The 72,089-nt window shown below is 33.4% G+C and overlaps 4 protein-coding genes and 2 non-coding genes across 10 annotated transcripts in view; 1 reads left to right on the forward strand and 5 right to left on the reverse strand.

Moving 5' to 3' along the window:
- Positions 1–19,019: 19,019 nt before the first annotated feature.
- On the reverse strand, positions 19,020–20,131 carry LOC132611735 (uncharacterized). The gene is made up of 2 exons (XM_060326117.1): positions 20,028–20,131; positions 19,020–19,377 (listed from the first exon to the last, which is right to left on the reverse strand). Exons 1-2 carry the CDS (start codon positions 20,129–20,131, stop codon positions 19,020–19,022), a joined length of 462 nt encoding a protein of 153 aa, XP_060182100.1.
- Positions 20,132–38,362: 18,231 nt separating this feature from the next.
- TRNAV-UAC (transfer RNA valine (anticodon UAC)) lies at positions 38,363–38,435 on the reverse strand. Its single transcript has one exon. It is a non-coding gene; the product is annotated as a tRNA-Val (tRNA).
- A 682-nt stretch (positions 38,436–39,117) lies between these two features.
- LOC132610867 (uncharacterized) lies at positions 39,118–42,740 on the reverse strand. Its single transcript, XM_060325265.1, has 4 exons — positions 41,542–42,740; positions 39,946–40,156; positions 39,715–39,844; positions 39,118–39,569 (listed from the first exon to the last, which is right to left on the reverse strand). The coding sequence occupies exons 1-4, from the start codon at positions 42,384–42,386 to the stop codon at positions 39,307–39,309; spliced, it is 1,449 nt and encodes a 482-aa protein (XP_060181248.1). The 5' UTR covers positions 42,387–42,740; the 3' UTR covers positions 39,118–39,306.
- Positions 42,741–50,661: 7,921 nt separating this feature from the next.
- On the reverse strand, positions 50,662–50,743 carry TRNAS-UGA (transfer RNA serine (anticodon UGA)). The gene has a single exon. It is a non-coding gene; the product is annotated as a tRNA-Ser (tRNA).
- A 4,553-nt stretch (positions 50,744–55,296) lies between these two features.
- LOC132610636 (uncharacterized) lies at positions 55,297–57,975 on the forward strand. 2 transcript variants are annotated; one of them, XM_060324955.1, is made up of 2 exons: positions 55,297–55,443; positions 56,982–57,975. In XM_060324955.1, the coding sequence occupies exon 2, from the start codon at positions 56,984–56,986 to the stop codon at positions 57,704–57,706; it is 723 nt and encodes a 240-aa protein (XP_060180938.1). In that variant the 5' UTR covers positions 55,297–55,443; positions 56,982–56,983; the 3' UTR covers positions 57,707–57,975. The 2 variants fall into 2 exon arrangements, with proteins under 2 accessions (XP_060180938.1, XP_060180939.1); XM_060324956.1 differs by lacking the exon at positions 55,297–55,443 and adding an exon at positions 55,469–55,705.
- A 12,510-nt stretch (positions 57,976–70,485) lies between these two features.
- Positions 70,486–72,089, reverse strand: part of LOC132609731 (putative E3 ubiquitin-protein ligase RF298) — a 9,530-nt gene continuing 7,926 nt past the window's right edge. For all 4 annotated transcript variants that reach the window (XM_060323863.1, XM_060323864.1, XM_060323861.1 and 1 more), the window contains 2 exons: positions 71,514–72,089; positions 70,486–71,237 (listed from right to left, as the gene is read on the reverse strand). The exon at positions 71,514–72,089 is cut by the window's right edge and continues 1,387 nt beyond it. In XM_060323863.1, the coding sequence (XP_060179846.1) occupies positions 70,758–71,237; positions 71,514–72,089 (1,056 nt within the window). In that variant the 3' untranslated portion in view covers positions 70,486–70,757. The remainder of the gene's footprint in view (positions 71,238–71,513) is intronic.

Genomic DNA, 72,089 nt, shown 5'->3' on the forward strand with positions numbered 1-72,089 from the left:
AAAAATGGCCGTTGCCAACGGCTCCAAACTCCCCTTTTGGCCCCTCAAATCCCCCCTCCCCCCCTCCCCCCAAACTTATTTTTTTAACACTTTAATCCATCCCCCACCCCTGTACAAACCCCTTTCCATTTCCAATTTTAATCCACACCAATTCACTCCTCTCAATTTCTCTCAATTATAGCTACTTTACAACAATTAGCCACTTTAGTTTTAATTATTAATTTTGCAATTATAATATTGTTGGTGGAGTTGGTGATTTTGCAACAATCCGAAGTAGCTCCAAAGCTTTGGTGGATTTGCAATTCTAGCCGCCTTTACTTTGTTGGAAATTAGTCCGGCAATTTGGTACCTTCGTTCCAACTCTATCTTTATTTTCCGCTATTTAATTTACGCAATTTAATTCTAGCAATCTAATTTGTTGCAATTTGTTTTTTTGTGATCTATTTGAGTGTGATTTAAATTAATTATATTTAATAATGGCTAAGAGATTTAGACGTGGTGCTGGTAGTAGTGGTATTGTTAGGAGTGAGTTTAATGAGGAAACATTTGTGAACGAAACACCTAATTTAGGTATTGATGTTGGTGGAAATAATCCACTTTTAGATCATGAGGCAATGCAACAACATTATACCGACACTTTTAATGAAATTGATGATGATGATGATGATGAAACACAAGCCCCCGAAAATCTCATAGGAGATACACGTCCTGCACAATCACATACACAAGATAAACCGCCAAGAACTCGTAAGCCAACCGCTAAAATTTGAAAATTTATGACTAAGAATAAGGAAAGACAAACAACTACATGCAATATATGTAGACAAGAATTTATTTTTAAGCAACAAACTAATAAGGATGGTGGAACGGGTACACTAACGAATCATATGAAAGGTAAACATAAGGATGTTTTGGGAAAACAAATGGGTTCAAATCTGGGGGGTATTCAAATGACAATAGACCCACGAACCGGTAAAAAGTTTAAGTATGACAAGAAAAAAGAGCGTGTAGAAATAGCTAAAATGGTTGCTTTTGATGCTCTACCATTTTCCTTTCCTTCGGGTTTGGGGTTTGTTACTTATATTTAACGTTGTTATAATCCATTATTTGAGGGTATTCCTAGAAGTACTTGTAGAGCGGATGTTATAGATTTGTATAAAAAATATAGATTTTATTTGTGCCATGTATTTAATTCTTTAAATTGTAGTGTTTCTCTTACCGCCGATTTGAGTTTTAGTCTTAACAAGTTAGATTTTTTTGCTATTACATGTCATTGGGTTGATAATAATTGGGTGATGCAAAAAAGAATTATAGCTTTTTGATATGATGAAGGGAAAGATTGTCACGATGGAAAAATTTTAGCGGATTCAATGTCTACTATTATGAGATTTTTTAACATTTATAGAAAAACACTTTGTATTGCTTTAGATAATGCTTCTAATAATACAAAGTCGATTGATCTTTTAAAAAGGGAATTAAACCCTCCGCTAAAAAATATTTTTCATGTGAAATGTAGTTGTCACATTTTAAACTTGATTGTTAAAGATGGTCTTGAGTGTTTTTAAGATTCTATTCAAAAATTTAGAAATGCGGTTGCGTTTCTTTTTTGTAATGCTAATAGGGCAAAACTGAGAGATTTTAAGAATTCTTGTGTGGAAAATGGCCTTAGACCTAGAAAAATTCAAGTAGAAGTTGACACTAGGTGGAACTACATTTACATTATGTTACAACAAGCATATGATTATAGGATTCCCATACAACAAGTTCACAACCATTTTAATACGAATAGTGATGATTGGTTAAATATTACTGATTGGGAAGATGTTAAGGAATGTGTTGAACTCTTACAAAAAATTTATAATGCAACTCTTGCTTTTTCTAGACAATTATATCCCACGGTAACCGGAATTTTAGCCTATTTAGCGGAAATAGCTAGAGTTTTACAAGAGTATAAAAATAAATCCGGTTATCAAGCGGCTATTTTTAATATGACCACAAAATTTAAGAAGTATTTTTTTCCCATCCCAACTTTATTTATATTGGGTTCTCTTTTAAATCCTTGTTTAAAAATGTCTTATACTAGAGCATTGGTTAATCAAATTTATACCTTTTTAGAAGTTGAAGAGGAAGTTGAACCATCTTTAGCTGACATCGAGCTCGCGATTGATACCAAGTTTAGAAAAGTTTTTAGTCATTATTCTAATTCGGAAGAAAATGCTACACCCGTTGCTCCACGCCCTACTACTTCTCAAAGTAGCAAAAAGGGTTTGTCGGGTTTGTCGCATTTAAAAGTTTTTACATTCACATCCAACTCCTTCTTATAATGCAAACTTTGATGAATATCACCTTTATTTGATGTAGCAAAATGTGGATATCAAGGAACTAGATGATTTGGGCGTCTTAGCATGGTGGAAGAGATACCAGGCAAGTCATCCAATACTTTCAAGAATGGCTCGAGATATCCTTACGGTTCAAATATCAACCGTGGCTTCGGAGAGTGCATTTAGCCAAGGAAGACAATAAATTGGAGACCATAGACACTCATTATCCGGATTTAGCTTGCAAGTACTAGTGTGCATTCGCGATTGGATTAGATCGGAGCGACACAACCAAAACTTAAAAGCGGTGGAAGGCGAAGAGCAAGAGATTGAAGATTTGATAGCAAGTAAAGTGGACCAAATGGAAGACTTTGAAGATATCTCCATGACCGAATATGCTATGGCGGATATTAGCCAAATGATTGACACTTTTTTATTTTATTATTCTACTATTTCTTTGCAACTCATGTATTATTTGCAAGTTAAAAAAAAATTACAACTTGCAAATAAATGTTATCCATGAATGAATAAAATATATGGCTTATTGAGCTTTCTTCTATTTACTTGTGTTCATATTTTTACTTATATTAAGTTAGGAATATACTTAAAATATACTAAGAATATACTTATAATATACATCTACTTAAATTAAAAACTAGAAAGTTATATACTTGAAAAATAACTAAAATATACTAAGAATATACTTATAATATAAATATACTTAATTTATAAAATAGGAATTTATAAACTTAGAAAAAACTTAAGCTATAAATAACTTAAGTTATAATACATATAACTGAAACATATATATATAACTTATAACATATATATATAACTTATAACTATATATAGTATACATATAACTTAAACATATATATATATAAGTTATATAACCTAAGTATATTGATATTTATAAGTATATTCTTAGTATATTTTAGGTATATGTAGTATAACTTAAGCATATAACTTAATATATATATACGTATATGTTGTTAGTCAGTAAATATATAAACTTTACTTATAAACTTATATAACATATGTAAATATACCTACAATATACTAATGAATACTATAATGTATATATATATATATATATATATATATATATATATATATATATATATATATATATATATATATATACTATACAAAAAACAAAAAAAAAGGGTTTTCTAACGTTTTGGACCGGTCCGGTTCCGGTTTCCAGTTTGAAACCAGTAAACCAGAACCGGTGGTCGGTTCCGGTTTTTAGACTAGAAACCGGCCAATTTTATAACCGGTTACCGGTCCGGTTCCGATCAAACCGGTTAATAGGCTTACTTTCATGGATTTGAAGGACTATTAAATAATGTTATAATCTATTTTCCACATGAATGAGTAAATGGGTTATTAAATTCCATAAGATAAGACTTTTACCTTTAGAATTAGATAAAAATACAAATGAAATGAATTATAAATTAGTTAAAAGGGGTCTTTATAAAATGAACAAGATATATAATCATTTGTATACATGAACGATTCTAACATAACACAAAGATAATCAGTTATATTTGTAAAAGGTCATTTAATCAACTCTCTCCATGATGCTCATTTACTTTGCCTCTAGTAGTATATCTAAATTTCTACTACGGGTGACATGGTACAGTATTAGAAATTCTGGTGCGTTAATTACGGTTTTCAGTTTTTAAAAATACCACTATATCATTGTTGTACCAAATTAATTAGATATTTTTGAAGTTCGATTTCGATATTTGTGGTAAGGTAATAGAGAATTTGACTTCGGCTATTCAAGAAACGTCTTAAAAATATCATCCTAATACCTTATACTTGTAAAATATATATGCAAAAGAAAATACAAACAACCCCCTTCAAACATCAATCACACACAAAGGCATGTCAATCAAGATAGATTAATACAAATTTTGTACTTTCTTTTACATATTTTACATGTGTACTAGTTTACAATTAGTTTGGATTTCTACCTCTCAAAGACGTGCAAGTACGTGAGCATGCAAATCATTGTTTCAATTAAGGAGTTGTAATAATTTTAACTACATGTTTATGTTGTATGAAAAAGCATTGAAGTTTGAAATAAACAACCTTAAATAATAATAGATTTAGTTGAATGAAATAAGAAGAAAGTTGTGGTTCAAATATCATCATGAATGGGAAGTGTTGGGTCTTTTAAAAATGAGCTCGGTTAATGGTTGGATTGTGAGTGAATTTGAATCTAATTACATGTGGATCAATAAAAATAATGTCACACAATTAATAAAATTCATATACTCCAGGTCACGTTATGTTAAAAGGAGGGACAATTAATTTTAAGCTTAAAATTAACATTAAGGGTATTCTTTATTCAAATAGGTGGAAGGGAGAGGGGGGGGGGGGGGGGGGGGGGGGAAGATTTTTGATCAAATATTATAGGTGGAAGGAGAGCATTTTTTGAGCTATTTCTAATATGTTAAGGACATGTTTGACCCTTTTCCGTACTAAATATTACTCCCTCCGAATCAAAAAGAGTGTCCACTTAGTTATTTACACACCCCTTAAGAAAATACTAACTCCTAAAAAAAAGTAATTTGACTAAACTTCCCTTAATTAAATGGGTATTGGGATTTGATCACATAGCACTGAAGAGGGGCAAATCTGGAAAAATAAGATTAATTCTTTCTTGATTTGATAAGTGGACACTTTTTTTTACCCAAGAAGATAAGATTAAGTGGACACTCTTTTTTACCCGGAGGGAGTACTGTTTATCACTTAATTATAATAATTAATAGTTGTAGTCCCTCTGTTTCATTTTATGTGATATCTTTTTTAATTAGTTTTAAACTGGAAACTTAATTTTTTGTATTTGAAATTCATGTTACTTCAAAATTTTCAGTTTATCTTTAATGACACGATTTTGTAGTTCCACAAATATCATGAATATGTTTTAAAACAATATCTTTCTTAAACTTCATTACTAATCAAATAAGTTTGCATAAAGTGAAACGACATATAGAGAGATAGGTGTACATTTTCTCTCATTTTATCACCTAACTATGATAAATTGATAGAATTTAACGTAAACCCAAACCTCGAGCTAGATCTTTTTCGAATTAAAATGAAGAGAAACAAGATCGCCGATCATTATTTTCACTCCGACAAATCAACCACAAACTTTTTGCCTTTATTTTTTGCATGAGTTGGTTCCAGGTTAAAGTAAAAACGTCATAGACTGACACATTGGACTTTTAATTAAAGGTGACAAAAAGGTTTAAAAATTGAGTTGGGGTAACTCTAGTTTTTTTAATTGAGTAGGGGTGATAAACTTTGGATTAGTGATTAGGGAGTTTTGACTTGCCCCAAAGTTATATTTTTAACACTTTGACCCCAAGCTTTGTTTTTTACACTTTGACTACAAGTTTTGTTTTTAACACTTTGACCCAACTCATATAAATCATAAAATACCCCAGCCCCCACACCCTTCTTGCCCCCAGCCCCCACCCTGCCCCCTGCCCTTGCCCCCACCCCCACCCCCCACAAAAAAAATGCTTTTTTAAAAAAGATTTTAAAAAGCTTTCTTTTTGTTTTTTGTACCACCCACCCCGCCGCCCCACCACCCGCACCCTCCCAAAAAAAAATTATTTTATTTTTTTAAAAAGTTTTGAAAAGATTTTGTTTTTGGTTTTTTGCACCACCCCAACCCATCCACCCTCGCTCTTGTCCATACCCCACCCCCACCCCCACACCCACCCCCCACGAAAAAAAATATTTTTTTAAAAAAGACTTTGAAAAGTTTTTTTGTTTGTTTTTTGTACCACCCTCCCCACCCCACCACCACCCACCCTTCCAAAAAAAATTAATTTTATTTTTCAAAAAACGTTTTGAAAGGTTTTTGTTTTTGATTTTTTGCACCACCCCTTCCCCATCCACCCCCCCCCCCCCGACCTTGCCCCCCACCCTCACCCCCCACGAAAAAAATGTTTTTTTAAAAAAGAGTTTGAAAAGTTTTTTTTGTTTGTTTTTTGTACCACCCACCCCCCGCCCCACCATCCCCCACCCTCCCAAAAAAAAAAAATTTATTTTAAAAAAAGTTTTGAAAAGTTTTTGTTTTTTATTTTTTGCACCACCCCCACCCCATACACCCTCCCCCCGCCCTTTCCCCCCACCCCCACCCCCAAACCCCACAAAAAATGTTTTTTAAAAAGAGTTTGAAAAGCTTTTTTTGTTTGTTTTTGTACCACCCACCCCCCCCCCACCCCCCATCCTCCCAAAAAAATTAATTTTATTTTAAAAAAAAAGTTTTGAAAAGTTTTTGGTTTTGGTTTTTTGCACTACCCCCACCCCATCCACCCCCAAACCCCACAAAAAAATGTTTTTTTAAAAAAGATTTTGAAAAGTTTTTTTGTTTTTTTTTTGCACCACCCCCTACCATCCCATAAAAAATTAATTTTATTTAAGAAAAAAGTTTTGAAAAGTTTTTGTTTTTGATTTTTTGCACCACCCACCCCTACCCCATCCACCAACCCCCTCTCCCCGCAAAAAAAAAATCTTGAAAAGTAATTTTTTTTCTTTGGTTTCTTACTCCACTCACCCACCCAAAAAAAAAAATTGTTTTAAAAAAAAAGTTTTGAAAAGTTTTTATTTTTTGTTTTTTGCATCACCTACCCCAAAAAAAAAATCTTGAAAAGAAGTTTTGAATTAGAGAGAGAGATACCTCCTCCATATGTTGATCCTAGTAAACCCGGAAGAAGGCGGACAAAGAGGAGGCGTGGAATTGGGGAATCATTGCGAACGAGGAAAAATAAATGTTTCTTATGTAAAACAGCTGGCACAAAAATAGTTATTTTTTTGGAACTTTATGACATTTTAATATTGTTCTTTTTTAGAATGATAATTTATGTTCTTGGTGTTTGTGAACTTGGTTTATATGATATGTTGATCGTGTTCAAATCACAAATGTGTGTATTCTTGTTAATAAATTACTGAACATTTTCCAACAAATAATGAATCTGTTGCAACAGCTCTGTAACTTGTTGGGTTTTATCGAACAAGTAACAAGACTTGTTGCAGCAACTAGTATCTTGTTGGAACAGGTATCTCACTTGCTGCAACAGATACTACAGTTTTTGCAACACATCCTACATTTGTTGCAGCAGATATTACAGTTGTTGCAACAGATACTACTTGATTCACCCATATTTAGTGATTAACAAAGGGAATCAATGATATTTAGTGATAAACAAAGGAAATCAACGATATATAGTGATCAATATATAATACTTAATCAATTTGATGTATTTTGAGTCAGGAAAGATGATTTACTGAGTCAGTATGCACTAAATCGAGTGGTCATTAGAGTGAATTGATGTGAACTACTTGATTCACCCATATTTAGTGATAAACAAAGGAAATCAACGATATTTAATGTTCAATGTATAATTCTTAATCAATTTGATGTATTTTGAGTCAGGAAAGATGATCTACTAAGTCAGTATGCACTAAATCGAGTGATCATTAGAGTGAATTGATGTGAACTACTTGGTTCACCCATATTTAGTGATAAACAAAGGAAATCAACAATATTTAGTGATCAATGTATAATACTTAATCAATTTGATGTATTCTGAGTCAAGAGAGATGATCTACTAAGTTAGTATGCACTAAATCGAGTGATCATTAGAGTGATTTGATGCGAACTACTTAATTCACCCATATTTAGTGTTAAACAAAGAAAATAAATGGTATTTAGCGATGAATATATATGTCTACTAACATCCTCAATGGATTAGATAGTAATTTCATGAATTAGACGGGCAATTCTAAGTGTATTCTTCCTAAATCGAGTGATCATTAGAGTGATTTGATGTGAAGTACTTAATTCGACCATATTTAGTGATAGAAAAATGAATTCAATGTTATTCAGTATAAACAAAAGAGCTCAATGTGATCAATATCGTGAATATGTTGCAACAATGGAGGATTTGTTGCAACATATGAGATACCTGCGGCAACATATGAGTAAGTTGTTGCAACATATGAGATACCTGCTGCAACATGTGAGTAAGTTGTTGCAACAACTACGCAACTTGCTTAAACATCTGATCCATCTGTTGAAACAGATTAGTAACTTGTTGCAACTTCTTCAACAAATGTATGATCTGTTGCAACAATTAACCCATCTGTTGCGACATATTTTTTAGTTTTTGCAATAATTTAAGCAATTGTTTGATTTTTTCCAAAAAGGTGAGTAATTTGTTACAACAACTAAGCAACTTGTTTAAAAAGATTAGTAACTTGTTAAAACAGATTAGTAACTTGTTGAAATAAATTAGTAACTTGTTGCAACTTCTTCAACAACTGTATGCATTTGTTGCAACAATTAGTAAGCAAAATAAATAAGTTCATAAACAGAAATTGTTCAATAGACACCTTGGCTCCAAATACCACAACTTAAGTAATAATTTGTTCAGCAACTGCCTTCTGGGGTGTAGCAGATTTCCTTGATCTACTTCATCTCCTTCGTTTCCATCATTAGTTTCTTCATCTTCTAGTTCTTCTTCACTTTCTTCATTTGTATCTACTGCTTCTTGGCTCTGTTCTTCATCTCTTTCTGAGAATTGATTGTTAATTTGGCTATCAATTTGACTATATCTTTCCTCAACATTTGTTGATTCATAAATAGGTTGTCTACTTGTTGCAACAAGTGTAGAACTTGTTGCACTACACTTGTTGCAACAACTACAAATATGTTGGATATCTTCTACAAACAGAACCAAATAACCGAAGTTATGTCCAACAGATTTGTAGTTGTTACAACAGATTGTCTACTTGTTGCAACAAGTGTAGAACTTGTTGCAACAACTACAAATCTGTAGGATATCTTCTACAAACAGAACTAAATAACTGAAGTTATGTCCAAAAGATTTGTAGTTGTTGCAACAGATTGTCTACTTGTTACAACAAGTGTAGAGTTTGTTGCAACAACTACAAATTTGTTGGATATCTTCTACAAACAGAAGCAAATAACTAAAGCTATGTCCAACAGATTAGTGAGTCGTTGCAACAGATTGTCTACTTGTTGCAAAAAGTGTAGAACTTGTTGCAACAACTACAAATCTATTGGTTATCTTCTACAAACAGAACCAGATAAATACCAGGACAAGAACAAAAAACTATATGTTAGATATATTTTCCTAAAACTTGAACCATACCAGGACAACAACAGAAAAACCATCTATTTCACTACAAACACACAACAACAACCTGCATTGTATCCAAACTTTTCCTAAACCCAAAAAAAAAAAAAAATCAAAACTTCCTTTCAAGATTATTTTTTAGGAGTGGGTGGGGTGTGCAAAAAACCAAAAATAAAAACTTTTCAAAACCTTTTTTTTAAAAACAATTTTTTTTTTGGGTGGGTGGGGAAAGTAAGAAACCAAAAAAAAAAATTTTTTTTTTTGGGTTCGGGGGGGGGGGGGGGGGGGGGGGGGGGGGGTAGTGCAAAAAAACAAAAACAAAAACTTTGCAAAACTTCTTTTTTTAAAACAATTTTTTTTGGGAGGGTGGTGGGTGCAAAAAAAACAAAAAGAAAAACTTTTCTAACTTTTTTTAAAAAAATATTTTTTTTGGGGGGGGGGGGGGTGGAGGGGGTGGGGGTGGGAGGAGGCGGAGTGGGGGCTGTTAAAAAAAACTTTAAAAAAAATTGGGGTGGGGGCGGAGGGAGGGTTGCGAGGAGGAGGAGATGGGGGGGGGGGGGGGGCTAGTGAAAAAGCAAATAAAAAAATTAGGGTTGGGGGGCGGGGGAGGGGGCGGAGGAGGAGTGGGAGCAGGGGGGGCTGGTGAAAAAGCAAATAAAAAAATTTAAAACTTTTTTTAAAAAAAAATGGTGTTGGGGGGATGGGGGAGGGGGCGGAGGTGGGGTGGGAGCAAGGGGGCTGGTGAAAAAGGAAATTAAGGGGGAGGGGGGAGTGGTGGGGGTAGGAGAAGGGGGGCTAGTGAGTTTTTTGGGATTAAGTTAGGGTCTTTTTATATTTTGTAAAAGATTAAAAAAATTTAAAAATTATAATTTAATCTTATTTAACTTAATAATATTTTTAAGACAAGTTTGACTTTGACTGATCAAACTTTTCACCATTTCTAATTAGTAAACTTATTTGTGCATAAGTTAAATCTTACGAGATACGTTCTGCATGCGGAATCTACTATATGCGCACGCGAATTCAAGACGATCACTAATTAATTAATCACACCAGCTACAATCTTACTGCAAATTAAAGCCGTGGAAACTTGTCAACACTAATTGCCTACCATTACTTTTTCTCTTCATCCATCACTATCACTATATACAGCTGCTATATCAAGATTGATTTTCTTGTTTGCCCCTTCGACTTCTTGGGTACCTAATTAATCTGTTTTTACACTAATCAGAAGGTAGAAGTAAGATCTGTGTACATCTCACTCTTCCCATACTCTACTTGTAGGATTACATTGGTACATTGTTGTTTTTAGTTGTACACTAATTAGATGATCTTTCACTGTGTTATTGCTCATTACCAGAAGAAGAACAAGCTTACTGCAATGCCGTGGAAACTCGTCAACGCTAACTGCCAACCATTACTTTTCTCCTCATCCATCACTATCACTATGTTGAAAAAAAAAAATGAACCACTATCACTATAACTGCCATTTCAAGATTTTCTTGTTTCTCCATGTTTCTTGGATAATCTGCTTCTACGCTAATAATAGAAAAAAAAAACTTTTTTTTTGTCGTTTTTTGTTGTATTATTCGTCATCCCCATCGATGAACTTCACTCTCACACGGCCACTCTCTTCATTATCTTCAGCTAACGGTGTTCGTTCGACAAGAACATCCGGGCGAGTGTTTTTCATACATGAAATCTGCAGCCGTCCATTTTCCCGCACCTTTTGTAGACTAAATCTGGGCCGTCCGTTCTTTTTCAAACTTGATATGAGTGGCGGGAAACCTGTAACTGCAATACTACTCGAATTTGTTTCCTCTCTCGCTGTCGTCGTCGTATTTGATTGTGATCTTTGTTTTGCCGGCAAAATCTCTTCGTTTAAACCGCATTTTGATTTCTCGTTTAAGCTCTCAAACCCAAGACTTTCAGTCAACGTCTCTAAACTATATATATCCACAGTGGGTTTGTGTTCATCAATGGCTGACTCGATTGACTTGTGCTCGTCGTTGTTCGTGTTTTCCGCCATTGCATCAAGAATTGGATAATTGTATACTGTGAATGGAAGGATTCTGTAGGATATAGAAGTTGATATCAAGAAAATTTATGTTAAAAGAAAAAACAAGAAAGAAAATTGGGAGAGTTATATATTTTGCATGAAAATGAAAACTTTTTTCAAGTTGATTTGTTTGTGTTGGCCATTGAATCAAGATTGAAGGCAATGGACGTTAGAGATGAAATATGAATTAGAGAATTGTATACTGAATGAAGGATTCTGTAGGTATTTAGAAGTTGCTATATGAAGAAATTAAATTGATGTTAAAAGGAAAAAGAAGAAAGAAATTAATTGGGAGAATTATTTTGCATGAGAATGAACTTGGGTCAGTGTTTGTTTGACTCGTGGTCGTCGTTGTTGTTTGTGTTCGCCATTGGATCAAGATTGACGAAGACGGGCGATAGAGATGAAAAGGAATATAGAATTGTATACTGAATGAATGATTAAGTAGGGATTAAGAAGTTGCTATGAGGAAAATTGATGTTAAAAGGACAAACAAGAAAGAAATTGGGAGTGTTTTGCATGAAACTGAACTCTTTTTTTTTTTTTTTTTTTTTTTTCTAATTGAGTAATTTGTTCTTTTCCATGCGAATGAAAATTTACTGAATTGGAACTATTTAAGAAGACTGCTGGAGGTAAATATTTATTCAAAATATCACTCCACGATGTTCATTCATAATACTTTTTGTTACGAAAATAGCTAGTAGCAATCCCTATTTATAATAGTATGAAACCTATTTTGACTCAAAATAGGAAAATTTATTCCAATTTGCAATTTTTGATGGATTTCATGTAAAATTAACTTAATTCACAGGATCTTGAACACAATAATCTAACATGGAGATAATACGGAAAACATACCTGATGAGGAAGACATTATCACGAAAGCGGAAGCGTTAATTGTATAAATTGATTTCTACCTCCTTGTCTTAGTTTTACGTTACCACATTCGTCAGTGATGGAAAAAAATGTATAGAATAAGTGATAACCCTAATGGGTGGAGGGAGGACCAACTTATAGGAGTTGAGAGTTAATCCGGTACATCCATCAAGTAACCGATCTAACGGATGAGATTTATTCTTTATTAAATATTAGTTATAGGCTTTACATTAATTGGGCCACATATTAGAATTAATAAAAGGAAAAATTACTGCCATAGCTTCTTTTTAACCATATTTAATGAACATAACTAGCATTTGTTTTTATTATTAATAATAACTTAAAACTTTTCAATATTACCAATTATAGCTACCATGGTAAAAAAAAAAAGGTAAAATATACACAAATACACCTAAAATCACGTTGCTCAATCCCTGTTCCCCCTTTTAACGGTACAATTACATATTCACACATTAATTAGGATTCTCTCTCTTTAATTACTCAAAATTTTGGCCCTTTTTTCTCTTCAGTTTTTTTTCCATTACTTTCAACCTTAAATCACGTTTCATCCACGATTCAACCACGATTTTGTGCCTAAATTCTCGGGTGGTTGTGTATTTGTGTAAGTATTTTTATATATATTGTGTATTTTTCGTTTTTTAATGTTATTGTTCTTATAATTTTAACTTAAATCAAAGTTTAATTTTCAGGTGTTAATCACTAAATCATTCTTCTAATGGCTTATCAAACCACACCTAATAGGAGAGTAACTAGAGGTATAACACATGGTGTTCAAAATTTAGATTTTCCGACCTTTCATTTGGGTATTTCTCAACAAAAAATCAATGTTGATGCAACTTCTGCTGAGAAAGAATATGCTGAGATTAGATGAAAGAAAATACATGATCCTAAGAGAAAAGTGAGTCTTCAACTACGTATTTCTGAGACTAAAAAAGCTTCTGCTACAACATCAGAGAGGAGAAATACATCTGAAGTTGATTCTGCTAAAAAGGGGAAGAATGTTGTTGTTGATGAAGATTTACCAGCAGCAAAATTATCAGTGAAGAATCAAGTTTTTTTCAAAAAAAAAAAATCATTTTTTGATTATGTATTTGAACGCATACGTAATTTTTTATGAATGTATGTTTTGATTATTCTTTTTTTTAATATATATTTTCATGTTGATGTCGGATTTATCATATTTTCAGTTTATATTTATGTTTTAAACACATACGTTAATCTATATGAATGTATGTGTTGATTTTTTTTAGTTGTGAGACTCGTATGCTTTTGCGAGATAGATGTTGTATTTTTTAGTTTTTATTGTGTATTTGTTGACATCCAGTATTTTCTCATATTTTACAGATTTTTTTCATTATATGTATGTCTATTTTTCTTCCCATAAAACTTTGGTCTAAATATATATATGTGTTGATGTTTATGTATTTTTGATTGTTTTTTTAACTTGCTTCTTATGGGAACATTTTTTCTAAAGTATGTATGTTTATTTTGTGTTGTAGTTTTTAAATTCTAAGAACCAGTAATTTGTTTTTTTGTGTTTTTTTTTAATATTCAGTCATATGTATTTTTCAGTATACGATGTGTATTTGTTCTCATATTATTAATTATTTTTTCGGGGATCTAAATTCATGTTGAAACGTCCTCCAACTGCTCCAGTACGTATTAAAGCATACATGAATCAAAAAATCAGAGATGATTTGATGGACAAACTTACTGATGAATAGTTTGAGATGTTTGAGAACACTATTTTTGATAAATATTTGGATATGCCGGTTGAATCCGAGGTTCAGTGTCAACTGTTTAAATGTCTGATGATTAGGGAGTTGAAACGTAGTTTGAAGGATGCTTTTGTTATTGATATCAATGGGACCGAACTCACGCTTACTCTATTTAATTTTACATTAATTACTGGGCTCAAGTGTTATGGTAAGGAAATTGAATTTCCGGATGTTGAGAACAAATTCATGACAAAGTATTTTCCTGGGGCAACAAAAAATGTTTTAAAGATGTCGTTAAACAAGTGTTTTGAAGATCAGGATTGGGGTGTCGGGGCTAATGCTGATAGAGATGCTGTTAGGACTGCGGTCTTATATTTCATCCATAATTATTTACTGTCCAGTGAAAAGAGAAACGTGACAGTACCAAAAAAATATTTTGATTTGGTTGTGAGTGGACGATATGTAGATTATACATAGGGTAAAGAAGCATTCGATGATCTGATTGTTAGTGTTCACAACAGGATGCAAAAGATACTTCAGTTTTACTGTCTTTGGGGTTTTCCGTATGCTATGCAAGTTTGGATATACGAGTGTTGTTCCAACATTGACCCCAATTTAGTTGTTAAGACAGGAAACAAAAATTCCAAGAATGTTCAACTGGAAAATAATTAACACACAACTAACGGTTTCCCTACTCATGTCGGGCATGTTCAGAGAAGGTGTTTCCAAGGTAGAATTTTTAAAATAAAATACATTCTTATTACTTAATCCTTTATTAAATTAGATCCTTCATAATATGTTTTTGCCAAATACGTGTTTCTTAACTACTATCTTCACAGAAATACATTGTTTGACAGTAGTCATACTTTTCTATTTCAATGTATTTTAACAAATACATGACTGACAAATACAGGTCTGACAAATACATGACTGATAGTTGCAATGTTTTCCAAATTTACAGGATTACATTAACTTTAGGAACATTGTTCCTCTGACCAATGAAGTTGAAGAGCTCGGGTTGCGTCCATTCTTTATAGATTGACCTGTTTCACCTAGCAAATACAAGTAACGGAGGATGAGTATGTTGATTTCTCTACAACACCACCACATGTTGCTGCTGCCAAAGAAAAAGAATGGAAAGGCCCTTCAAAGTCTCCACCACGCAAGAAATCTAGGAAGATGTCAACGGCACCGTTGCCCGTGGAAAATCGGCAATCAACAGTCAAACAAACTGTCATCCCACCATCAGTTCCAACAGGAGTTTCTGTCCCAATTCAGCCCGTTCAATCAAAAGGAAAAGAAACAGTTGGTACAAGTACACACCGCGCATCTGTTGATGATTCATCCACCAACAAATAAGATGACATCAAGTCTTTGAGGGAAGATTTCAACAAATTCAAACAAGATGTAAGTTTTATATTTTTTCCGTCATATATGATGCATTTTAAAAAAAAAAATACAATCTGTTTTTGTCATATATGATGCATTTTATGTTTCAAAAAAATGTTTTTATAATCTTCCTGATCTTGTTTTTCTAATTTTTCTAGGTTGTTGATGCACTCAAGTCTGTATTTACTGAATTAAAGGATTTCCGTCTGGCGATGGATGAAAAATTAACAATGCTTTTGAAAAATAAAAAACTGAAAATAAATACATATTGTATTTGTAGGGGGTTGATAGTGAAACACATGCTCAATTTCGTAACGAGAACATACGTCACGCAGGTGAGGCCTACATGGACCATGATGATGGTATCCAAATGGATACTACTATTGTTCATGTTTCTTTTCCCGAGGTATGTTACAGATTATTTTGCCAAGTATTTGTCAATTAATTTTCTCTCACGATTTATTTCTATATGTTTTTGTTGATTTATTTTTAATCATGTTTTTTGGATTCATATTATATGGCATTTTTTATTAAAGGTGATGGTCATGAAAAACAAGCGAATAATGGCAATGGAAGCGGTGATACTGTCAAAGTTTCAACAGAAGAGATTTTGGTAGGAGGTGATCTTTCGGGAGAACAGACGATTTCCGATGAATGTCCGGCTGTTGAGACAGCCAAAGAAACAGTGGAAGAAAAAAAAGAATCGGATGATTCAAATGATATAGAGGTATGCATTAAAATTGAATACGTTTAATTCGCAACCAATCTGTTGTTTTTTTTCAGTTTTATATGTTTGTATTTGTTAGGTTATTGCACAGGTATTGGCTCATATAGCAAAAGAGCATCCAAAAGAACAAGTACACCACAAAAGAATGTGGGAAACACTAGCTTTAATGATTTTGTGGATCCTGTTGCAAAAGTTTGTGACGTGCAACCTATATCTGAGTGGTATCTGCCCGACGAAGCTTGGCCAAGTCAAACTCCTGGAAAAGAGATAATTCCTCATCCATCAGTTCCTCCGACTATACGGCTGAAAATACCAGACCTCACCATGGTGCACAGAATTTGGTATGTATTTACATCATTTTGTTGTTTGCTGTACATTTTTTAAAGTGGAACAACTGTTGATTTTTTTCGCAAATACACAGGTAGCAGTTCGGGCAAGCAACAAATGCTTTTGTTTGACAAGAAACACCTCTTTCATCAATTTCCCATTACTGATGTGTTGGACCTCGATGTCTTTGAAGAATTATGTGAATGGCTTAACAAGGGAATGCTCAAAAGGCATGATGCCAAGTATGTTTGTAAGGCTTTTATGAATTTTGTAATAATTATGAATGTGTCCCTTTTTTCATAATGTATTTGTGTTTTTTTTTTTCCAGGAAAAATTGTGAAGATCATTATAGGAAAAACATGGCAGCTTTCGAGGATGGTGTCCAATAGGATTTTGTTGTCACAACTATTAAAGATAAGAATTGGTTTTACCTTTTGTCAATGGATGGTCAGTTGTGGAATGACGAGGTAATTTTTATAACAATTTTAATTACCAAAAATATGTACTAATTCATATCTAAAGTTAACCCATGTATTTTTGAATCATTTCAGCATATTGACGTCATATTGTACTACTTTTGGAAGAAAGGAAAATATGACATGAACAACAACTATACTTTCACCACTGTTGATTGTGTTTTCAAGCAGCACTTTGATGTTTGTTATCACGCATTCCACAACGTCGGAACACAGACCGATGTTGCCAACGAAGAGTCTACTTTGATCGATTATGTCAAGGGCCACAAACTACTTGCGAATGTGCCATGGCATACGGTTGACAATGTGCTAATACCATTCGACATAAAAGAAGAAAATCATTGGGTGTTGGTTGTTTTGTCATTCTTGGACAGCTATTTTTGGTTAACACTTGTTTTTTAAATATTACAAAAAATACATGTTTACTGATACTCTGATTCCTCTTTTTTTTTAAAAAAAATGAATAAAAATTTTGACAGGCATCTTTATGTTTACAACTCGTACCATTCTGCTCGGCACGCAGCAGTTGTGAGGACTGAAGTTGATAAACTAGCCACATTACTGCCACATTTCCTTAATATATCTGGATTCTTTATAAATCGAAGACATCTCAGTTTGGTTAAGGATACAGCTTCTAACGATAAGGGGCAGATGGATACCCTTGATGTTATTTATGTTGAAAATCTGCCTCAGCAAGAATATGGTAGCATGTAAGTATTTCCAAATTAAATAGTTATTTTAACCAACAAATACATGTAGGATGCATCAGTCTATTCACACAAATACATAAATATTTAAAAAAAAAACATACATGGTGTTTCTATCCAAATAGATAAGTCATATAGATTTATATAAACATACATTTTTATACTATTTTCAAATACATTATGTTATATGTATATTTCATTACAAAAAATATTTACAACATTTTTATCCTTAATTATAGTTAGTATTAAAAACTAACATGTATATCCCTTTTTATCATAGGGACTGTGGTGTATTTGTGGCAGCATATGCTGAGTATTTGATCATGGCTGGGAGTATACTAGATAATATATATGCACATATGCTGCGAATGAGATATGACACTCTTTTGTGGGGATACGCCGAAGTCAAGTTGGCCAACAATGCTGAGAGTAATAGTGAAGTTCCACCAAGACCAATTAGGACTGAGATAGATTACAACACTGTTGATGTTCATGATGTTTGAACAATTATGTTAGGATAAACGATGTTTTTGTTCTTTTTTTTTCTTTAGTAGCTAGTTTGTTGTTTTAGATGTATTAGATTGATGTTGGATTATAATTTTGTGAAATGAATGTGCAGCTTTTTTTTTTAAGATTACTATTAATGTTGACAATTATTTAACTGTTGAACATACTATTCGGAAACAAGAAAATTTCATTGAATATCAAAAGGTGGCCTTCAAATACTGACATCATTAACATCTGTAAACTATGTATTTTACAAGTACATAATGTTTTTTCAACTTAACAGCTAAAAATACATATCATTTTTTTGATATAAAAACCTAATGTTCTTGTAATCCACATACTATATGGTTGTTGTATGTTTGAATGAACAGAAAAACAATCTTCAAGTATTCACATTAAGTTTCTTTAACAGACATACACAGTTATTTACTCAAGTATGTTATAATACCAAATTTAATCTCAATGTTTGTTTAACCTCTTTTCATGAATTATTGATGATTTTTATACTGTAAACTAGATGTATTTGTACATATGTTGACAGTAATCAATGAATTTTACGACAAACATTTATACAGAACAAGAATTATAGAAATACAGATAATAAGTGTCAATAGAAATTATTGACACATTTGTCCTTATTCTTAAAAAAAAACCCGGAGTATTTCCCTAACTAAGGGTACGATTATAAAAACATAATTGAAACCAAATCATTTCCTCCTAGGCTCAAAACCACATGAACGCCTGTTGTGTCCAAGTTGTCCACAAGTACTGCAAGCATGTCTCTTTTTTCCAGCCAGTAATTCATGTAAAGGTTTGTCACGCCTCTTCTTTAGCCTACCAGGTGGTCTTTTGTATCTCGGCGGCAACACCACTTCATCCAAGATGTCTTTTGGAATTTTCCATTCACGCTCGTTTGGTAGAGGATCCACAGCAATATCGTATGTCTTTACAACTGTCTCCGGCTTGAATAAATCAGAGTAATAATTATCAACAACCAAATGTTTCTGTTTTATAACAGCCCATGCGTGCGGACAAGGGATTTCGTCTAATTGAAACATACGACAACTGCATGTTTTGTTACTCAGATTAATAATGAAACGCCTTCATCCATCATGTACCGTGTACACAAATTCTGTTGATGGTTCAATCTGTCAAACAAAAAAAAATATGTATTTGAATTTCTTTCAATATAAACTGTTTTAATAACAAAAATATATTCAATAAAAAAAAACAGATTTCATTATGTAAAATCAGTCTTCAGATTAAAAAAACTAAAATGTTTTTTTTCAATCTGTCCCAAGAAAAAAAAAACTCCATGTATTTGAAGGTTTTTCAATATAAACTGTTTTAAGATCAAAAATACATTCAATAAAAAAACAAAGTTCCTTATTAAAAAACAGTATTTAGAATTAATTTTTTTTATAAATATATTTAATTTTTTATAAAAACACATGATTTTGAAACATACTGTCATTCGTAGACACAAATACTCATTGATTGATAGCATTTCTTGGAATTTTTTACCGAGTGTGATGAACGTGTATGTTCCATTTCTCCTATTATTGTAATTCCATCTACCAAACATCTTTCGAACCTCTTCCAGAAAGTCATATATCGGTTGTTCTCTAGTAGCTAGAAGATGTTTGTTAATACACTCCGCAATGTTAGAAGTCATTGTCCAACCTCGGTTAACAGCTGCTTAAACTCTAGCCCACCTATCCCTACCAGCTTCATCCAAATACTCCGCAACCCGCATATCTACTTTCTGAACCTTAAGCATCAACTCATCAAACTCATCTTGCGTATATGCTTTTGCCATTGAATAAAAAATAGGCGACAAAATATCATGGCTTTTCCTGTATTTTTTACATACATTACCTCATAGATGCCATATACATGCATAATGTGTGACTTCTAGATAGATTCTGAAAACAGCTTTGTTTATACTCTCATGCCTATCGGATACGATACACATGGTCTCTCTTATTCCGTATGTTTCTCTGAAACGCTCGAAAAATCACGTCCAAGATTTGTCATTCTCAGAATCAAGCACACCATATGCTAGGGCCAGTATATTACCTGCATATATGTAAGTATTTCTTCTGTAAAAAAAAACATATTGTATTTGTAGTTATTAAGATTAATAAACAAAAGGCATCGTGAATTTTAGACATACCTGCACCATCTGATGTGCTTGCAGATAAAAATGTCCCATTGAACGGTGTTTTTAAGTGGCTACCATCAACAACCACAATTGTTCGACAACACTCAAATCCCTTGATAAATGCATAGAGAGCAATAAAAACATATAGAAATTCATTTTCTCTGGTTTTACGCATTTTTATATTTGAACCAGGATATGTTTTATCCAATATATATATAGGTAACCAAGTAGCCGGTTATACGATTCGGCCATTGTACCCCTCAAATCAATCATCGCCTTTTCCTTTGCCCGCCACGCAACCTTGTATGAAACATCCATGCCAAAATCATTTTTTATATCCTCTGCAATGTCTTTAGGAGTGTATTTCCTCTTATGATTTGCTATTTTTGGTTTAACAATTCCACTTATCAATCGACTCGTAGCTTGTCGTTGGGAATAAACCTTTTCCTTTAGAGGACATGTATGTTTATCTTGAAACTCTCTAATTCTAAAAAGTTCAGACTTCCCTATACTTGATGCTCTCAATTTCCAATCACAATCATCAGTTACGCAGACAAGTGTGTAGCTACATGTAATGAGCATGAGTTAAAAATACGTTAAAGTCAAATACAATAATGACCACAAATAAATATAATCAAATCATTATTAAATACTGAAATATATAAAAACAAGTTTTTAAAATACATAATGTAAAAGAAAATTGTTTGCACATATAAATTTGTAAAAAATACAATCTAAACATACATTGTAAATTAAACATACACAATTACTGACATTATAAATAAGCATAGTCACAATTTCAAATACACAATCTACATGGTAAAATGAAATACCTTATTACATTACACCTTTCTGTGTGGAAGTTGAATCGGTTTGTAATCGCATAATTCACCATCACAGTTTTTAAAGTATCCTTGTCTTCGTAAACTTGATCGACAGCAACTACTTTTTGGTTTAGATCATCTATAACCACGAATTGTTTGTTTTCAAACAACACATCATCATGTCCACAACTAGATGATGCTAATTCTACCGAACCAACTGTTTCTCCCAATGATGATTGTTTCATGTAACCGATTTGCAAGTGATTACCATGAACATAACTCTCTCCGGATAAACATATCTCCAAACTCCTATCACTTGTAGTTATACACAGCGGGTACATTGGTAATGCTTTATTCTCTTTCTTCAACTCCACATACACCTTTACACCCATATCATTGTGAATTTCAATTGGAATTTCATCACCTTCAACAGTGTAGTTTACGTATATGTTCTTTCGGAATTTATCCGAATTCAGCTTTGTTGCAATTTTTTCTAAATATTCAACATACGTAGAATACTCTTTGAATGTGACCGCATCAATTTTGTAATTGACGTATTTATTTTCATCGTTCCAAAATCCAAAGTGTTTAACTAACGATGAAATATTCGACATCTTTTTTACAACAAATTTTATTCAATTATTCTGCATTAAAAAAATTTAACATGAATAAAAACCAGATTCTACCAGGCTTAACATACATCACACGTAAATATTGACAAATACAACATACATCATACTGTTAAATTGAAAAATACACATCTAAAAAAAGTTAATATTAACATTACAAATACAACATACACTCAATTATGTTATTGTATTTGTAAATACGTAAAATTTTGACACGTAACATATAAACCAAAAATACAACATCAAATTATTCAATTTACAGTCGAAAAATACATAATTCGTTTCAACAACTTAAACCATTAAGAACATTAAATATGTCAATCAAAATTTCCAAAAACTGGATTTATTTGCAGTTTGCATAAAATAATATCGAACATACATTATACTCGGTAGTATTTGACAAATACATAATAGAAATACTAGATGAAATCTATACCTGTAATGTTAAAGAGATTTATAATTGATGTTTTTATTTGAAATTATACCAATTTAAGAACATATTCACCTTAAGATAAGTATTTTTCAAATAATTTTTTCATCAATTTTAAAACTAGTGATTTTGATTGTAAATTTGAAAACAGATAAACAGTACTTGATGAGTGACATACACCTATTCAAAATTCACTATAATGTATTTGATCGATCAACCAGAAACGATGATCGATAGCTTTTTAATCTTCGTAAAAAAACAAATTTCAACAGATTGTTAAAAATACATGATTCTTACAGTAAAAAAATCTAAATAGTAGATTGACGTAACTCTATAAACAAATTTTTTGATATAACAAATACGTATTGATTGAATTACCTCAAACAATGATCTTCTTGGTGATCCTTTTTTTTTTTGTTGAAAAAAACAAAGTAGTTGAGGTTCAGTAGATTTTGAAATTTGAATTTGGTTACGTTTGATTTTGAATATTTGATTGATGAAGGAAAAAAAAATTGAGCTGATTTTGTGGAACTAAAATTTGAATTTACGAAATATAGGATTAATTACAGCTTTAATGGTACACGGTTGATTAGGCATAATTTTAGGCGTCTGTTTTTTTTTTTTACTGTTTGACCGTGTATTTGTGAGTTAAACATACACCCGAAAACATACACTTAAATTTGGAAAGGTAGCTACGTTTGGTAAATAAAAAGGTAGCTATAATTGGTATGAAAGTTCCAATAGGTAGCTATTTTGTTAATTTTAATATAATAAAATTCTAACATTCTCCCACTTGGCCCAATGACTGCATAACACTAATATTTAACAACATAAACATTAGTTGCACATAAAATAAATCTCTTATATAACGTCCATCATACATACCATAATACAACAAATCACTAACGCGAGTTATGACGGTTATACATAATTTTGTGCTACATACTCCGTTCCATATATTACAACATTAGCAACTTATCATACTAGGTTTATAAGCTATAAAACATTTAACATTATGGTCTACAATAATGTCTTATTGAGACTCATCCTGTAATATCTCAGAACAATAATGTGTACACCATTAACAGGAAATTCATTAATGTATATCAGAAACACATAATTAAGCTCAGAGTGTCAAACATTATAAAGAAAAACATTAGTCATAAGTACAACCAAGACCCATTCTATGTACATGTTCTTTAAAAGTCTTTGGTTGTAAACCTTTCGTTAACGGATCTGCAATCATGAGATCAGTTCTAATATGCTCAAGTGACACCCTTTGTTTCTGAACTTTATCCTTGACGATAAAATACTTTAATTCCATATGTTTGGCACCTTTGGAGTACTTATCATTCTTGGAGAAGAATATTGCTGCAGTATTATCACAATAAATTTTCAGCGGCTTGGTAATGGTGTCGACAACCCCAAGTCCTGAAATAAAGTTCTGCAGCCATAATGCATGAATTGTGGCTTCAAAACATGCCAAAAATTATGCTTCCATTGTGGATGTAGCAATGACGGATTGCTTAACACTCTTCCACGATATTGCTCCTTCAGTTAATAGGAACAAGTAACCAAAAGTGGACTTTCTAGTGTCAACACATCAACCATGATCTGAATCTGAGTATCCAATGACTTCCAAACTGTTGCATCTCCTATATGTGAGCATGTTATCCTTCGTTCCTTTCAGGTACCTCAAAACATTCTTTGCAGCTTTCTAGTGATCAATTCCCGGGTTACTCTGATATCTTCCTAGCATTCCGACCGCAAAACTAATATCCGGTCTTGTACAAGTTTGAGCATACATCAAACTTCCAACAATAGAAGAGTAAGGAATTGACTCCATCTCCTTTTGTTCTACATCATTATTTGGACACTACATGAGACTCAATTTGTCCTCTTTTTGAATTGGAACAACTCCCGCTGAACAATTGTTCATGTTAAATCTCTCAAGAACTATTTCGATATAGCCTTTCTGAGACAGTCCCAATAGTCCTTGTGATCTATCACAGAATATTTCTATCCCTATCACATAGGATGCCTCACCCATATCTTTCTTTTAAAATTCTTAGAGAGAAAATCTTTCGTCTCACGTAACATGCTCAAATCATTAGCGGTAAGCAAAATATCGTCAACATGTAGGACTAAGAATATAAACTTGCTTCCACTAATCTTTTGGTATATACACCTATCAACGGTGTGTTTCTTAAATCCAAAAATGTTATGGTATCATTAAACTATATATACCATTGTCGTGAGGCTTGTTTGAGTCCATATATTGACTTTTTTAGTTTACACACCATTTGACCTTTTTCTTTAATTTCGAAACCCTCTGGTTGGTCCATATAAACTTCCTCCTCGAGGTATTCATTAAGAAAGCAATTTTCACATCCATTTGGTGTAACTCTAAATCATAATGAGCCACCAAAGCCATAATAATTCTTAACGAGTCTTTCTTTGAGACCCGTGCAAAGGTCTCTTTATAATCAATGCCTCCTTTCTGAGTATAACCCTTGGCAACAAGTCTGGCTTTATATCGTTCAATATTGCCATTTGAATCGCGCTTGGTCTTGAAGACCTATCTACACCCGATTCTTTTAGAACTTTCTGGCAATTCAACGAGATCCCAGACTTGTTATATTCCATTGATTTTCACTCTTCTTTCATGGAATCAATCCATTTGTCAGACTCAGCGCTTTCTATGGCTTGTGAAAATGAAACTGGATATTTATTAAGTCAAATGTCAAAATCTGACTCTTGTAAATAAACCACATAATCGTCTGGAATAGCCGATTTTCTTTCTCGTTGAGATTTTCTCAATGGCACTGTCTGTGGTTCATTTGCGTCAAATATTTGTGAGTTAGTTCCTTCCTGGAGTGTTTCATTCAAATGTTGTTCACTATTGTCAAAGTGTTCTTCGACAACGGGAACAATATTTGTTATTGGTGTGGAAGTAGGCACATTCACGGGCAACGGAACATTAACCCTTACCTCATTTATTTCCACACTTTGTCGTTCGACACTCCCACTAACTTCACCATTTTCAATGAATCTTGCATTACCGGTTTCAACAATTCTTGAGCTATAGTTTGGACAGTAAAACCTATACCCTTTAGATTTCTCTGGGTAACCAATAAAGTAACCACTTACTGTCTGAGAATCTAATTTCTTTTTGTGTGGATTATATATTCTAGTCTCCGCTGGGCAACCCCAAACATGCAGGTGCTTTAAACTAGGTTTCCTTCCAGTCCACAATTCAAAAGGAGTCGTTGGAACTGCCTTACTGGGAATCCTGTTTAATCAATACACAGCGGTACTAAGAGCATACATCCATAAAGTTTTGGATAATGTGGAATTACTTATCACACTCCTAACCATATCCATAAGTGTCCGATTACGCCTTTCTGCAACCCCATTTTGTTGAGGTGTTCCTGGCATAGTATATTGTGCACATATGCCATGTTCCTCGAGGAACTTTGCAAATGGTCCTGGACATTGTCCCGATTCGCTGTATTTTCCATAAAATTCACCACCTCTATCTGACCTAATGATTTTCACTTTCCTATCTAATTGCCTTTCAACCTCATTTACGTACACTTTGAAGGCGCCTGTTGCTTGAGATTTTTCTTTCAGCAAGTAGATATATCCATAACGTGAAAAATCATCGATAAAAGTGATAAAATATTTTTCTCCAGCAAAAGATGGAACATCAAAAGGTCCGCAAATATCAGTGTGTATAATTTCAAGAAGTTGGGTGCTTCTTGTGGCACCTTTCTTACTATGCTTGGTTTGCTTTCCCTTAATGCAATCCATACACATATCAAGATCAGTAAAATCTAGATTCGGGAGAATCTCACTCTTTACTAATCTTTCTAACCTTTCTTTGGAATATGACCCAAACGCCTGTGCCACAAGTAAGCAGAACTTTCATGCAGTGAACTACGTTTAATTCCAACATTTTGATGTATAGCAAGAAGGGATTCAGAAAAAACATTATCGAGTTTCAATTTATATAAACCATCAATAAGAACACCAGAACCATAAAAAATAGCATTCTTATATAAATTAAAACATCCATGTCCAAACTTAAAATCAAATCCAGAAACATCAATTCATGAAAGAGAATTCAAATTCCTAGAAACTGAAGGAACATAAAGAGTCTGTAATAGATCAAGGTGCTGTCCAGTCTCCAAGATCAAACGATAAGTCCCTATGCCTCCAATTAGAGCCTTCATACGATTTCCCATGAACAAGAAATCCTTATTTGGATTTGTAGTTTGGATCGTAAGAAATCCCTGCAACATAGTGGATACATGAGTAGTTGCACCAGAATCAAGCCACCAAGTATTATTAGGAACTTCTACTAAATTTGATTCGAAACATACAAAAGCACTAAAAGTACCTTTCTTTTCGAACCAAGCTTTACGTTTTGGGCAATCTTTCTGATAGTGTCCTTCCTTTCTACAGAAACGACACACATCTACCTTGAATTCCTTATGAGCATCCTGTTGAACTTTAACAGGTGCTTTCTTCTTCTTGAACTTGTTGGCCTTCACTTTAAGTCTTTTACCAGCTCCTTGACCCATGAGGTTAATAGAATGACTTCCTTGTTTCTTAAGTCTTGATTCCACCTGAGTAAGCATACTGGACAATTCACTAACATCCCACTTATCCTTAATAGTGTTATAGTTAATTTGGAACGGTCCATACTTAGAAGGCAATGAGTTCAGAATAAACTGAACCAAGAAGGAGTCATCCACTTTCATCCCCAAGGTCCGGAGTCTTGCTGCAATGTTAGTCATCTCGATGATATGATTTTGCATACTACACGACCCATCAAACTTCATGGTCGTGAGTTCAGCCATTAGTGTACCAGCGAGAGACTTATCAGTAGAACGAAAACGTTCTTCCACAAACTTTAGGTATTCCCTAGCACTTTTTGTATGTGGAATAGTACTCTTAATGTTGTTGGCAATAGTCATTCGCATAAACATAAGGCTCAATCTGTTAGAGCGTTCTCATGCTTTATGGAAAGACTTCTCATCCTCACTGCTCGTATCAGTAATAGCAGCAGGTTTTTCTTTCAGTAGAGCCAAGTCAAGATCCATCACACCTAAGTGGAACTGGACTTGTTCATACCACTCAGAGAAGTTCAATCCGTTAAACACAATAACAGATGAAGCAAGCGAATGAAGAGGACTAGTTGCAAAATAGATATACATGCTCATAAATTATAAAATAATGTGGATTCAGCAAAACAATAAAAGTACATCGTAATTCTCCTTTGGGTGATACTACGACATACTATCATAATTTAAATGTCATTTTCAACTTTAACAGGCAATTAAATATTTTCAATCAAACATATGCGACATCTTTGGATATACAATACATATTTGATTAAATAATATTAATTTACCTCATTATGTTCACTACTCATAGAATAATTGATTCACCTTTGGGAAAATCCTTAAGTTCTAGCAATAGTGAAAGTCAATTTATCCATTTATTTTCAATAATAGGCATTTCATTAGTTTAATGGATAAACGACAATTTTTATGCATGCATATTTTTCTTAAACATACTAGTTCGGCCACTTTGGTGACTAACAAATTATATTAACATAAATGCACACATAAAACAATATCATAAAGTTTCATGCACGTGAATACTTTAAACATTCTAGTTTGGCCACTTTGGTGACTAACAAACTATAAAAACATGATATATGCATAAAACAAATATGAATATACAATGTATGTGTATACTAAACATTCTAATTTGGCCACTTTGGTGACTAACAAACTACATAACATTAAAACACATACAATAATTATTGTTCTACATAAATATCACATCGTAGTATTGCATAATATAAGAACCAAACCATAGTCAATACATTATGTGGGATTAAATGCGTGTAAGTACAAAATGTATGCATTCCAGATTTGAGAATTACACATGTTGTATAAAATTAGAATTTGAATGTGTCTTAGTGGCTGGAAAAAAATGGTCCCTAATATCCTTTGAACAATAATTCACTACAAGTGCCGTAACGTGATTTATGAAAGCAATACAGTAAATCACAATTATACATTCAATGCAATAATGTCTTTCTTCTATGAAGATTATTGGTTCAAATATCCAGGCTCTTGATACCACATGTAATATTAACGTAATTCACACAGGATCTTGAACACAATAATCTTACATGGAGATAATACGGAAAACATACCTGATGCGGAAGACATTATCACGAAAGCGAAAGCGTTAATTGTGTAAACTGATTTCTACCTCTTTACCCTAATCATACATTACTACAACCGTCAGTGATGGAAAAAAATGTATAGAATAAGTGGTAACCCTAATGGGTGGAGGGAGGACCAATTTATAGGAGTTGAGACTTAATCCGGTACGTCCATCAAGTAATCGATCTAACGGACGAGATTTATTCTTCATTAAATATTAGTTATGGGCTTTATAATAATTGGGCCACATATTAGAATTAATAAAATTCTAACACTTCTCATCAACATTAATTTTTTCTTTAACCCACTTCTCCACTTTTAGAGAAGGTCTTTCCTTCCTCCTGTGCTATATATTTGATTGCCCCTATTTTAAACCTTTGCAATATTTCTCTCAATATTCTCAGCATAATTATTTTTCATGCATATATCATTGGTCCCGTGTTTGCCAACATAATCATTGGCCAGACGAGCAGCATATACGGGTTAGTCACCCGTGGGCAACATATACGTTTGTGTCACGACCCAACCCCGTAGGCCGTGACTAGTGCCCGAGTTGGACACCCTAACGAACTTATCCAATTCGAATCACATACAGATAGCATATACTGGCACAGTTGTCATACGCTGCCTTAAATTATATCAAACTATCTCAGACACATTTCAGCACAACCAGATGCATATACATATATCAAAAGCCGACAAGGCTATCAAATGGCACAACGGCCCCAAAACATATACAAAATGCACGCCGACAAGGCTGCCATAACGAGTAGGATCATACAAACACATCTGAACAGAAGTAGGCACACACACCCACAAATACGTCTACAGACCTCTAAACAGACCAACCGAAACATATGGCGGGACAGGGCCCCGCCGTACCCCTGAACAAATGTATACATATGTGACGAACGAACATATATACCAAAATGTAGGCTCTGGAATGAGAAGAGCACTCCAAACAGCAAAAGGGGTGTCCTAAACTGGTGGATCACCAAACTGTGCGTTTGTACCTGCGGGCATGAAACGCAGCCCCCCGAAGAAAGAGGGTCAGTACGAAATATGTACTGAGTATGCAAAGCAGAAAATACAGAAACAAATCTGAGGCATAAACGAAATAGTAGTACAGAACATAAGTATAAATTCAACATATCAAAATGTTTACTTTAAAAACATAAGTCATGCGTAGGGTACAGAAGAATATGGTCGCCCGCCCGTCGATGGCGCCATAACACAGCATAACACCAGAAAGTTTCAAATCTCCATACCTCCGTCACATATCACAACACAGCATAACGCCATACACAGCATAACACCAAATATAAGTGGAACCCGACCCTCTTTGGCGAGTAGCTCGGTGAACCATAAACACAGCATAACTCCGGAGTATATCAAAGTGCGCACGACAACAGAACCGGCCCGGGACTCGGCGAAAGGGATAACAAAATGCACGAGTAGAGTCGTGAGTATTCATATGCATAAAATCATTATCATGAACTCAAACTTGTAAAATGGTCATACTTGAAAAATCAAAATAATAGTCATAACAAATTCTTTCAAAAGTTCTCCGAATTACATAAAGGAAAGTCGCGGGACCCACGGACGGGTAATGACCCAAGTCGGGCCCGCCTATGGAAAACATACTTATCATACGCCATACAAACTTCTACGAACATATCAAAGCAATCCGAGCCTTTATGTGGAAGATACGGCGTTTCGTAGTTACGAAATTTCTTAAAACAACTTTTTGTACAACATATGGAATTCAATTACTTTGAAGACATAATGGTTCATATTTCATCACATCATACATAAGAAAGCCAAGAAATATATAAGGATCATAACGTGCTCGGATTTCGAATTTGGAATTTCCTCGAGGCTCGTGATATAGCCTATTGAAAACTAAGGCATGCCAAAAGAAAGAAGGGTTGAGCTTTACATACCTTTAGCGTTTAGTCGTAATATAACTTGTACTTGCTGCCCAAAAACACTTATCCTATATCAAGATATCAAGAGCTACAATTAGTCTACAAAGGAATTTAATACGTATTTTGACGCTCACAATCCCTTTCTAACGTTTAAACGACGTTTCGTTCGCATTCAAACCAACTAGTGCTACAAGCTAACATGGCTAATCATTCTTTCATATATAAATCCAAACTTGCTTAACATGACTTAGGGGACTTTGGACAGCTTGCACATCATTCAAATCAGTCCCAAACTCACGGCCAAACAGCACATACCACAATACCATTTTCACTTAGCAATTTTCCAGTTTTAACTTACAACGACAACAACACGTTTAATAACATTACTTTCACGATTCTTGGAACTGTTTTAGCATCATTTTTATTCTTACAACAGCCCACAAATCATTTCAATTTCAACTTGAATCATTGCACTTCACTTTCACTATATGTTCATAACAACATTCAGCATACACTAATTCACTTCTAACCTTAAAACAGTCCACGATTTTGGACTGCTTGTATACTTCAACATGATTCGTTTCTTTAACACCTCAATTCACATATTCAACATGCATACAATACACCACAATGTCCATAACAACAACAATCAAAACTTGGCACAAAACAGTCCATAATCCCATTAAAACAGTCCCCTTACACGGCTTCAACACCATTCCAACAACTTCATGATTTTCATTCATTTATCCATACTACAACACATTCAATTCATTCCCAATACATGTGCAAGAAGATTAAGCATTATTCCATATAAGTCTATAGCACACGACCCACCTCAACTTCAAGAAAAACAGTCCAATACCAACATGCAACATCATAAATATTCATGACAACAACCATCAAAATACCAAGTAAAATCAGTTCACTATCTTCCACAAAAACAGTCCCCTACGGCTATAACCATATTTCAACACCAACATTCATAATTTCATACATGCAATGTACATTTACATATTCACAACACCTCAAAATTCGTCCTAAAACAGTCCACACGGTTCAACTTCATCATCAAACACATAGAAAATGATCAACTCTTACCTTAACAAGTTGGCTTCTTAACTTTGCTATAATTTTGTGAAATGAACTAATACTTGTTCTTGTTGCTCCAATGGATACTCCACGTTGCTATGCACCTTCTCAAGGGTTGAAACACCTTGGAAAATAATTTTTTTGAATCAAAAATGGAGAACTCAAATCTGGCCGTGAGCTATAGGAGCTTGTATGGCATGTTTATGGTTTCTTCTTCACTTGAAACTTAATGGTGAATGTGTAGAATACTTTAGGGGTTTAATGGTGAGAAAGAAATGGAAGAGCTGGCCGTTTTTTTTTTTTTTGTGGTGGAGCTGCCATAGCAGCCGTGTCTCTCTCTCTCCCTTCTTCACTTTGGTGACAATGAGAGCTTCTCTCTCTATGTTCACTTTGTGGGATTGGGAAGTGAGTTGTGGCTGAACTTTTGGTCAACAAGGAGACCATTTTGCTGCCCAAGAAGGTCTTACACGTTCCCCCAACTAAGCATGGGCAAAAATCTGATTTTGTCATGTGTTTGTGGGGCCCACACGGCCACTAGTGAAAAATTTGTGAACATTTAAGTCTTAATCCCCGCTCAGCCCAACTTGCATCGTCCATATCTCCTTATCCCGACATCATTTTGACGAGCGGTTTGTTGCGTTGAAATCTAGACTCGATGAACTTCATTTTAGGCTTTTGAAACATCTTAAAACTCCTCATATACTAGGAGATATGCCTCCTACAATATAGACTAAAATCGGGTCCGAAATTTTACTGAAGTTGTTCCGATTCATTTCGTTTAACTTCTAATCCTCTTCCAACCTCATGTAACCTCTTATACATACATATACACACTTATATATACATCAACAAAAATCCATATACACGTCTCGAAGGGTCCAGAGAATCACAATAACCTTAAACATAACTAGAGAACTCACAAAGCTTTGACGAAACTCCAATCGCAAAAGTATATTCATATCTTTTGTCCATCCTCTATATCATTACTAATAATCTCAAATACTTTAAAAGGTCACTCGCATTACTTCATATACATACTCATAGCGCGATTTCAAATCCTTTAGGTAACCGTGTCACCTTGGGATACTTAAGGAAACCATATATATATAACTATATTCTTACTAACTTGATTAACTTTCCTTGAACCTTCTTAACTCATTCTTTCTTGTTTTAATACAAGTAACACGGATTATTATGGAGTGTAACAGTTTGTACTATAAAACGTGATTTTTCCACCTCATTCTCACGAACCAGCTCACAGGGAAAACGCATGGTAGGAAACAGGTTCTCATTGAAACGGTGGGAAAATTCCTAATTTTTCCGTTTGAAAAAACTGCTATTTAATTTTTTTTTTCCCACCAACATTCAGTGGGAAATAGCCACTGCATTTTTAAGTGGGAAAATAGATAATTTTTTAGTATTGAGCTCTTTGATTCTCTATCAGGGAAACAAACAACAAAAAGAAAAAAAGGATTCTCTATCAGGATCGTAGAAGCTCTGATACCAACTTTAAAAAAAATATTGTATTCAAAACATCATGAATCTCTAAATTCGCTCTACAATCTCCACAATATCTCTTGTTATGAAAATAGCTAACCTATTTATAATAGTATTAAACCTATTTTAACTCAAAAGAGGAAAACTTATTCCAGTGTGAATTTGACTATAAATCTTAATTAGACATGAATTAAAATATCAACATACTGAAATATAAATTCTATTGCGACTAGTTTATCTAATTAAGCACACAGAAGCTGAGTCATTTGAACCGTTATTACTGTTTTCGTTACATTTTTTTACATGTGGGAAATAGCAGAAATGGTCCTCTGAATTGATTGCGGGGGCGCAACTTTCATTAGCCTATGTGAACTGGTTCAATATTGAATTTGCTTCTCATATAATTCAAGAGCAGTGCAGTTATTGGTAGCAGGGAGTACTTTTTTAGCAATGCATTTCTCATGTTTAATTAGTACACAAAAGTAGGCATTTGTGAGTCGATCCAAGTCGTACTTGAGCCACTGTGAAGTGTGGCTACCGGTATCGGAATTAGCCCATAAATATATGAATTTTCCAATTCGTTCTTTTATTTACTCAAATTTATTTTGATTTGTTTATTTTAGTACATTTAAAAGTTGGCCTTAATTTCGCTAAATTTGTGGTCCAGAATAATCCAGGAGAAATTTCATCAAAATATTTTTAAAATGTAATTAACTTTTTTTTTACTTGATATGTTATAATTTGTATATAGACTTCATATAGGAACTTTTTTGCTGGCTTTATTTGGTAATTAAATAAATTATAAAAACATAAACAAATTAGAACTTGGTAAGAGTTGGGTGGGTTGGGTTACTACCTATTGTTTAGCCCATCTTGATTCAACTATTTCAATCCAAAATAACCTTTGAGTGGGTTATGACTCATCCATTTATGGACAATTTGCAGGATTACCCTTCGCTTGGGCTGGTCTTTAATTATTTCCCCTGAAATTGGTGGCCTTTAACTTTTGCCCTTCGCTAAAAATCTCTTGGTTTCGGGTTCGAACCCCTGCTCAGTCAAAAATTTTAAAAAATTCGCAAGGTAGAGTTTGAATTCGCAAGGCAGAGTTTTGAAGGCAAATCTCTGCCTTAAGGCAGAATTTTAGCCTTAAGGCAGAGTCTTGAAGCAAAATTCTGCCTTGCGATTTTTTTTTTTTTACTGAGCTAGGTTTCAAATACACAACCTCGGGGTATTAGGCCAGGGCAAAAATTAAAGACCATCAATTTGAAGGGCAAAAATTAAAGACCATCAATTTGAAGGGCAAAAATTAAAGACCACCCCAAATGAAGGCCAATCCGCAAAAAAAAGTCCATTTATTAACTCAGCTCATTTTGACCCACCAAAATTTAGTCCGACCCGCCCATTTGACACCCTTAAATGTGGCCTGCATGGCTTATGGACCTTAGCTTATAGATCAAATTAATGCAATAACTCTTCCGAGATTTTTACTTGTTTGGGACAAGTGTTTAGTAAGTGATACTCTTTTTGTCTCTCTTGCAACTTATGACCTCTTAGATCTTGGTCAAAAGATGTCTTTTGAGCAATCAAATTTTTTTATGAGAAAATGTTAGATTATAGTCTATTATTTTGAATGTTATTGTAAACGTTAGAAAAGAGTCTAATATTTTGTTTCTAAAGTTGAACAATATATGAAACAAACATTATGATGTCTGAGAGGATAATTTTGTAAGTGCAATATTAATTTGCATAACTTCTAAAAGTAGGGATAAAATCTAAATGATGACTAAAAAGAAGACATTTGCATAAATTAGTGACATATATGAATTATTTCATTCCATAGCGTAAAACAAACGAAAGCACAAAAGATATTTCAAAACGATTTCACTAATTATGTACACGACAATGTAAAGACTTTTTGCCCCAGTTAGTACCATGAAGGGAGAGGAGTGTTAACATAATTGGTAAAGTTGCTTTCATGTGATCAGGAGGTCACGGATTCGAGCTGTGGAAACAACATCTTGCAGAAATGCAAGGTAAGTGCATACAATAGACACTTATGATTCCCCCTTCCCCGGACTCAGCGCATAACGGGAGCTTAGTGCAACGGATTGTCCCTTTTTAGTCAGTACCATAAAGAAACCTATAGTTCTCATTGACAAAGTGAAACAACACAGCTTTATTGTATATTGATGTGGTAAAACATGTCGCAATTAAGCCATCAACTGTACCAAAATGTTTGAATTAAATATGAGTATCTAAAATTTGACGAGCAGTCATATCCTAGGTAGAATCCTGGGACTTCTGTAAATGATTTGATTGTTGCACTGCTAGCCCGCACAAGTACTGAGAAAGACCTTTAAAGGAACGAGAGTTTTTGATGATCGATGATGTTCTTAAGAGTTGAAATATCTAATCTATATATGTATAATATAAAGTTAGGTATAGACAAGGTGACGTGGCACCTCTCTGTGACTTTCATTTCTATTTATTTATTTTCTCAATTTTTTGGCATCTTAATTCATTTTTCTGATTTAAAAAAATTATTATATTCATGTAGTTAAACAAAATTCAGTACAAGCATAAAGATCACTTATTGCAATTAAATGATCAACATTCACATGTTATATAGAAAAAAAAAAACGTTAAGCAGCATATAAACAATCATAAAAAATTACTTATTGCAGTTAAATGTTTCAACATCCGCACGTTAATGCAAGAAAACATTCCAATAATAGCTTCTGGACCTTTCATATTCCTTATTTCTAGTGGACAAATGTATGCCTGGAGCCTCCATTTTGAGGCAATACTAAGCCACGTAATGAGGTGAGTATTAACTCTCATTACTTGCTCCTCTATTGTAACTTACATCTCATTTAAATCCATTAAAGACCTTTAATTACTAAAAACTATAATTAAATATGAAGATAAAGAACAAGTACACAACTCATATTGATTAGGAACAAGATAGGACTAGGTTGAAATTAGAAAATACAAGACTTCTAAGAATTGTTTTCCCGGCCAGGTTCCTTCCCTAATTTCTCCCTAAGATTTTGAGTTTTATAGTCTGGATGGATTGTGGTAAGAAACTAGGAGATGAAACCTTTAGCGAAGTCAAATTTGATATGTTTTTGTTCAAGGAGGATATTTACATTATCTAAGGGTATTGTGAGGTCTTAGAATTTAATAAATGGGCTTTAAGATTATACTTCTAATGGCCATTTAAAAAGAGGTTTTGAATTATTATTTTCTTGTAAAGTATTTCTTATGGCTTCTTTCCTTCCCTTCTAGATTTTTCTACAAGCTATATTTTTGGTGACATCAGATCTATTCAAATGATATGTATAAGGAAAAAATTGACATAGATATATTAGTAAAATTTAATTAGTTGTGTTTTACCTTTTGGTGCAACAGTAAAGAAAATGGAGAATGAGTATCGTTTTTCCCTTCTGATTTATGAACAACCTTTTGTCTCTTTTGATTTAGGAAAAATATCATTTTCAAGAGAAAGTAGTAGCATGAAAGAGGGACAAAAAGGAAAAGACATACATATTTTTTTGAAAATTAGTGCTTAAAGACATACATATAGATCTTGTATCTATTATTAGGAATATGTAGATTCATTTCAATTTAATTAAAAAAAAATTGTTGTTCCCTTTGTGTTAATACTGGTGTTTTTTTAATTATTTCGAAGATTATTTTGTCGAGTGAGGAACCACATGAATAGTGTCTATTTTGTTGTAACTTACTTAAGTTTAAGAGTCCTTTCAATTAGGCATTATTATTTTATAACTTTAATTTGAGGTTTTACTTTAAAGGAGATTTGGTAAATTAAGAGTTCTGATATGAATTTATAGGTGAGAATTAGTTTTTGTCATGTTTGTTCTTCTTTTATGTCGACTAATTTATTAAAAAAAGTTGCCTCACTGATATACTTTTAGGATCGCGCGAAATGCAGACAAATTTACTAATTATGTAAGTGATCAAAAGAAACACAATTGTTACACCCTCCGGCTCGGCTCCACTTCTAGGCATTGGAGAATGCATAATAGAGTTAGATGGATACACCTCTTAAAACCCAAGTGATAATTATGAGTCTGTTTGGATGGGCTTATGCCTATAAGCTGCAAACAGCTTATAAGCTATAAGTTGGGTAGTCTAACTTATTTTTTTTGGCTTATAAGTTGCTTTAGATAAGTTAAGTCAAATAGACCCAATTATTTTTTTGAGCTTATTTTAGGGAAATTCGCAGAATTGCCCTTTTTTTGGGGTGACATTTAAATTTTGCCCCTCATATTTGTGGTCTTTAAATTTTGCCCTTCGGCTAAAACCCATAGGTTCCGGGTTCAAACCCCCGCTCAGTCAAAATTTTTTAAAAAAATTGCAAAGCAGAGTTTAAATTTCGCTATGCCCCCTCCGGCAGACTTTTAGTCATGTTTAACTAAAAGTCTGTCGGAGGGGGCAGACTTTGCCTTCAAGCATATATACGTTTTTTTTTTTTTACTTTTCAAGGTAAACTTTTAGTAATGCCTTAACTAAAAGTGTGTCCCATAAAACATAACTAAAAGTATGCCCATAAGGCGTAAGTTTTCCTTAAGGCATAACTAAAAGTTTACCTTATAAGGCAAAGTCTATGCCTTAAGAAAAGTTCTTGCCTTATGGGGCATAATTTTGTTATGCCTTACGGGGCATAATTTTGTTATGCCTTAACTAAAATTCTGCCTCATAAGGCATAACTAAACTATGTCTTAGGAAAAATTCTGCCTTATGGGACAGACTTTTAGTTATGCCGGATCCGGCATAACTTTAGCTTTTCCTTAAAGATTGTATGCTGGATCCGGCATACACTCCCCCAGTCCTGTCTGGCGAAATTATTTTTTTATTTTATTTTATGCAATCCGCGCAAAAAAAATGCTTATTTTAAGCACAAAATGACTTTAAGCTGGCCAGCCAAACACTCAAAAAAACTGAAAACAGCTTATAAGCAACTTATAAGTCAATCCAAACGGGCTCATAGTTGGACCTTTTGAAGAGATCGAGGAAGTTGACACAACCCTAAACACTTCGTGCCAATGAGATTTGAAAATTTTATTCCATGAGGTGGGGCATTCATAAGCTGTCTCCTTTAAATTATTCGATAGCTTACCTCCAAAACAAAAGACATAAAAGTAGTACAGCTAAAGAAACATAAGTTAATGAAAGTTTTGCAAAATCATGTGATCAAGCCATTAAAAATGCAAACAATGTTGCTGCCCTGGATCGAACTGGGGACCTTTAGTGTGTAAGACTAACGTGATAACCACTACACCAGAGCAACTTACGCGTTTGTACTAATACTAGTCTAGGTTAACACAGATAAGCGAGCATTTTGCATATGAACATAGTTACTTCTTTTCACATACAATTCAGACTCATATGACAAGCCAAGCCCCTGAAAAAGTAGCTAATGAAATAGCTCATTTACAATCCCATTTGCTCCGCAATTTACATGCTGAAAAATTCTAAGAGGAATTCACATGGATTTAGGAAGGGCTTGTTGTATTTGTGTACAAGCTAAAGTTTTTTGAAAAATAAATATCTTTGGTCACTTTCATTGTCAAATAGGTTTTTGCTTTGTATACCTTACTTATCTCGACCTAGCGAAGCACAACACAAGAAAGGTAGTATGCATAACTAACTAGAGCAAACAAGTACAAACTATGCAATTCTTCACTGTAAACCCATATTGTCATGATCGAGTGCTGATCTACAATATATTATGTGGGTTCATGTGAACTTCGTAGTTTTTTCTCAAACCATGAGTACCCGTATTAAGAACTCGCTAAATATTATAAATATTTGACTCTATAACCAGTTATTAGTATTATAGTATTAACTTGAGGTCATTGTTAGAACGCATAAACTTCAAATTTTGAATCCGCCTTAAGCTAGCTTAACCTAAAGAAACAGAACAAATTCGTCAAGCTGGACCAATGACACAGCACATTTAGCTCTTATAGTCAATCTCAAATTGCTTTTGATATGTTATTCGATCACAATATCTGTCATATAAATCATGTCATCTGTTCCTTTTGCATCTTCCATTCTAAAGCAAGATGCAATGAGGTGGAAACAACATGCTTGCCCACCCTAAAGATTTCTTAAAGAGATCTTTCTTACAAAAGAACAGAGAAGGAAGCATAAATGTTTCATGTGTCTATTTTCCATATACCCCTGTTTGGATTTGAATGAGTAATCCTGACTACTTTATGTTTTGAATTCCGCCTTTTCTTGTTGACATATTGTTGAGAATCGGTATCTACTTTTACCACATCAACTTTCACTATGTGGTGATCAGAAGTTCCTTTTGAGGAGAAAACTGAGTATGAGCCTGGAACAAACTTGTATGGTGAATCGGATGATGAGAGTACGTAATCCACCCGAGTTCCATACTTGCACGTTCCCTGCACACCTGTACATTTTTAACAAGATTTGAGCCAACAGTACGAAACGCGTGTCATATAAATTGAAACAGATGAAGTATCTTAAATTGTTATATAAAATGGAACACTAAGTATAACTTATGGTTCGATAATAAAAGATTAAGAGTTTCTTACTCTGTCCTTTTGCGATCATGACAACAGACTCGCATTCCCCAGCGTAATCCTTAGCATCAGTATATTCTTTACTCTTCAAATACTTCATTACCTCGACTTTTGGTACTGGCTTTCCCATCTCTTCATAATACTGGAAAATGATGATTCAAGCTGAATGAGTAAAGAAGCAGGTACTAGATGACTTGATTTTCTTTTCTTTTTTTCGAATTGGGATTTATGAATGTATTTTACCTTTGCAATTTCTGTCCATCTTTCTGGAGAGTAATCCGTTTCGTCAAGAGAATTTAGACCTCCAGCTAAAATGTGTGGCTTGTTATCAGAGGACTGGATTATTGCATTTATCTGCTTCATTCGCCAATTCTCATCCAAGTGATCAAGGTGCGTGCAGTAGAAATTTAATTCTCCAACTCGAGGAACATCAATTGTTGCCTTCAGAACATTTCTGCATTCACAATAAAAGATTAATATCCATCATTACATGCAAGAATCTCCTTATATTTTGTGTAATAGTGTGCTTCTCTTGTAAAACTGAATCAAGTGCTTATGTACATTTTGAGAAATGGACTACCATAATTGCGTATAACTACTACCACTCTTAGATCCACCCAATAATCCATAGATAACAAATATACTACCATGTCTGAAACGGAAACATGGTCTGCCAAATTGAACCACTTGCAGAAAACGAGCTAGTAACTTGACAATAAACATTCATAGAAAAGATAAAAACTTTACCAGAGGTAATCAGGTAAAAGAGCAGATAACTGTGCTTAGCAAGTTATATCTGATAAAAAGCTGTGAATTTCCTGTCAACTTTCACTAGATATTATTCCTTTTAATAGACGCGCTCAATCAGTGGGCTAAAAAATTCTTTTATAACTTCATTAGTAGTTCATTTCTACTTACTCTAAGTTGGCATAAGTTTGTCATGACATAGAACATGGTACACCACACACACATAATATCTGGGAACTAAATATGAAGTACAAAGTTCCTGGAGCATAAGGTTTATGAAAATATTGTTTTTGGTGGTGTGTGTCTTGGGGGTTTTTTTTTTTTTTTTGGGGGGGGGGGGGGGGGTGGGGTTTGTTGTTCTAAAGAGTGAGAATGGTGCTTTCCGTAGTTTCAGCACTAAATTTGTAATTTATTCGAAGAAAAAGCTAAAAGAAACAAAAATAGAAAGTCAAAAGAGAACTGCTTGTTTCACAGTGGAGTAATTCTTATAGTGTATTTGTAAGGTTAAAAATCTGCCAGCTTTCCCCTAACAAGAAATTAAAGAACAATAAAAACCAAGGCTATGAAATAAGGAAGCAACATTAGGCACTTTTGAATCGCATCATTCATAAAGAACTAAACCTATATGCATCTGACGGCGTAAAAATATTTACACAATCAAATCACGTTTAAAGTAATCACAGATAAAAAAAAAATATATAAGCATTAATTAGTAACTTGATAAAACTGATAACTAACATCAACAACAACAACATACCCAGTATAATTCCACACCTGGGGTATGGGGAGGGTGCATGGGCGGAGCCACCTTAGGCGAAGGGTGGCCAGGTGCACACCCTTCGCCGGAAAATTACACGGTATACATAGGTTAAAATGTTCGTTATTATGAGTATATATTTAATTTTGCACATCCTTAACACAAGTGACGTGAAAAAAATTTGCACACCCTTTGCCTAATTTCTGGCTCCGCCACTGGGAGGTGGGCAAAGAGGTTGTTTCCGATAGACCATCGGCTCAAGGAGAGATGAAAAAAAACTGATAACTAACCCGAAAATAAAAGTTTTATAAATGACTGAGAAATGGTTTAAGTACCTGAAATCAGAGTCATCAAAGATCTTCTGTATCTTCCAAGACTTAATAGGCCACTTTGACATTATAGCATTACCATATTCAGGTGCCCAACTCTCTGCAAATACATAATTCATCCCTAAAGCATCAGCCAAATCTGACAATGGCTTCATACCTTTCTCTTCCTCAGCTTTAACATCTTGCAATGCCAAAATATCAGCATTTAACTCTTTCAACACTTCAAGAACACTTCTTGTACTTCTATAACTACTCTGGCCATGATCAATACGTGGCATACTCACAGTAGACCTTAAAGGTGCCTTTCCTCTACATCCCAAAAAGCTTAATTGTCCACTTTTCTTCAATGATATTTCATTATCTGGTAAATTTATTGACACCCTTAACTTAGATTTCGCAAAAGCTTGCTTCTTTAATAGAGTTGTATCAGCTTCTTGATGTAGAGGTGATTGTTTGAGTATGCTCTTAGGACGATCATTTGTTGATTTTGCTCTTAAATTATAATAATCATTGGAGAATTTGTCATTTTCAAAATCAAAACTAACTGACCTGTTAATACATTTTGGAAGTGCTGGTGCCATGGAAAAAAGTGCAGCATTAAATGTTGCTACACGTATTGTACGTCCAGATTTAGAACGACTTAATTCACCATTGCTTGGATGAATTACTGCAGAACCATTTGCATTTGATGGTTCTAATTGGTTTGTATCAATTTGAGAATTATGAGACTTTGAATTGGATTGTCCTAAGTGTTTGACAGTAATCTTGATTTTGGTCTTTGAACGGCGACGAATAGGCCATCGTAGGCCAAAACATAGGCGCTTCAGCTTTTCGCTGAGGACTTTTAGCATGACCAAGAAATGAGATTGAACAAAGAAGTTGACTGAAGTGATATATTTTTGTGTTTATGTAAGGGAAATGAAATATGAATGAGTACTAATAGTATTTTGACTAACAAGAATAGGCATATCAGATATGATTAATCAGAGATTATTTAGTGTAGAGTTAGGTTGTGAGTAGAGTTGAAGGACTAGAAGGAGTCTTATTGGGTATGGATTGGTGACACGTAGCAGGTTTTTTGGGGGCTTTCTGTTTGATCAATAAATTTCTGCTCTTCCGTTGTAGAGAAAGTACTTATGACAGGCAAATGGCAATGTTTCTCAACGAGAGAGGTGAGGTTGGGTGTGGCTGTGTGGGTTGGGCGGTGGCGGAGTCGAGATTTAAATAAAAGGGGTTTAAAAATATAAAGAAGCTGACAAACGAAGAAGCTAAAGGAGTTCAACGTTTACTATATATACATAAAAAATAATTTTCACCTTGTATATACAGTGTAATTTTTTGCCGAAGGAGGAACCCCCTCGGCTCTTACTAGCTCCGCCACTGTGTGGGGGTGGGTGCGGGGGGACCAGTTGCGGAAATGATTTTCACTATGATAAAGGAGTGCAAAATATGATAAAGTAAACACAAGAAATAAGGGCAACGTCTACTATATATATATATACATATATGGGCGATTTTAGGAGCTATAATTGAGGCACATGAACACATGGTCTCTCTGTAAAACTCGATATTTTATGTATATATTTTCTAAAATTAGTATAATACTATCTGCTGGAACATATGCTACAAAAAAGGCTAAATGGTACACTTAGTTTAAAATTGAGTTATTTACCTAGAAACTAGGGATCAAGTCTTACTTAATACATTTTTTTAGTGGTGAACTCATGTTTAGAATTTCTAGATTCGCTTTTGTGTGTATATATATAAATAATTTTAACTAATTTTAACTTTATATGATAATATAATTTTCCATCAAGGAGATTTGGATGAACCCTTGCTTCTACCGGGCTCCACCCCTGGGGTTGGGGTGTGGGGTGTGGGGAGGCGGGGAGCGGGGATATGCTAACTGTCCCCAGAGGATGGTGGGTGAGAGGACAGGCATACTATTGGACGGTAGAGATATGTCTCATTAGACTTTTGATTAACGAAATGAATATAAAAACAAGAATGATTAGAATAAGGCTCTGGAAAACTCAACTACTCCCTCCTAATCCAGTCGTCATATCTTCATTTTTTAATATGTTTGGTGTATTCAATGTCAATGGTACAAAATAAAATATGTCAATGTTACTTGAGTTCTTATCTTGGAGCCCGTTTGGATTGACTTATAAGTTGCGTTGTTTTCAGCTTTTTTGAGTGTTTGGCTGGTCAGCTTAAAGTCATTTTGTGCTTAAAATAAGCCCAAAAAATTAATTTGACCCGTTTGGCTTAGCTTATCTAAAGCAGCTTATAAGCTGCTTTTTTAAGCCCATCCAAACAGGCTCTTGATGTACTTATGGTAATTACGCGCGTCAAAACGGATAACAAGACATGAGCATTTGTAAGTGTGATCTACTAATTAATGATAAAAAAGCAAGATTTAATTTTTAGCAGAAACGTAAAATACTACGTGTTTCGTTTCATTTATGTAATTTTGACTTTTGATGCACAATTATCCAAAATTGTACTGATTAGAAGTTATAAACAAATACTAGAGGTAAGCGTAACTTAGCTCAAACATCACCCTCATAAAAAAGTCATAAGGTGAAATGTGTACTTCACGGAAATGAATTAGTACTACTTAAAATTATGTCAATGTTGCTTCAAATGGGTTAATGACTGTACTCATGGTAAATAATCCGTGTCGAAAAGGAGTAGCATGGTATGAGTACTTCTCATCAATCAAGTCATACTTGTAAGTTGTAAATAGGCCGGGGGAATGTAATGTACAAAATACAGGTTTATTTGAGCCTAATATTTTGGCTTAAACTTTATATACATGTTAAAAAGTTAATTAAATCAGTATAGACAATTGATTTAAAATATAATAAATCAAATTGATAATTACAAAATACTAAATCTAAACCCATAAAATTCAAATTATTGATTCCCCTGTGCAAATAGCAATTGAAAAAATGACACATAAATAAACCAAATGCTTATACGTATTTATATTAGACTTGTACTGTCAAATTAATCCATATAATGTCAATAATTAACTTACAATTGCAGTTACTGCTATAATATAGTGTTTTTTTTTTTTTTGACAACATTACTATTTTAGTGAGTCAAGGCAGATAGCCAATATCACAAACTGACTAATGAGAAGGCAACAACGAGGAGAGGTTTTCTTGCTGGGAAAGCCACGTCACCCAAAACCCGGCGTACACGACTCCCAAATGCACAAGAGAAAAATATCAAGACCAAACTATTATTATAAGAAAAAACGAAAGAAAAAGGAAAGAGATACTATTAGTAGAATATATGTAATTATTGTCAATTTAATGAACGAGAAAACATCATTTTCTTTAATTGAAATGGGAGTATGGGACTCTTCCAGAAAAGAGTAGAAGAAAAAGCAGGAATTTAATACACATTTAATTTCCCATCTTTGTACGATCTATATTCATTTCAAAATTGTTAGTTATGACTTCTGGTATTGGCCGTCTTCATGCAAAAATTATTAATCAAATTTTCCTGTGATGTGATTTAATACGAGTTGAGTGTACCCAATGGTCATGCAGATCCCACCATAATTGACTGTATATATTAGCATGTTATATTATGGAATAAGGAAGAATATGCAGCATTAAAAAGTGAAAGCAACAAAAGAAAAATAAGAATTGTCTTAATCAAATAAAATTTCTTTCCACTACTAGGTCCAGGTACGTCATGCAACACGACGAGCCCTTTCTAAAGTCGTTACCACACAAATAACTACAACGTGCATAAAATAATGCAGGCCAAGAAGCAAGGACCACAAGAAAATAATGGGGGGAAATGAAGTAATATCAATAAAAATTCAAGATCATCACATAATCTACGTAAGATTAATTATGAGGTTTGATAGCACTCTCCAAACAAACAAAAGCGGACGAATGTTTAGATCTGGATGATTAATACATTATTATTATTCCTGTACTATAGTTGATTTGTGTCATCGTTAGTTATATTGTATTTATCGCCATGGAGGTTTATCCTTTGTTTGCTCTTTTTTTGGAGTACAGATAATTCATGTACTTCACTAAAAGGGAAAAAAAAATTAAAGATACAACAACATAAAACATATCCAGTGTAATTTCATAAGTGGTGTCTGGCAGGAGCGGATCTATGTAGAAGGTTGGGGATGTCACGGCACCCGCACGTCTCGGTTGAAATAATAAGCATGCCACCTGGGGTAACAAGAGGCCGTTTGGTGCCACTGGCAATGGGTCAAATATTCAGTCTGAAGGGCGGGAGTTTGATCCTTGCTTGATGCGTGTGTTTTGCTCTTTTTCTTTTTTCATTTACAATGCCTCTTCCTTTGATTTCTCTACTTCTTTATTTTCTTTTTCTTTTTCTTTAATTTCTCTTAACTTGTTCTTCTTTATTAATCCCAGTTAACCTTTTTTTATTTTTTGGTTTAATTAAATTTTAAGTTTTTCTATTCTTTCTTTAAGTACTAGTCACTGAGTACAATTGTTGCACGTTTACCTCAGATAATAAGTACTAATTTTTTTTAAAATCACATTAATATTAAGAAAATAGGTTTGATAGTAAAATATAAATTTTAAAAAAAGGTTCAAATTTTTTAAATGATGAATGTTGATTATATCATATTTTTGAAATTTTAAAATTTTTTATTTTTATTTTTTAATCTTTCACCAAAGTCCGAGCTAAATAAAGATTACTAGGCGGAGGCTACAATCCTTAATTTTCAACTATATGTGTGTAAAAACACGCAGTAGGCAATGAAGTATGAATAAATTGAGATAATGATAGTAGATGGTTTACCGATTTCTAATGTAGAAAATCTTTTTTTTTTTTTCCGCAAGGTTTTAGATAATGATGCTACTTGTCTGTGCAAAAAAAAAAAAAAGGGACTGCTTTGGAATCTTTTATCTCAGGATATTTAAAAGAGAACATAATTAACTAAACAAATCTGGATATTCGATAAATTGGTCTAATATTTATCGAAAAGATGCATTCAAACTGAAGCCCATAAACAAACCGACCCTTTAATCCTAGTGTGGCACCCGGAACGTTCAAATCCTAGATCCGCCTCTGGTGTCTGGAGTCTGAACAGGGCTGTCTCAACAAGATTGGGGCTTAAAGCCAAATTTCAGAGAGAGGCCTTAATTTTTTTTTAATTTTTTTTTTATTTTTTTTTTTTAAAAAGAGAAAGATCGTCATATATATATATTTTTTTTATTTATTTATTTAAAGTCTACTTTTCTAGTTTTTTTTAGATGCGAAGTCATTAATTATTATTTTATAATCGTCAAGAACAATGCAAAGTTGTTAACAATTTATTCGAAAAAAAAAAAGTCAACTGACAATATAACTAATCAATCACGAGACTAAAAAAAATCTTCTCTTTTTTTCTTTTATAAATATTGTGCACTCCCTCTGTCACAATTTATGTGACACAATTTGGATTTCAAGAGTCCAACTTCGTTATTTTTATCGTGAATTCAAACATACAATCTTTAAATTTTTTGAAAAACAATTTACATATTTAAAAACTACATAAAAGTACCATAAGTCACAATAATGTTTTAAACAAATTAGCATAAAACTTAATATAAAATGGGGCCAAAGCCATTGCTTTAGTGACTTTGGCCTTGGGTCGGACCTGGATCTGGAGAGGGTTGAGTGTATGCTGACCTTACCCCCACCTTACCCATACCATGGGAGGTAAAGAGAATATTCCTGGAAAAAGAAAAAAAAAAGATGTGGGAGAAAGAAATCTAAAAGAAGAGAAAATTTTGCCCCTAAAATAACCACTAGTTAGAAGGCCTACCATCTTTCGAGAATTAATCAACTAAGATTACCAAAGAAATCAGGTTAAGATGTCAACTTTGACAGAATGGAAGATGAAAAAGAATATATCTTTGAAATTTGTTAAAAATTCATAGTGAGTCTAATATGTTTATTCTTTTTGCTGTTTTTTCAAGCATTAAGGAAAGAAATAGATAATCCATGTGTATGTGGAAGAAAGAAGTTTAAAAGGAGAGATAGTTTAGCCCCTAAATGGCCACTAGTTACAAGGCCTACTATCTTAGAGAATTAATCAATTAAGCTTAATCATGAAGTCAGGTTACAACGTTGATTTTAACCGAAGAGATGAAAAAGAATTCCTATATATCCTCAAATTTTGTTGAAAATTCAAGATGAAACTTTTATTATATGATTTGTTACGCTTTAAGCCAAACTCTCGCGATTTTCTTAAAAAGATTATTCTTACATCAAATATCTGTAACTTCTTATTCTTATTTATAATGAAATGCCGTAATAGGATAATCGTTCGCACACCAACGCTATCAAAAGGCGTTGAGAAATTTGCTCCCCCTTTTACATTATTTTGACAATAAATCAATAATGATTTAGGCTGGATTTCCCATATGCATTTAATTTAATTTACAACTAGATACGGCACCGATTATGAAAAATAAGATGACAGCTCTTATTCCGGCTGCCTCCTTTGTATGCTTGTGGCTTTTCAAGATACCCCTTCTCATTATTACAGTAATATCCTTTCATTATATGTTAGTGATTTTCTTTCGCGTCCCTTAAGAAATGTACTCTTCCGGATCAAAAAGAGTGTCCACTTAGCTCTTTTTTTTTTTATAAAAAAGAGTGTTCACTTATCAAATCAAGAAAGAATTAATCTTACTTTTCCAAAGTTGCCCCTATTAAGTGTTATGTGATCTAATCTCAATATCTATTTAATTAGAGATAGTTTAGTCAAATTACCTATTTTTTTCTAGAAGTTAGTATTTTCTTAAGGGGTGTGCAAATGGCTAAGTGGAGACCCTTTTTGATCCGGAAGGAGTACTATTTTACCCTTTATTGGTATTTGAATAATGATAATATTACCCATGAATTGAGGTATTTGTAGTTTTCAAGAGCAATTACAACTAAGGATAAAATAGAAAAACATAATTAATTTTGTGTTGAACTCTTAAAATGATAAATAATTTGAGACACCTATTTTTTGAGACGGAGGGAGAATCAATTCAACTAAAATCCGCTTTCACATTTTAAAGAAGCTAATCACAGCTATCTTCCAAGCCTAATCATTCTTGTTGGGCCTTAAAAATAACACACATATAGTACTGTGTTATAATTAGTGATGTGTATCCTTTGAATGTAATTGAGAGAGAGAAAGAGACATTACGTTAAAGAGGAAACAGGCTCTAACTAAGTAAGATTTTCCAGCTCATTTTTGGAAGGATGTTTTCTTTCAGTGAATATATCTCAATTATAAATGATGTGACCTTAGAAAGGTTTGTGTTAATTTCTACTATATGTTATAATTATTAAGACAGATTAAGATATTCTGATGGGACTGGCCCCAAGCATATTCCCTCTAATTCTACCAAATTGGGGTGGCAAAGAGAGTGTTCACATCAAATAAAAGAAAGTAACTTCCCAGCATTAATGCACATGCAACATTAATTCTGCTAATTAATATATATGCTTTAAAGATTGACCTTACTAGCTCTAATAGATTAATAGAATAATTTTCAGCGCCATGATCATATATTCTTCTAATTAAGTTCTAGTTCTTCGGCTAATATGCTAAAAAGTTCTTTTAAGAAAATTCAATTGATTTGTCTAAAAGTATGATGAAGAATATTGGTTACTTGATTCCATCAATAATCATGTGCTTCTTCAATCTTGCAGAGTACTTAAGTATTATGTCAAGTGAAGACAGTGGTCTCCTAATATAATTTCTAAGTACTTAAATCCGGTTGTTTCCAGAGCCAGCATAATTCTTCTGGTAGAGTCCAACTTTAATTTTGTAAGTACATCATTATCTAATAATTCCTTCATTTAAAAAAAATGACACTTTCATATTTAATACTTCCTCGGTCTCAAGGCCCAAAATAATTATCATATTAGGAATTCAAGACTAAACTTGACAATTATTTCCAATTATACCTTTAGCATTAAAGAATAGTTCTTTTTAATAATGCTCAATTCTAAAAAAACATTAACTACTAAATCAGAGTAGCAAAGTAAACAATACTTAGTATTTTTGTTTAATGGGTGTGAAAAGAGTTAAACGACAGTTAAAATGGAACGGAAGGAATAACTCTTTAATTTTGATATATCTTTTTAAAACCATAAGACTCAAACGATGTTCTGATATATTAAACACATCCTTAATTTAAATTTACAAAATTTAAAAATCTCTATTACTTTCTTAGTCATAAGGGATCAAATTATGACACATAAAATGAAACGGAAGTTGTATCAAATAATTTCGGTGGATTTCTTCCATTGTCTGCTCTGTCTTCAACAAAAGCTATTAATTACCAAATGGTAATAACACATAAGGTGTCTAAGTATTCTCTAACATATTCACACTTCAATTTCAACAGCCTATAATTAACATTTCTTTGCTAAAAGTTACTACAAAACATGTGATTATGACTGATGACAACACAGAGGAGCACAATATCTTACCAGCTTAGCCTTTGAAGATTGAAATTTGAAGCATCAAAAGTCAAGAAAGGACAAAAAAGACAGGTCCAAAAGTTTAAACCCCTAACAAGAAGAAATAGACCTACTTCAAAACATAGTGTTTTGTTTTTGGTTTCTCCAATATTCGTTTTTTGACTAATCCAATTCGTGCTGGAATATACACTTTGAAGTTGAAGGTACTCGCTCTCTCTCAAAAGAAATTCTATACCGGAGACCGAATCTGGTATCTCTAATTAAGAATATACGAGTAATTATCACTCTACCACCATATTTGGTGATACTTATTCATAGTTACTCATCCCACCCATCCTAAATTATTAGTCACATTTCGAGTTCAAACAATGTGAAATTTAAAGAACATTTTAAAATATGTATTTTTATTATTTTGAGATGAGAAAAATTGCGACTTATGATACTTTCTGTATGATTATTAAAATATTAGTTGATCTAATCAAATTTAACTTTTAAAATATTCATTTTCAACTCCACTAATGCCGAGGTATTGCTTTAAATAGGTAAAATGCTCGCTATCAAAGGCAATGCTATACCAGGGATCGAACTGCAAATGATAGCAGGAAGGGGCGCTGACTAAGAAGTATAAGGGAAAAAAATATTCGTCGACAGCAGGGTTCGAACCTGCGCGGGCGAAGCCCAACAGATTTCAAGTCTGTCTCCTTAACCACTCGGACATATCGACTTGTGTGTTTCCTCAACCACTCTATTTGTTTAACAGGGACCCTTAAGATGTAACTCTCCTAAAATAAAAGGTATTTGATAAGACTTTTGCTTTAATTGTTTTGAGTATATAGGGAAAAATTCGAATAAATAAAATTAATTCCTTCTTGATTTTGTAAATAGAGACTTATTGTTTGAACCAAAATAAAAAGGCTGAGTGAATACTTATTTTGAATTGGAGGGAGTACTCTCTTCGTCTCAATTTATGTGGCAGCATTTAATTAGACCCAAAGTTTAAAAAAGAAACAAATACTTTTAAAATCTATGTTTCAAAACAAGACTTATATATTTGTGTGGCTGTAAATCGTCTCATTAAGAGTAAAAGAAATTTTTAAAGTTAAATTGTTTCTAAATATAAAAATGTGACCTTTTTTATGACAAACTAAAATGAAAAGTGTGTCACATATATTGAAACATAAGGAGATTTTTTTTAAGAAAAAAGATGTTTATTTTAGAGTTGAAGCGTTTGTCCAAACTTATATGGAAGCTAAATTTTTTTTATTTTTTATTTTTCAAAAAGCATGTTTGAAACTTTGGCTAGCACAAATTATTGCTTTAATATAAATTAAGTACTTTTAAAATTGATTAGCCAAATATAAAGTACTTCTCTCCTAAATTACTTTTAAAAACGTATTTGTATCAAAAATACTTGTTGAAATAAATAAATCAAAAATACTTTTTGAAATAAATAAATGCGAAGTGACATCTCCAAATGCGCCTTATACAAAAACTCGTGTTTACTTTATCATTTATCATATTAATCTACTTTCACATCTTGAATCCTGTAACGAATGTACAGGCAAATCATCAATTAAAGATTTGTGTGAATATTAGACAATATTGACACATCCATAAAAAGCTACGGAATCCGCGACTTAAGTAGCATAAAAAAAGAAAAGTTGAACCAAATTAGTACAGAAAAAAAAAAAAAAACACACACACACACACATAAATAGTATTCACGCACGAAATTCGTGCGTGAATGTAATGATGCCATTATTCTTTCCTTTTTCTTCTGCGTAGTACACTTCTACATATAATAATAAGTGATCCATAGGTTATGCATACATTCATTCTTCTTCATTATGCATTTTTATTACACCTTTTTTATTTAGACACTTAAGTTTTAACTTAACAAGTATCTTTTTATTTTTTGGGGATTGAATAAGCATCTTAACTATAGTTAAAAAGCTAAATTATTGAAAAATACTTTTAACTTTTGTTATTAAAAAAAGAAGAAGCTATCTCTCCACAATGTTTGGTATTATATCATTAATTACATTTTCTAATTGGCTAGATTATTGAGAAGTACTTTTAACTTTTATTATTAAAAAAAAAAAAAAAATCGGGCGGGCGTTAGGATGGGCTGAAAGAAATTATTTTTTTTGTATTTAATTCTGTATATGATTGTAGTACGGGTCTCAACATTCTAAATTCGAATCTACTTTCACCCACCCAAAATATATGATTTATATGATTGGAATTTTAAATAGCAATAAATATTTTAGAGTAACCATATTTTATGTCATGTTTTTTTCAAAATCCTTTAAAAATCATAAATTACGTATTAAATGAGTTAGAGCCCGTGTGGATTGGCTTATAAGTTGCTTATAAGTTGGATATGTGGCAACCTTGTATATATGTGTTTTGTTATGTAGTTAATGATATAATACCAAACATTGTGGAGAGATAGCTTCTTCCTTTTTTAATAACAAAAGTTAAAAGTACTTCTCAATAATTTAGCCTTTTAACTATAGTTAAGATGCTTATTCAATCCCCAAAAAATAAAAAGATACTTGTTAAATCAAAACTTAAGTGTCTAAATAAAAAAGGTGTAATAAAAATGCATAATGAAGAAGAATGGATGTATGCATAACCTATGGATCACTTATTATTATATGTAGAAGTGTACTACACAGAAGAAAAAGGAAAGGATAATGGCATCATTACATTCACGCACGAATTTCGTGCGTGAATACTATTTATGTGTGTTTTTTTTTTTTTTTTCTGTACTACTTTGGTTCAACTTTTCTTTTTTTGTGCTACTTAAGTCGCGGATTCAAAGCTACGTGACCAAAATAGTCCCTTAAGTTTGGCGCAGAATTCAAATTCATCCTTATTTCTCTTATATAGAAATGGGAGTTTGTGGAGTTTGTCATGGACAAATAAGGGCAAAAGTGAAATTAAGCATGTCACGACCCGACTAGGGGCCGTGACGGGTACCCGGGGCTACCCACCCAGCACCGCTCGTTCTATTACTCGTCATACTCATTCGTGCTCTTTTACCATTCATAACTCATAATCATAAGACAATCATTTTTCATTTTGAAAAAAAACATAATTGATTTTTTATATACATATGCCCTTCGGCTATCAAAACAATATATATATATATATATATATATATATATATATATATATATATATATAAACATATATACATAATAGCAACTTCGTGAGACCATTGTGACCCACACTGCGCATCTACGAGCCTCTACTGAAGTGCTAGACATATGGACGGGACAAGGCCCCGTCGTGCCCAAAATACATATACATATATATATATATATATATATATATATATATATATATATATATATATATATATACACACACAAAAGGATAAACCCCGTTAGCACCTCCGGAATAATGGAGTGCTCCTGAAAATCTGCTGGTAGCTCCTATAGGCGTATCGTAACCTTTCATTAATGCACACATTTAAATTTAAAGACAATCTATGAAAATCACATCATATTCGTAGCACGAATTTCGTATAAGTATCGTATGATATTCTTCATAATCTTTTAGGCTTAAAGCTCATCATTACCATTATTGTTTCTTTAGCATGTCTCTCACCTTTATCTCATATGAAATCCTCTATGAACATAGACTCGTAATTTTTCGGAACATTGGTCATAGGGCGTTCATTAAGGCTTATGGACAATCTATAACAATGTCGGAGTATTATGAGGTCGAGAATCCCCGATTTCATTATGGAGCATTCATAGGCAGTCTACCTCACCTTGAAGGAATTAGTATATAAGGTGAGTGTATAAAACAAGCAACACCAATAGATCATAGTTAATGTCGTTAGCTTTGTAGAAATATTATACCATGAACTCTAGGATCTTTAGACTTAAGTTTATCATCTTCATTATCGTGTTCATAGCATGCCCCTTATCTTTATCTCACGTGGCTATTCCTAATCATAAACTCTTAGTTTTTCGGAAGGTAGGAAGTAACGGAGAGGTAGGGAACATAATATCATAGAAGTTACATAAGGATCATTAGTTCCGTAAGAATGTCGTATCCTAACTTTAGAACTTATATACTTATATTCATCGTCGGTATCGTCATGCTCGTAGCATATCTCTTTCCTTTATCTTGTGAAGCTCTTCATAATGGCAGACTCATAGTTTTTGGTACGTAGGAAAATCATGAAGAAGGAGGGGATATCATATCATAAGATTCATGCCTTGGAAAGGAAGGACTAACCTTACATACCTTTGTCGTTTACTAATATGTCGCTTGCTTGTTCTCCTTTATTGCCCACGTTTCTACCTTCAAGAGAAGTCGCATTAACATTAGTTAATTGATTATAAGAACACACTACTATTTCTAGGAAAGATTAGACAACACTTCTTTTGTTTATACTACTTTTCCCATGTTCTATTTCAACTCCCATTGTTCACAACAACATTCCCGATATTGCAATCAACAACAATACCCCCCACACCCCACTCCCACCCACCCACCCTCCCCTACGCCCCCACCCCCTCCATTTTTTTTGCACCCCCACCCCAACAACTCCCGTAACCCATATACCACCCCCTCCCCCCGCACCCTACCCCTCCCCCACAACATTTTTTTTAAAGTTTATAATTTTTTTTCTGAATTTTCTATACGACCACATCCCCGATCACCCCCCTCCAATGGAACCCATACCACACCAACACCCCCCCCCCCCCCCCCCCCCAACTCCAACATTTTTTTTTTGAAGTTTTTTATTGTTTTTTGCGAGTTTCTACACCCCCTACCCCCAAAAAAAAAAAAATCTTTTCACCACCCACCCCCACCCCCCCTCCAAAAGTTTTAATTTTTAACCACACAAACATTCAATTTTTATAATTGTCAATTTTTTTTTGGAGGGAGGGGGGGGGGGGGCAAAAAACCAAAACAAATGTCAAATCGTTTTTTTCAAAAAAAATATTTGGGGGGGGGGGGTGTAGGGTGGGGGCTGGGGGTGAAAAAAACAAAAACAAATGTCAATTTTTTTTTTTGCGCGGGGGGAGGGGGTGTTGACACCCAATTTCGTCCCTCAATTATTCCAATTTATTTCCTTGGGCTTCTAAATTTATTAACAAACTAAATACTTTGTTTTCGCTACTATCTTCTATTTCTACAAAAGGAATTAAGTTGAAGGAGAAAAGGCCATAAAATTTCAGGCAAATCAAGGCCAACCAATTCACATTATTATTTTCGGACCCAGCCCACCAGTTCATACTTTTAACAGACCAGCCCAAAAACACGCTACCCGACCCGGTTCATTCAACCATTAGGGTTCGACGATATTAAATTTTATTGTCTGTTCAAGCTGGCGAGAAAGGAGAAGCTAGGGGATAGATAATAACAATCCATCAGCTTGTAGAACCATTTGGAAAGGTAAAGTAAAATCTTTTCTTGCCTTTTAACTTCTGCTGTTCTTCTTTATTTCAAAAAAAAAAAAAATTGCCGCGCCTAGTTCTATGTCATTTACAAGAATATTGGATTCCATTAAGTTGTTCAACCTGAGGGAAGTACAGTTGGATTCAGATTCTGCAATAACTATTACATAAGCTTTGTTTCGAAGGAAATTTGTTCTCGTACTTCTGTCCAATGTAATAGGAAATTTGGAAGTTATCTTCACCCAACCTTTTGCATTAAGGTTAAAGTCTGTCTATTTCTTGACGTTTTCTTTATTTCTTGTGATTCCTTTGTTTGTTTTCTATGAAGTAATAGTATTTGTTCATAGAACCTTGTTTTAATCAAATTCTATGGAATGCTTTCCTGGTTGATTCTTTTCTGTATATGATATGTTTATGTGGATTTGCAGACAGTATGTTATTGGTGCATTTGTTTACTTTTATTGTGTTGTTAAGTAACCTTGCTGATCCTAATTTAACTGGACATTTTTTTTTTAACAAGAGGAAAAACATGCTTAATTATTCATAATGTTTAAATAATTAATTGAAGGAGATGGTACAATGAAGGGTTGAATAGGATGCTTAATTTTGAGATAAAAAATTTCAATTACTGAGGAGACGAAATTGAAAATCCAAAATAGGCGTGAACTTTGTTTTTGGAGAATACATAAAGAATATTCTGAGAAAAACTAAGTAAAATTCCTTCTTCGAAAAGTTTTATCAAGCTGTTTAAATCATGAGATGGAAGACTACCGATTAATTTCTTTTTCAGAAAAGTTTTATTGTCCTTATAAAAAATAAAAATAAAAGAAAGAAAAGCTCGACGTTGTCTTTTCTTTTCCTTTTCAAACTTCTCTCTCTTTAAGCTTTATGGAATGGATGATTCGGTCCTGCGATATGATTGTTATTTTCTTGGAAGTGTGGACTAAGTTTATTAGGTTGGTAGTAGAATTCAAAGTTGGAGACCATATGCTACTGCTCTTAATAAATCTTATCTTACAATCTTAGTATGCAGTCACATATGTTTGTAACATATAGTAATCTCCTTAGAATGTGCATTTCACCCCAACAGAGCACGGTCCAAAGTGCCAAGTGCCAAAGAGGGATGCCAAGTTTTAGGGTAGGATGATTGATTCTGTGGGTCCCGGTGTATGCGTATCTGTATTTTATGAGAGGGAAAACAGTTTTAGCAGAGTTATAATATACCTTCCTCTAGATTCATCCTCTTGTTAAGGAAACCTAGTCCAAATGAAAAATGCTGGATTTCTAAAGAGGGATGTGAATTTTGAATGAGGTTCATTGTAATCAGGTAGTCAGTCATATTACTCTGTACTTTTTACCTGAAATAAGAAATGTCTTGAGAGTTCGAATAGTATGGTCATGCCTTTATGATTTGACTTTCTGATGGAATGACTATTGGGAGAGAATTGATCTTTGTTGCTCTTGTATGAACTGGAAATATTGTTTTGTCTACACTACATAATTTATGTTTTCTATTTTTCATTGATGTGACCACAGAGATGAGCCGATCAAGTGAAGCAGCTGCCATGAAGCGGAAAAGACCAAACATGGATTCAGCTACTCCAGGACTTGTAGATGCTGACCGTATAGTGCTCGATGTGGTCAAAAGTAAAAGGAATCTGGGTATCTGGGTGGCAGAGGTGAAAAAAGAGGCAAACCTCGCACCAACTATTGTGGATAAATCCCTGATGTCACTGGTGAAAAAGAAGTTGATAAAACAAGTCGTGAATATCCAAAATAAGGGAAGGAAACATTACATGGCTGTTGAGTTTGAACCTTCGGAGGAACTGACTGGTGGTGCATGGTACTCGGAGGGAAATCTTGATAAGGAATTCATCACTATTCTTAGAGACACGTGCCTCAGGGTCATAGCAAAGCAGACAGTCGCTACTACGGAGGGAATCCACGACTTCTTGAAGCACCGGCAAGTTGCTGAGTGTACACGTCAACAAGTCGCAGAAATATTGAACTCTATGGTTCTGGACAATGCTATTATAGAGGTAAAGAGTACTGGATTGGGAGAATATCATTCTATTCCTGTTGGAACAGTTTGTTATCGAACTGCAAGTGGAGCTGCTTTAGGGACTGGCCCGAAAACAATAGGGCCAATGGCTTCAATTCCATGTGGTGCTTGCCCTAGTATTAGTCTATGTACACCAAATGGAATTATATCTCCACAAACCTGTGTTTACTACACTAAATGGTTGAACTTTGAATTTTGATGGACTTCTGATAAGTAAATCCAAAGTACCCTACACTGCCACAAGCTGGTTGCTTTTGAAAGTTTCTCGTTTGTCTTTTGGTTTTGATGAAACCAAAGTGCTGATCACCCTTTTCCAGAAACCCCTATGGGAAGTTTAATGTTTCTATTAAAATGTTTTAACTCTGAGGTGTGATGACACAGCTCTCACACCTTTTTTGACTTCCTTTTGACATATATCAAATTGTTATCAGCTAGATGTCACTTGAATAAGTCATTCTGTCGTCTCAATTTATTTCAGTAGAGACTACATATTTAGTCTGAGAGTCCTTCCAATGTTTAAACAGACGATCCAAAACAAATTCAAACAAGACATTAATGTACTTCCGAAAACAAAAGCACACTATTTTCTGGTCATGAAGCAAAATCATAGTACTACTATACAATCGATGTAGTCCACATTATTTCGCAGAAAGAGAGACAATATGTATCAGTGGTAGATGTAGCCTCAGTGCTGCGGTTTAATAGAATTTAGTACTTCTACATGGAATATATATATAATTTAAAAATTAACAAAATTTCAACAGTTCATTGATTATGAAACCATAATTTTAAAGAATACAGTGAGTTCAGTGTTAAGAACTTAGCAGAATGAAACTTATCGAGTTAAAATCTTGGATATGCCCGATATGCCTTTGGTACGTTTAGGCCTTCATATTCTGCTGCAGGAATAAAGCACCTTTCTGTGAACCTTTTTAGACTGAAAACACACTCTGATCTAAAAATACACTTCTGATACACTTGTTTTCTCTAGGAATCCAATGACTTGGTGAAGCAACAATCTGATCGGATTCTGATGCCTTTCTTGCTCCTTTCTTTCTCAAAATAAATACACCCTCTCTAATTCAGGCATTGCTATAATAAATGCATTCAGTTTGGAGTTTAAGTCTTCTAATTTTTCCATCACTTTGTCATCTGCCAACATGCCATGTAGCACACTTTGGATTGTTGGCCAACTTTCCATCAATGGTAATGGAAAAATCATTGCTGATCTTACTGTACCCCATGCAATAGATATTAAAGCCCAGAATGTGAAGTATCCCTTGCTAAATTGCCCTACATTATCAAGTTTGCAACGTAGTTAATCATTGAGCACGCGTAATACTGTCACACTGAAGTTGCAGAAAGATTGAATTTTTCAGACTAACCCACAAGAAGAGTAAGAATAGGCCAGAGAATTACTATCACGAATGTGAAACCGAGGCCCCATTTGATTATCCATGCTTTGGCTCTGTTGTCTTTTTCCTCTTTGAACTTTCAGGTTGTACGAAAAAATCTCATTCAAAGAAAAACTCATTTGACTCTTGACATAGAAAGATGCCACATACATTGATAACTAGGGAGTAAATGTTAGTGCACTAAACAAAGCAAAACAACCAATAAGCATTTCTTATATTGAGATGGGTCTTGTGCATAGCATCATTAGTTAAAAGAAATAGAAACATCTAAGCCTTTGCTATCAACAAGGTCGTTGTAGTATAGTGGTAAGTATTCCCGCCTGTCACCCGGGTGACCTGGGTTTGATCCCCGGCTACGGCGTACGTTTTTTTTTATGCTATTCTTTTTTATCCAAACAAATTGCAAATTCTTTTTTATCCAAACAAATTGCAAAATATGCCTAGAGAATCTATAGAGAGAGAGAGAGAGACCAAATACAAATGTATCTAAATTTATTTACAAAACCAGCTTTTCCGAAAGTTCATAAAGAAGGAAACTAAAATGTATAACATGTTTAACATCACAAGTTTAAAAAGTCTTTTTTTTCTTCATTAAAACTTCATATCGAGTCAGAATGTGCCACATAAATTGAAAAGGGGAATATAAAAGGAAGGATATAATCATATAACTTTTACTCTCAGTGACAAAAATATGAAAAACTCCCACAAGAAAAAGAAAGGTAAAAGTAAAAATGCTATTTTTTTTTATCAAAACAAATTGCAGAATATGCCTAGAGAATCTATAGAGAGACCAAATTCAAATGTATCTAAATTTATTTACAAAACCAGCTTTTCCGAAAGTTTATAAAGAAGGAAACTAAAATGTATAACATGTTTAACATCACAAGTTTAAAAAGTCTTTTTTTTTCTTCCTTAAAACTCCATATCGAGTCAGAATATATCACATAAATTGAAAAAGGGAATATAAAAGGAAGGATATAATCATATAACTTTTACTCTCAGTGACAAAAATATGAAAAACTCCCACAAGAAAAACAAAAGGTAAAAGTAAAATACTATAAAAAAAAGTGAAGAACATTTTTTTTTTTATTTTTTTTTTATAGAAATGTATGAACAGTTTTCAATTCATTGGAAGTAGAATCCGCGACTTTTGTAAGACAAAAAAAAAGTTGAACCAAACTAACACAAAAAAAAAAATCATAAGTAGGTTTAGTGCGTGAAAGGACCAAACTGTAAAATTAAAACTTTGGCCTTTCACGCACGAAATGCGTGCGTGAATGAGGCATGCACTAAATTAGTACTAAATATGTCTTCTCCTTCAAAAGTAAAGTAAAGCAACAGTCTCACAACACGTGTATCCTTTGTTAGCTGCTTCGTAGTGAGTTAATTGTAGGATAGGTCTACCCAAAATTAGGATGAAGACTTTTGTTGATCCTATTTGAATATTGTTTGGCCCATTTGATACGGATTAATGATTTGTTCATTCATTTATGTAGTCCAATGTATTCATCAAAATGGGAAGTATGTTAGAGCCCGTTTGGATTGGCTTATAAATTGCTGAAAACAACTTATACTCATTTGGATTGGCTTATGAGTTGCTGAAAACAGTTTATAAGCTGTTTTTAGTTTTTTTGAGTGTTTGACTGGCCATCTTAAAGCCATTTTGTGCTTAAAATAAATCCAAAAAAATAATTGGGTCCCTTTGGCTTAGCTTATCTAAAGCAGCTTATAAGCCAAAAAAAAAAAGTTGGACTATCCAAAATTTTTTTTCTGGCTTATAAGCTTTTTCAATTTATAAGCTGCTTTTTTTAAGTCAATCCAATCAGGCTAGTATGTCTTGATATCAGCCTTGCAACATTAAGCTTAGAGTTTCTTAAAATTAACTTCAAAATGTTGTTTGCATCCATTAGCTTGTTGACAAATATTTTCTTTTGATTTTCTATAAGCAAACTCTGTTCCTTTAAACTACACGAATAATATTGTTTTGAGTTCTAACAAAAAAATTGTGTCTATTTCACTTTTCTGTGGTTACCTCGCCCCTCTTGTCGCTCTTAATTTTAGACAAGAAGTGTCCATTTCACAAATTAGAGAAAAAAAAATAATCATTGCCAACCGATGATTCGAGGATCCCCTGCTTGTCCAGTCAACATCTAGTCTATGAAAACATTTCCTTTAGAAAAAAATATAAAAATTCAATAGACAATTGGTTATTACTAGAAAGCATAGTGTACTATTATAAAGGTCAAAGTCATAGATGGACCCCTAAACTTGTCCTAATTTTTCATTTAGATTCCCCAACTGAGGGTCATACCATATGAACCCTTCAAGACAACTGTTAATGTACCATTTAAACACAATTATTGAGGTGTCAAAGCGCGCACAATGCACTGCTCTAAAAGGGCGTGAGATGCCAATTTTTTCATTTTTAAATTTTTTAATCATTAAAAAAATAATTATAAGAAAAAACTTATTTTAAAACAATTTAACTAATAAAAAAACATTTTAAAAAAATCCTAAAACCCAGCCCATCCTCCCCCGATCCGAAGCCGGAATCCACCACAGCCGTCGTCAATTTTTTTCGGTGAAGCCGGATTCCACCGCCGCCACCGGCGTTGCTCTTCTCTTTTGCTTTGTTCAAATACAGCAAATTCGAGCCCTTAATGGACAAAAAAAAAAATCAATAGTCCATGATTTCTCCATTAATGGACCAAAAAAATCAATAGTCCTTTGAAATAAACACACACAAAAAAAAAAACCTTCATCCAAACACACCCCTTTACTTTTCTTGCTTTTCCTCTTTCTTCCTGCTGCTGCTATTGATGTTTATTGTTTTTTAAAGTAAATTGTTTAGAAGGAAAAGAATCTATTGGGAGTGGGAGGACAACGGATGGCTAGTGGAGGAAGAAGAAAAAGAAAGGAAGGAGAGGGGCGGTGGGGCTGAAGAAGAGGAGAGGGGTGGTGGGGTTTGAAGAAGAGGAGAGGGGTGGCGGAGGAGAGGGGTCGGGGTTGGGGGGGGGGGGGGGGGAAGAAGATGACTATTTTTGTTTTTACTTTTTTTTTTTGTAAAATCCTTTTATTTTTATTTTTTAAAGCTAAAATCCACGTGGCTCCATCTTATTTATTATTTTTGCGTGTGAATTACACACATCATTTGTGTGTTGTTGCATATTTATTTTGTGTTTAAATGGCACATTAACAGTTGTCTTGAAGGGTTCATATGGTACGACCCTCAGTTGGTGGGTCTAAATGAAAATCAAGGCAAGTTCAGGAGTCCGCCTATTATGCCTCATTCACGCGCGAATTTCGTGCCTGAAAGGCCAAACTTTTATTTTTACAGTTTGGTCCTTTCACGCACTAAATTAGTGCGTGAAACCTACTTATGTTTTTTTTTTTTTTTTTTTTGTCCTAAAAAAGTCGCGGATTCTTGGAAGTATTATATGAATCGCCAAGTTTGCGGTTTTCAATTTGTGGCTTTGAGAATCTTTTTCCTTGGGGTAGCTTCATATTGCTAATTGGTTTAATAGTTCCATGAAAACAAAAAAATGATTCATTGTGGAGTAATATAGGATTTTAAGAGTAAAGTTATAAATGGATTCCGCAAATGCTATGGCTACTAGATTCTGCTGGTAAAATTGTACATGTTTTTAAGAAATGTACCATATGTAATGATTGTCCGAGACATGAGAAAAAAGAAAAGAGTATCATAAAATAGACTAAATTTTACTTTCTAAAATTAGTAACAGTACAAATTTAGATTTTAGAGTTAAGAAAAACGTAATAATGTGGATAAATCAACAAGTTACACACATTAATCATTAGCTGACTTGATACAATAAAAACTACTCTATTTACGCTATTAGTATATTGTATTTAAACGTTATTATCAAATAGGGGGTATACTTTTCATGTAATTTTCTTTCCAAAGAAAGAAGGCCCTAATATTATAGAAACATGACTCTTTTTCACTAGCTAATTGAATCATTTTATTTTGGTGGAATTACAAAATACTCTCCTTGACCCAAATTGCATAACCGGGTCCCAACCGGAGGCATCTCTCAACTCTCCCTTATTTATTATTCTTTTATTTCAATTTATGTGGCATGTTTTGAATTTCGGGATTCCAAAAAAAAAAATTGACAATAGTTTTTTCATGTGTTTTAAATGGGTGAAAATCATTTTCACCCCCCAACTTTGTTTTAAAAATCAAACTCCCCCTCAACTATGAACAATAATCATTCTCCCCCCTTTATCCTATGCAGTGTCTATTTTACCCTTGACATTTTTAATCCCTCATCTATGTAATACCTTTTTATATTATATAATATTTATTTATTTATGTTTTTACCTAAATATCAATCATAAAAAGTAACATTAGTTTGTTATAAATTCTAAAAGGATTATTCTACTTATAATATGAACTTACATAAAACTTTATTTATGATTGATATTTAATATATTTATGATTGAGTATATACCTTAATATCGTTCTATAATAAAAAGAATTAAATCCATAAAGTGTGTGTATGTACACACACACATACATAAGTTTCATTGATATTGTTTTCTCTATTGTCAATATATAAACAAGTTGTGGTTGTCATTAATGGAAGAATTTTTAAATAATAATTTAAAATTCGTTTAATTATAAATAGATAATCTTTTAGGAATTTGTTATAGAATATAACTTTATTTTTATTAATTAATTTGTATTACCTGCATTGAAACATATTTATAAAGTTATTTTTACTTGTATAAATACAGATATTAGAGTTTTGATTATTATTAATACAAAAATTTCTTATTGTTCTCATTTATTTCATTATGGAACGATATTAAGTTATATACTCAATTAGAATTTCTTGTTATATACTCAATTAGAATTTCTTACTTTTCTTTTTCCGTCTTGAAAATTATATTTATTTTCTTATAGGAAATTTGTTACATAGAGTAAGAAGATAAAAAATATCATCATGATTTCAAAGGAAAAAAAAAACAAGTTGATAATATAAGGGTAAAATAGGAATTTAAACAAGTTAATTAGGATAAAGGAGGCAGAATGACAATTGTTCAAAGTTGAGAGGGGAATTTGATTCATAAAGCAAATTTGGGGGGTGAAAATTAAATAGTTTGAATTGTCAATTACGGTGACTTATAGTACTTTTACATATTTTCCAAACATGTAATATTTATGTCAAAGAACTTAAAAAATTCTTTGTCCGAATACACAATCAAAATTAGCAGGTTTGACTCTCGAAATTCGAACTGTGTTACATAAATTGAGACAAAGGAAGTAATTAATAGTACAAATACGTGAAGGAACACTATTTTTCTACTAATTACTTCCTTGATATACCGAGAGGATGTTTGAGGATTTGAACATTTAAATTCAAGTTTAGAATACCATAATCTATTTATTTTACTCCGTTCGAACTCTATCATTGTACTTATCTAGTGGATCTTTTAATCAGAGGCAGAACTAGAGGAGTGGAAGGGGGTTTATTCGAACCACATTTTTCAAAAAATTACATTTGATTCTTTCTTATTTATAAATTATAGATGTTGAACTCTCTTGGTGAATATCTTGCCTCCCCCATTTTTATTAACACATATACAAAGTCCTAACCGAAGTTACTAGGTTCAGGTGAACCCATAAGTCCTTAATTTCATCCATTCTTGACAAATGAGAAATCGAACCACATCCACAAAATGCATTATCATGCAGCTGCTTAAAAACCAACGTAATGGTGAATACACTTTTCGGTCCTCTTCCCTATTAATTTAGAAAAGTGAGATATCCGTTTAGGTATAAGATACCATCATTACCGCCAGATATAACTGACAAAGGAAGAGCTTCCCTATAATTCTGTTTTACTTAGAAACATAACCGCTACCCCAAAATCAACAAAAAATGATTCTGAGTGAGATGATATCATCTTTGTCCATATAAACAACCAAAAATGTCCTAATTCTAACATGTCTTCTTGCAAGTAGATAATCCAAGATCCAACTAGCTAAAATTAGCTTTTCACAAAATGACAATGAATTTAATAAGCACTTGCCACAGTTTCAACAAAATTTTGTTTGACAAGTGTTACAAGGGAAAATAGGAATTAGATAATCTAATTTTCAGTTGTCAAATGAGACTTGTATACATCTCTTGCTCAAAACGACGTGGCTCTCTTGTGATGAATGTCTTTGTAGGTATCAGCGAGGAGTGTGGTGGGTGAGATAATTAGGATTCCTTTATTCTAAATTAGAAATTTCGGGTTTGAATCTTAAGAATGAAGAACATTTATCCCTTAACGAGTTTTACCCAATGTGAACAAAACTAGTCTGGACGTTAAATTTCAAATAACGAATGGTTAAATTTAAAAAGAGTTTTTGTAAGTGCAAACACTTGAAATCATAATTTTTCAAGTTCAAATTCTGCCGACGTGCAAAGTTTAACAATTCTAAGTTTGATTCACTTCCAACAAAGGAAACCAATATATAAAATGCTTGAGGAAGATCAAATTTAACTCAGTATCTACAAAAACCAAGAACTTCTATTAAGCAGATAGAACAACATTTTGTATTAAACCTCCGGACTAAGCATTCACAAAAAATAATGTGTATAAATCAACAAGTTACACAACATTAATCATTAACTAACTTGATATTATAAAAACTATAATACTATTTACTCTATTAGTATATTGTATTTAAACATTAAATAGGGCTATACTTTCACGTAATTTTCTTTCCAAAGAAAGAAGGCCTAATATTATACACATAACTCTTTTTCACTAGCCAATTGAATCATTTTATTTTGGTGGAATTACAAATTACTCTCCTTGACCCAAATTGCATAATTAACCGGGCCCTAACCGGAGGTATCTCTCAACTCTCCCTTATTAATAGTAGGAATATATCAAAGGAATGCTATTTTTCTACTAATTACTTCCTTCATATACAGAGAGGTTGTCCTAGGATTTGCACATTTGAATTCAAGGTTAGAATACCAAAATTTATTTATTTTACTCCGTTCGAACTCTATCATTGTATCTATCTAGTGGATATTCTAACCAGAGATGGAGCTAAAGGAGTGGAAGGGGGTTTATTCGAACCACCTTTTTTGAAAAATTACATTAATTATTTATTTATTTATATATATTGTAGATGTGAACTCTTTTGGTGAAAATCCTACCTCCAATTTTATTAACACATATATAATGTCCTAACCGAAGTTACTAGGTCCCACTGAACCCGCTAGTCCTTAATTTCATCCGCTCTTGACAAATGAGAATAACTGAACCGCATCCACAAAATGCAAATGCAGTACCATACAGCTGCTTCAAAACCAACGTAATGGTGAATGCACGTTTCCATCCTCTTCCCTCTTACTTAAAAAAAGTGAGTCATCCGCTTAGGTACAAGATACCATCATTATCACCATATATAACTGACAAAGGGAGCTTCCCTTATAATTTTGTCAGTATAGAAACATAACCGCACCTCCAAAATCAGTGAAAAATGGCTCTGAGTGAGATGGTATCATCTTTGTCCATATAAACATCAAAAGAAGTCCTACTTCTAACATGTCTTCTTGGAAGTAGATAATCCAAGATCCAGCTACTCTTTTGCATATATATGGAGCTAATTTTATTTTTTCACAAAATGACACAGATTTTAATGAGTACTTGCCACAGTTGCAACAAACTTTTGTTTGACAAGTGTTACAAGGAAAAATACGAATTAGATAATCTATTTTCTTCAGTTGTCAAATGAGACTTGTATAAATCTCTTGCTCAAAATGACATGGCTCTCTTATGATGAAAGTTTTTGTAGGTATCACCGAGGAGTGTGGTGGGTGAGATAATTAGGATTTCTTTATTCTAAACTAGAGATTTCGAATTTGAATCTTGAGAATGAAAAACATTTATTCCTTGACGGGTTTCACCCAACATGAACAAAATTAGTCTGGATGTTAAAGTTTCAAATGGTTAAGTTTAAAAAGAGTTTTTATAAGTGCAAACACTTGAAATCATAATTTTCAAGTTCAAATTCTGCCGACATCCACAGTTTAACAATTTCAAGTTTGATTCACTTCCAACAGAGGAAACAAAATTACGGTTGAGAATGATCAAGTTTAACTCAGTATCTACAAAAATGAAGCACTTCTATTAGGCAAATAGAACAACATTTTGTATTAAACCTTCCGACTAAGCATTTACAAAATGTAATGTGTATAAATAAACAAGTTACACGACATTAATCATTAACTAACTTGATAGTATAAAAATTATTTACATCATTAGTATTTTGTATTTAAATGTTATTATCAAATAGGGCTATACTTTTCACGTAATTTTCTTTCCAAAGAAAGAAGGCCTAATATTGTAGACACATAACTCTTTTTCGCTAGCTAATTGAATCATTTTATTTTGGTGGAATTACAAAAATACTCTCCTTGACCTAAATTGCATAATTAACCGGGCCCTAACAGGAGGCATCTCTCAACTCTACCTTATTAATAGTAAGGAATATATCAAAGGAATGCTATTTTTCTACTAATTACTACCTTCATATACGAGAGGCTATTCTAGGATTTGAATATTTGAATTTAAGTTCAGATATCACAATTTATTTATTTTACTCACAAACTCATACTTACCTAGTGGATCTTTTAACCAAGGCGGAGTGGAAGGGGGTTTATTCGAAACATATTTGATGAATAATTACATTGATTCTATTTATTTATATATGATAGAGATTGAACTCTCTCGGTGAAAATTTTGCTTCCGCCACTTTTATTAACACATATACAAAGTCCTAACCCAAGTTACGAGGTTCAAGTGAACCAACGAATCCTTAATTTCATCCGCCCTTGACAAATGACAATAACCGAACCACATTCACAAAATGTAGGGCTGTGCAGCTGCTTCAAAATCAACGTAATGGTGAATACACGTTTCAATCCTTTTCCCTATTACTTAGAAAAAGTGAGTCACCGATTTAGATACAAATACTATTATTCAGTGGCGTAGTCAGAATTTTTATTAAGGGGTGTCAAAATATAAAAAAGTAAATTCACGAAGAAGTCAAGAGGTGTCAATATGTAATATATATACATAAAAAATATTTTTACCTAACTACACCGTGCAATTTTCCGACGAAGGGTTTTCGATTGACACCCCTGAAGCACATGTGGCTCCGCCACTGCTATTATTACCGCCAGATATAACTGACAAAGGAAGAACTTCCTCTTTAGTTCTGTCTTATTTAGAAACATAACTGCTACCCCAAAACTAGCAAAATATGATTCTGAGTGGGATGATATCATCTTTATCCATATAAACAACAAAAAATGTCCTACTTTTAAAATGTCTTATTGCAAGTAGATAATCAAGATCCAACTACTCTTTTGCATATGGAGCTAAAATTAGTTTTTCACAAATGAAAATGAATTTAATGAGCACTTGCCACTGTTTCAACAAAATTTTGTATGACAAATGTTACAAGGGAAAATACGAATTAGATAATCTATTTTCTTCAGCTGTCAAATGAGACTTGTATACATCTCTTTCTCAAAATAACATGGCTCTCTTGTGATGAAAGTTTTTGAAGGTATCCGCGAGGAGTGTGGTTGGTAGATAACTAGGAATTCTTCATTCTAAACTATAAATCTCGGGTTTTAATCTTGAGAATGAAGAACATTTATTCCTTGACGGCTTTTACGTACCCAACGTGAACAAAGTTAGTCTGTGCGTTAAGTTTCAAATAACGAATGGTTAAGTTTAAAAAGAGTTTTTGTAAGTGCAAACACTTGAAATCATAATTTTCAAGTTCAAATTCTGCCTACGTGCAAAGTTTAACAATTCCAAGTTTGATTCACTTCCAACAAAGGAAACCAGTATACAAAACGCTTGAGGAAGATCAAGTTTAACTCAGTATTTACAAAAACCAAGCATTTCTATTAAGCAGATAGAACAACATTTTATATTAAACCTTCAGACTAAGCATTTACAAAGCGTAATGTGTATAAATCAACAAGTTACACAACATTAGTCATCAACTAACTTGATAGTTAATACTATTAGTATTTTGTATTTAAACGTTATTATCAAATAGGGCTATACTTTTCACGTAATTTTCTTTCCAAAGAAAGAAGGACTAATATTGTAGACACATAACTCTTTTTCGCTAGCCAATTGAATCATTTTATTTTGGTGGAATTATAAAACTCTCCTTGACCTAAATTGAATAATTTACCGGGCCCTAACTGGAGGCATCTCTCAACTCTCCCTTATTAATAGTAGGGAATATATTACTTCCTTCATATACAAAGAGGCTATTCTAGGATTTCAACATTTGAATTCAAGTTTAGAGTACCACATTCATTTATGTTACTCGGTTCCAACTCTATCATTGTATTTAGTGGATCTTTTATCCGGAAACGGAGCTAAAGGAGTGGAAGGGGGTATATTCCAACCACATTTGCCGAAAATTTATATTGATTTTTTATTTATTTATATAAATTGTAGATGTGAACTCTTTTGGTGAAAATCTTACCTCCACTTTTATCTAACCGAAGTTACTAGGTTCTGCTGAATCCGCAAGTCCTTCATTTCATCTGCTCTTGACAAATGAGAATAACTGAACCACATCCAAAAAATGCAGATGCAGTACCATAGAACTGCTTCAAAACCAACATAATGGTGAATACACGTTTTGGTCCTCTTCCTATTGCTTAAAAAAAGTGAGTCATCCGTATACCAACATAATGGTGAATACACGTTTTGGTCCTCTTCCTATTGCTTAAAAAAAAGTGAGTCATCCGTGTAGGTACAAACACCATCATTACCGCTAGATATAACTGACGAAGGAAGAGCTTCCCTATAATTCTGTCTTATGTAGAAACATAACCGCTACCCCAAAATCAGCAAAAGCAGGTTCTGAGTGGGTTGATATCATCTTTATCCACATAAACAACAAAAAATGTCCTACTTCTAACATGTCTTCTTGCAAGTGGATAATCAAGATTCAACTACTTTTTTTGCATATGGAGCTAAAATTAGTTTTTCACAAAATGACAATGAATTTAATGAGCCCTTGCCACAGTTTCAACAAAATTTTGTTTGACAAGTGTTACAAGGGAAAATAGGAATTAGATAATCTAATTTTCAGTTGTCAAATGAGACTTGTATACATCTCTTGCTCAAAACGACGTGGCTCTCTTGTGATGAATGTTTTTGTAGGTATCAGCGAGGAGTGTGGTGGGTGAGATAATTAGGATTCCTTTATTCTAAATTAGAGATCTCGGGTTTGAATCTTAAGAATGAAAAACATTTATCCCTTAACGAATTTTACCCACCGTGAACAAAACTAGTCTAGATGTTAAGTTTCAAATAACAAATGGTTAAATTTAAAAAGAGTTTTTGTAATGCAAACACTTGAAATCATAATTTTTTCAAGTTTAAATTTTGCCTACGTGCAAAGTCTAACAATTCCGAGTTTGATTCATTTCCAACAAAGAAAACCAGTATACAAAACGCTTGAGGAAAATCAAGTTTAATTCAGTATCTACAAAAACCAAGTGCTTCTATTGAGCAGATAGAACAACATTTTGTATTAAACCTTCAGACTAAGCATTTACAAGGCCCATCAAGCACCTCCTCTTTCTAATTCTTATTCACATTACTTTCTACATATATATACCTTTTTTCTCCCCATATTCCTATCAAGTACTATTATAGTTAAGGTATGAAAGAAAAGCCTGAAAAAAGGACATACAAATTTTTTCAAAAAACAATAAGCAGCCCCTTTTTCCTGCCACTCTTTTGAAGTTGCTAACTATCAAGAATCAGCAAAGCAGACAGTAATCCGCTTCTTAATTGGCGTCCTACAAGAAGGGCAGTCATCCATTCCTCTCTTTTCGTGAAGCACGTTGCAATTTGCACAAAGGACTTGATGTGCACAAGGGAGAAAAACCACTGACCTCTGCTCACTCATACACATAACACATTCCCTCTCCATCTTTACAACAGCAGAGCTAGAAGAAGTTTCTTCATCGCCTGCTAAACCCTTTGTCATTTGAGGAGTGCCTCGTTTAAGTGCATCTATTTTTGATCTTTCAGACTGCAACCTCAACTGAGAGATTTCACTCTCAAGCTTTTGGATATCTTCTTTACACTTTTGCATGTTTGTCTCTGCCTTCTCTCTCAAATTATTCACCTCCAGTTTTCCCTGAACACGGAGTTGTTCTCTTTCAGCTTTCAAAGAATCAGCTTGCTCTAGAATCCTTTGTTTCACCTTTTCCTCCTGCTTCCATAGAACCTGCAATTCATTGTTTTCTCATGAGCAAATCACAGAATAAAATATTTACAAATTTATTTTTTATGTGCTAGCTTTTATACTAGGAGGCAAATAGTAGGTGAATTATCAGAAGGATTGCATAAGTAAATGCCAACCACTATTACCAGAGAGTATTAGTAACAAAGAACTGACATTACAATCGAACTGTAACAAGTCATTAAACACTAAGTATATTGGTAAAAGATATTTTACCATGATCAACTAGGCAAAGAAATTTCATTCCTAGAATAAAAATACCTCAAACTGGTCGAAGCGCTGCTTGGCTTTCTCTTGTAGCTGCTCCAAATCAGCTATTTCTTGCTTGAGAATAGAGAACTCCTCCTGCAATAAGCGCTTCTCCACCTCCCCAGCTTGACACTTCTTCACTGTCTCCTGCTCCTTTGCTAAAGCTTTATGCAAGGTTATAGTAGACACTTCGTTAGAGAGCTTTGAGGCCTCTATCTCCTTCTTTAGCACACCATTCTCCCCACCCAACTTGTGAAGAGTAGAGTTAGCATACTCAATTGAGGCATTAGTATTTACCAACGCTTGCTCCATCTCCGCAAGCCTCTTCATGGTGCTCTCCTCCAGCATTTGCCTTTCCCTCTGAAATCTTTCCGCATCGTCTTTCTCTTGCCTTAACATTTTAAGCTCAGCCTGATCCTTGCCAAGCCTCCGAGTAGCCTGCATTACCTTCTCCATTGCCCAATCAGACCACTGTTGGAGCTCTTTTTGCAATGTCTTCATTTGAGGAATCAGCAGCATTATAGCTTCATCTCTTTCATTTCGAGGGACATATATCCCCAGAGACTCATCATACGAGATACCAGCATA

The sequence above is a fragment of the Lycium barbarum genome, chromosome 9 (assembly GCF_019175385.1).
Source record: "Lycium barbarum isolate Lr01 chromosome 9, ASM1917538v2, whole genome shotgun sequence".
Classification (NCBI taxonomy): domain Eukaryota; kingdom Viridiplantae; phylum Streptophyta; class Magnoliopsida; order Solanales; family Solanaceae; genus Lycium; species Lycium barbarum.

Bases quoted from the DNA above. Each gene is read 5' to 3' on its own strand.
- LOC132611735 (XM_060326117.1), bottom strand. From the start codon at position 20,131: ATGGCAAAAGCATATACGCAAGATGAGTTTGATGAGTTGATGCTTAAG. The intron at 19,378-20,027 runs GTGGGCTAGAGT...CAAAACATGCAG, and splicing joins GATGAAGCTGGTAGGGATAG to TTGTCGTATGTTTCAATTAG.
- LOC132610867 (XM_060325265.1), bottom strand. From the start codon at position 42,386: ATGCTAAAAGTCCTCAGCGAAAAGCTGAAGCGCCTATGTTTTGGCCTA. The intron at 40,157-41,541 runs GTACTTAAACCA...TTGTGAATGCAG, and splicing joins TTTGATGACTCTGATTTCAG to AAATGTTCTGAAGGCAACAA. The intron at 39,845-39,945 runs GTAAAATACATT...ATCATTTTCCAG, and splicing joins GATGGACAGAAATTGCAAAG to TATTATGAAGAGATGGGAAA.
- LOC132610636 (XM_060324955.1), top strand. From the start codon at position 56,984: ATGAGCCGATCAAGTGAAGCAGCTGCCATGAAGCGGAAAAGACCAAAC.